The sequence below is a fragment of the Quercus lobata genome, chromosome 3, assembly GCF_001633185.2.
Source record: "Quercus lobata isolate SW786 chromosome 3, ValleyOak3.0 Primary Assembly, whole genome shotgun sequence".
Lineage (NCBI taxonomy): Eukaryota > Viridiplantae > Streptophyta > Magnoliopsida > Fagales > Fagaceae > Quercus > Quercus lobata.
In genome coordinates, this window is record NC_044906.1 from 67,667,856 (window position 1) to 67,722,408 (window position 54,553).

At 36.1% G+C, this 54,553-nt stretch overlaps 3 protein-coding genes and 1 pseudogene across 6 annotated transcripts; 1 reads left to right on the plus strand and 3 right to left on the minus strand.

Moving 5' to 3' along the window:
• Positions 1–1,789: 1,789 nt before the first annotated feature.
• LOC115978669 (serine/threonine-protein phosphatase PP2A catalytic subunit) lies at positions 1,790–6,225 on the minus strand. The gene is made up of 6 exons (XM_031100507.1): positions 5,511–6,225; positions 3,621–3,735; positions 3,228–3,336; positions 3,075–3,152; positions 2,433–2,624; positions 1,790–2,309 (listed from the first exon to the last, which is right to left on the minus strand). The coding sequence occupies exons 1-6, from the start codon at positions 5,761–5,763 to the stop codon at positions 2,136–2,138; spliced, it is 921 nt and encodes a 306-aa protein (XP_030956367.1). The 5' UTR covers positions 5,764–6,225; the 3' UTR covers positions 1,790–2,135.
• A 10,040-nt stretch (positions 6,226–16,265) lies between these two features.
• Positions 16,266–18,849, minus strand: LOC115981903 (CLAVATA3/ESR (CLE)-related protein 25-like). The gene is made up of 2 exons (XM_031104333.1): positions 18,253–18,849; positions 16,266–16,885 (listed from the first exon to the last, which is right to left on the minus strand). Exons 1-2 carry the CDS (start codon positions 18,516–18,518, stop codon positions 16,843–16,845), a joined length of 309 nt encoding a protein of 102 aa, XP_030960193.1. The 5' UTR covers positions 18,519–18,849; the 3' UTR covers positions 16,266–16,842.
• Positions 18,850–34,708: 15,859 nt separating this feature from the next.
• LOC115981321 lies at positions 34,709–39,252 on the minus strand (annotated as a pseudogene).
• Positions 39,253–46,563: 7,311 nt separating this feature from the next.
• LOC115978672 (5-formyltetrahydrofolate cyclo-ligase, mitochondrial-like) lies at positions 46,564–50,557 on the plus strand. 4 transcript variants are annotated; one of them, XM_031100511.1, is made up of 8 exons: positions 46,564–46,933; positions 47,143–47,283; positions 47,941–48,090; positions 49,129–49,170; positions 49,274–49,319; positions 49,808–49,878; positions 49,987–50,284; positions 50,373–50,557. In XM_031100511.1, exons 1-7 carry the CDS (start codon positions 46,648–46,650, stop codon positions 50,118–50,120), a joined length of 870 nt encoding a protein of 289 aa, XP_030956371.1. In that variant the 5' UTR covers positions 46,564–46,647; the 3' UTR covers positions 50,121–50,284; positions 50,373–50,557. The 4 variants fall into 4 exon arrangements, with proteins under 4 accessions (XP_030956371.1, XP_030956372.1, XP_030956373.1 ...); XM_031100512.1 differs by having other exon boundaries at positions 49,987–50,254; XM_031100513.1 differs by lacking the exon at positions 50,373–50,557 and having other exon boundaries at positions 49,830–49,878; positions 49,987–50,129.
• The last annotated feature ends 3,996 nt before the right edge of the window (positions 50,558–54,553 follow it).

Below are 54,553 nucleotides of genomic sequence, written 5' to 3' on the forward strand. Positions count from 1 at the left end.
TGTCCGAAGAGACGTGCGGCCCGTAGATCCCTGCCCAAGCCAACTGGGCAAAGAAAACACGTCCGAGGGGTAATTCCTCCTCGGACATCCCAAAGTCCAGATCAATGATGCACTCCCGTTACTGTAGCCCTCACTCCAAACACATAAAAAGAAAGAAGGCTCAAAATATCCTAGCAAAGGCTGTCACCACCACATTAAATGCACCACAACTACTCTCCTGGCCGCATTAATGAGGAGAAGACCCCTGAACAGTGTTACCTTGGTCACTGCAACTCACAAAGAACTGGTAAGGGTGTCTGATGGGATAGATGCTCAAGTGGATGTTTGGATGATCAACAAGTGTAGGGCACAGATGATAGGGGAGAGCCTATATTATATGTAAGAGTCCCCACCCAAAAAAAAAAAAAAAAAAAAAAAAGGAGAATGGTGAGAACGAGACGCTCCTCGGACTAACCGAGGAGCCAAACCTCTCAAACCCCATCCGTGTAAGGCTTAGCCATACAGGCCAAACCCACCTTCGTATGGGCTTCCATGAAAATCATGACTAAATCGCCGTCCAACGACCAAGGTCCAGCCTTTCCAAATCCACTCTCTACAAATGACATTGTCTGGGCCCTTTACATACGAGTCCAACGTCGTCCTTGGGTCGTGAAAAATCGTGTCCCTACAATAACACTTCTCAAAAATTGTTTAAACAAACATATTAGCCTAAAATCTCAAATCAAATGTTTAATTGTGATTTTTTAAATTGTGTTTCAATTAGCATATTTTAAAATTGCTATTTTTTATATAAAAAATACACACTTTTCAAATAGTTAGTCTGTTAGTATTTGCTTTAGTCTTTAACCGAATTTGTTAGATTATGTGATATATTCACATCATGAAAAAAAATATTTCTCGGGCAGCCACTGGATCAGATAGTGAGGGACTGAATCTACGGGGTTGTGTAAGATAAAAAGTTGTTTGCATTAGATTTCGGTTTTTTTTTTTTTTTTTTTTTTTTTTTTTTTTTTTTTTAATTCAATAAGTCAATCACAACTAAAAATCTACAAAATATGATTCAATAAGTAATCATGCATGGGGAGGGTGAAAATGAGACCGTAGCAACTATTGAGGTGGGACCAATAGAGACGAAAAAGAGTAGGGGGATCACCGAAGTGAAAGAATGGGATTTTGCTGTCGGGGGTAGTTGACAGAGAAAAAAGGCCAAAATGGTTAACTTGCTAAAATTGGTCATATGTACTAGGACACATGTCGACTTTATATTGGGCCACCTAACCCAGTTTGGAAGAATTACTAGTTTGCAACTTTGCAATTAGCATATAAAATGTCCAACCAATAATGACTACAGCCCAGAAGACTCCAATACCAGATGTTTGGTGATTGCTGTGCACGTTTATGTCGTACCACATATTATTTTTATTTTTATGTTTAACAAAAAGGAAATACTTATTTAAATCTTATCCAGCCAATTCCTCTTACAAGTCCAGCTCAAACATCATGTTGCGTCTATAAAACCATAAAATAACAATGACCTACAATTCACCTATAACTCATAAGTTATAACCTCTCATATTGCGCCCCAAAAGAGCACTGGCCTACCGTCAAATGACTCAAATCCAAGCATCCAACGACACTTGCACTCTTCCGTGTTAAAAATTGGATAAAATCCAGAGAATTGACTAGAAAACGATTGGGTCAAAAAACTTTTTAAAGCAAATACCTAAGAACCTTTCGACCTATAAAACATTCTTCTATTTTTTTGCAAAATTGTAAACGTTTTATGCAGTTTAATTGTCACCTCAGGAACTCTGAAATAAAATACAACTGTGTCGAGAAATCTGCTCTCTACCTTAAAATTGCAAAATTACAGAACAAGATATACCATGTTATTGCCGCTTCCTCCTCCCGAAAATATACAAGAAAAACAGGCCTTTTGGTGGCCTTTTGTAAGTTCTCCTATGAGTTTCTCGAGGAAATCAACAAAGCAGCAGCAGGACAAACTCCAAACAAAAGAATCATGTTGATGATAACCCTCAACTTAAAAAACAACAAAACTCCTCTTTTTAAAGACACATCTACAATAACACAGCAGAAAAATAGGGAATTACAAGCAGCAGACAGATATATGAAAATTACAAAAAATAATCGGGAGTCTTGCGTGTGGTGTCAGGCTCAATTTGCCGAGGGGCTGGATCAAACTGCAGAAAATTCTGGTCCATATTCTCCCCAATCTCCAGTATGGCAGCCATATTCCCACAACGGTAACAATAGTTTGGAGCACTAAATACAGTCACCACATTCTTATCCTAGAAAACAAGTAGATATGAAAGTTAACAAATATGCAGTAGAAAAAAGTTAATGAGTACAAACCCCCTTCTTTTTTTCCCCAATTTTCAAAGAAAAATTATAATTCATGGGTTCACACACACCTGACACCAATTGTACCCTTCCATGACAAGCTGGTGGGCTCTTGAAATCAGTGAGAGCCCATTGGTATGGTTAAACTGAGCAGCTATATCCTGTCCAAATGTATAACCAGCACCACGAGGTGATATCCCCCACCCACATCGGTCATCAGGATCAGACCATAAGAGGTCACACATTGGTCCTTCATGTGGAACCTGATCATGCACATACAGAGGCGTCATGAAGTACAGAGTAACCAAAAACCTTGTACATTAACATTTAGAAAACAATGGATATATATTCCAATGACTGTCATGCATGTATATGATTATCATAAGAAAATAGGAAGAAGACGGAAATTGGATGCCAATTTGACAGACTGACAGATATTGCTTTTAACAAAAGGAGGAAAACTGGACAATATCGACAAAAATATTTCTGTAGTGTAAGCACTCGTAGAAAATAAAACAGGAATGCATACCATCAATATAACATTCCATACATATAAAGTATACATTTAAAAGTTAAATAAATCAGTATTCAGAGAGTATCAATACTGTATTCTAAAATATTTGCTAAATTTTTTTACTCCAATGCATATAATGAACACTTGAAAATGTTAGCCAAGCGTAAGAGAAAATGTTAACATGCAATGATACACATACCTCCTGTATACGGTCCAAGGCTCGAACATTATCCAACGTATCCAAGGATGGTGAAAGACCTCCATGCAAACAGAAGATCTACAATGATAATGAGCGTCAGAAGATGTCATGAATATAATCAAATGAACAATCAGCAACATATCTAACTCAAACCTGACTCTCAATAAGGGCTGTAAGGGGTAGATAATCAAATAAATCAGTGAAGAACTTCCAGACATTGGCATTTCCATATTTTCTCAAGCATTCGTCATAAAAACCATACCTGAGAAGGTGAAAACAAAAGCAATGAATAAAGAAATAAGGGGAAAATTCTACAAAATTGATTAGTGTGTGTGTATGTGAGAGAGATGGAGCCTAACTATATCTCTAACCTAAATTGAGTTTTTATTGGACAGGGCCAACAATATCCAACAACTCTCTCTTGTACTCAGTTAGCAAGATTTATCAACACAGTGACTTGTGCTTTGACCAGTATACAACTTCATTTGATCTAAATGTCATTACAAAAAAAAAAAAAAAAAAAAACCCAAGAAGAGCATTTCTTACACTTGAGTTATTTGCCGGCTCTCATGATTCCCTCTAAGAATTGTGATCCTATCTCTATAACGAACTTTCAGAGCCACCAAAAGTGTGACAGTCTCAACTGAGTAGTATCCACGATCTGCATACATGTAACCAAGAGAATAATAAATACTAGTACATTCATAAATATAACACTTCTAACAGGTATAGCAAATTTGCAACTCATATCACATGGACTTCACTAACAAAGACAAGAATAGCCTTTTTGGAGCTTGTTAAGTAATGAAAAAAAAAAAGTATAGAATTAAGATAGCAACATTAAAAGAGAGGGGAAAGGTAGGGGGCAATATATTTCCACAGAAAAACACATGACATGGTAACACAATCCAGCATATTATCTCAATAATGATATTGTCCTCATCAACTTCAACTGAAAACAAATCATTTATTCTTTGAAATTTAGTCATTAGTTGGACATCAATAAAAACCAAGATTGAATACCTCCAAAACAGAAACCCCTCATCCTACTTCTTGAATACATTACTTGTTATAAAAACAAAGACTGGCTTTGCAACAGTACAGAAAATTATGCTGCTATTAACACATGAATCTTCACTTGATCCTCTACAAGCATTATTCCAATTCATCTATCAGTATCACCCAATGGTTTTATAAACAACATTTTACCCTTTCTTTTTTGGGGGGAAGGGAGGTTTTGTATAAGTAAAAGGAAAAGATTCATCCTTCATGAATTATTGAACCAACAACAACAACAACAACTAAGCCTTAGTTGCAAATTTGTTGGGGTCGCCTATGAATCCTAAACAAATTAATCAAAGTTATCCACATATATTTTTTTCCACCATTCTATTTTATCCGGAGCCATATTCTCTACACTTCTATGGTTCTACCAATATCATTTTTGGTCTTCCTCGACCTTTTTTTGTTTTCTCATCTTGAATCGACTCATTTTTCTAATGAGTGCATAATTGCTCTACTCTTAATATAATCAAACCATCTCAAGTGACTCTACCTCATCTTCTCAACAATATGAGACACCCTTATCTTTAATGGAATTTCCTCAGTTTGAATCCAATCTTTTCATGTATTTTCACTCACCCATCTTAACATTCTCATTTCAACTACAATTATTTTATATTTTGGAATATTTTGTTTCTTAATTAACAGCCCAACATTTAGCACCAACCAAAATAAAGAAGCAAAAACATGGGAAGTATGTACAAACCAAAATAAATTAAAGTGACTCCCTCATTCTCTAGATAAAACAAAATGGATGTCTTAGAATTCTCGGACCTAATCCATATTGCTCATTTGTTGCACATGCAAATCATCCCCAATATGAGCTAAGCAGAGCATAGCTTAGCCTCTTGCACGTATATTAACCCACAAAATGCACTTCCAGTACAAAGTCTTTACAGTATCATCATTGGAATTTTTACAGATCTCGAAGATAAAACATGAACCGAGCTATAAAATTTCCATAAGCCAATCATTAGAAAAAAAAAAAAAAAAAAACGGTGCCCAATTACAGCCTTGAATACTTAAAAAACTACACTAGCATCTTGCATGAAAAAATCTTCCAATAATCACGATTAAACAAACTGTAACAATTGAGATCCATTACTCACCCATTCAACAAATTGAGATTGATCATCAAATGCTGTTATGTACAAAAATTAACATATAAATTTAAATCTAATTACTTAAATATATATATATACAAAACGTTTATATTCAACCATAAACAGGTCTAAGACATTTCTTCCTCAAAATTTCAATAGCTAAAAAGCACAATTTTTTAAAAAAAAATGAAAAAACCAAATAAATTAAACGCATCTAAAGCAAAATTCAAAGGAAAATTGGAAGAAAAGCTAAAAACTGTGTCATACTGACCTACATAATCGCCCATAAAGAGATAATTGGTATCGGGAGCATTTCCTCCTATCCGAAAGAGCTCGATGAGATCGTAGAACTGGCCATGGATATCACCGCAAACTGTCACCGGACACTTCACCGGCTGTACGTTCCATTCCTCGACGAGAATCGCCCTCGCCTGATCGCAAAGCGTTTTCACCTCCGCCTCCTGCAACGGCTTGCACTCCATCAGATGCTCGATCTGACGGTCTAGATCCGCGTGCGACGGCATCGTTTCGTGTCTTTTTCAGTCACTCACTCACTCTCTCTCTCCCTCCGGTCAGATCTGCACCGCCGAGATCGCCGACTTCACCGATCGAAATCAAAATCAATACCGCGAAGGTCACACCGATCTCCGAGATTCAAAGATTTTCTTCAATCGAAACGAAGATTCGTCATCGAAACCATCGATCTGTGAAGTGATAGGGTTAGGGTTAGGGTTTCGGACGAAACGAATCGTTTTGGAGATCGGTTGAGTCTCGACCTTTCGAGCATTCCTCGCTCTACTCTTTCTCTCTCTCTCTCTTTCTCTCCCAGAGTTTCTCTCTCTATCTTTTGGTGAAAGAGGAAAAAAAAATGAGAAAAAAAAAATTAAAGAAATTAAATCAAAATCGTATTTATGTGAATGAGAAAAAGAAGAGGGAAATGTAGGCAGCCACAAAAGAAAGAAATGAAATGAAAATGAAACTTTTTTGAAATGCGAAATGAAATGTGGGGATTGCGATGTTTCTTTGAAATGAAATACACACAGTGTGTGTTTTATTAGAATAATTATTTAATTAATTAATAATTAAATGATTTTTTTAAATTTTCGTCAAAATAATTGTAAGGAACGAAAGATTTTCTCTCTCCGGTGGCTCCGCCGAGTCAAAATCATAAAAAAGGAAGAGACGCGTGTCACTCCAGCTCCAGCTCTTCTTTTTGGACGTTTCAAACCTACTCACCTCGCGCAAGTTAGCAGTCCTTAGGCGTGCTGGCCTTTTTTATTTTTCTTTTTTAAAGAATTTTGAATTTTATTTATATTATTAACACACATGTCAAAATTTATTATTCAATTAATAAACTTATTTTTTTATGCATAATTTTATACTAAAAAAATTTGAAATTTAAACGTTTAATTAATAACATAGTTATTAATTTTTGAATTTCTTGAAATTTTAATGAAATATATGATAAGAATATAAAATTTAATTATTAGATTTTCAAAAGTTATATATAATAAAAAGATATAAATGAGTTTTAAGGGCTTTTTTTATTATTTAATTTGGGGATTTATTTAGCTCAGATGTTGGTATTAAGGGGTTCGATTAGATGTTGGTATTAGGGGGTTCGATTAGTCAAGAGGTGGAAAGTGTTGAATTTATTCGTTCAAAGAGAGGTACATAAATAAAAACCAAAGTGATGGACTTGAGAACTTCAGTCAAAACTTTTATATTTATTAAAATATAATAAAGTTATATAAAAGGCTAAGCTAATGGCATGTTTTTGGGCTTGATATATATTAAATTAGTATATTCAATTTGATATTCTTGAAATTTTGGTAAGTTCGGAAGATATAATAAAAACATAAAATTCAATAGTTATTTTTTCAAAATTTATATCCAATAAAAAGATATAGAGAAGTTTGAATGGTTTTTTTTTTTTTTTTTAAATATTTAAGTTGGGGATTTATTTAGCTTAAAATGTTTGTATTAGGGGGTTTGATTAGATGTTGGTATTAGGGGTTCGATTAGTCAAGAGGGAGACAAGGTTGAATTTATTTGTTCAAAGAGAGGTACAAAAATAAAAACCAAAGAGATGGACTTGAGAACTTTAGACAAAACTTTTATATTTATTTAAATGTAATAAAGTTATATAAAAGGCTAAGTTTTTATTTTTTTATAATGTTTTTTTAGAGAGTTTCAACCTATGGCGTCCGCTCCTAATGATACTCTTTATCATCAAACCAAGACACTAATTGATTTTTTGTGTAGGCTGTAATTGAACTCTCTCTCTCTCTCTCTCTCTCTCTCTCTCTCTCTCTCTCTCTCTCTCTCTCTCTCTCTCTCTCTCTCTCTCTCTCTCTCTCTCTCTCAAAAACTCTAGTCATTGTAGTATCATCTTATTAGTTATTAAACTCTTGTTTTTGAAGAGTTAAACTCTTTATCTTGTTTTTATTTTGCTTTCCAACATCAGTTTACAAAGTATCGAATTATTAATTTATAATTCTAATTGTGGGGCCCAAATAATTTATGGGCCAGGCCCATCTACCCGGGGAGAATCCAAAGGCCCAAGCCGAGGAGGGTTATGGCCCAAACTCGGCAAGATAGCCTATGGATATCGCCGAGGGCATTTCAGTTCTCGGCAGACCCAAAGTCCCCCCAGAAAGAGGGGTAAAAACGGTATAGGACTGAAACTTGGAAGAAAGATCTAAAATATCCAGGGAAAGCTGCCCTTACTGCCATTTAATACTCTTAACCTGACATAGCCGCATTCTTTGGCTTTTACAACCACCCCCAACGACTTTGGGTATGGGCTGATGGGACAAATATCAGCCTTAGAAATGTTGACCCTATACGTGGACGAAAGACAGTGAACACAGGCGAGTATAAAAGGAAAAATCAGTAATCTAGAGAGGAGGCTGGGAAAAATGGCCAAAAACCAGAGCCTCCCAGCCCACCTCCAGGAAAAAGACTCCAGGGGTGAAGGAAACATAATTATATACGAGCACCCCGAAAAACCCACCGCCTGGTGACTAAGGCCTAGCCTTTCAAACCCACGCTCTACAAATGATATTGTTTGGGACATTTCACGTGCGAACCCAATACTATTACGGTTCGTCACGAATCGTGTCCTTACAATCGGCGCCGTCTGTGGGAAGGCTTGTGTGTTGGTATAGGAGGTGGGTCGATAGAGTTTCTTTATTATTTCTAACCGTTGGTTATAGAGTTCTAGTATAAAGTTCTGCTAGGGACTACGTTTCTTGACTAGGGGCTTGGCTGAGGAGCTAACTCCTTTAAAACCAAAGTCCCTCGTAAAGAGCAAACTAGGCACTTGGTAGCGTTAATCGTATGGATAAACTCTAGGGGCTTGGCTGAGGAGCTAACTCTCCTAAAGCCAAGATCCCACACAAAGAGAAAACTAGGTTTTGGACAGAACCAAGGCATTGCATGGTCCACGGACTCAAGCCTATGGGGAAACCAACTACCTGGATGAGGAAAACTAGGTTTTGGATAGAACCAAGGCGTTGCATAGTCCTCGGACTCAAGCCTATGGGGAAACCAACTACCTGGATGAGGAAAACTAGGTTTTGGATAGAACCAAGGCATTGCATAGTCCTCGGACTCAAGCCTATGGGAAAACCAACTACCTGGATGAGGAAAACTAAGTTTTGGACAGAACCAAGACATTGCATAGTCCTCGGACTCAAGCCTATGGGAAAACCAACTACCTGGATGAGGAAAACTAGGTTTTGGACAGAATCAAGGCATTGCATAGTCCTCGGACTCAAGCCTATGGGGAAACCAACTATTTAAAAAAAAAAAAAAAAAAAAAAAAAAACCTATGGCACATAAACCTCAAAATCCATCCGAAGAGAACCCCTCGTTAACAGATGGGTTAATCCCTTAATTGCACGGATTCCCCGGTCTACCCTCGGATCCTCAGTACCAAAGGGGTTGATGCGATACGGTGCAATATATTACCCAAAAGCACAATCAAAGTCCCTCGCTACTCGGCTACCCTCTCGGACGAATTATTTAGAGTTTATCGTTCTCGAACATTGGTCTAGCATGCATCGCGCAGCACTCAGCGGTTATCCCGGGGCAAGCTTACATTTAATATTCATGCACCAAGTAGTTGTTGCAGAGAAGAAAAGTATGTATAAAGAAATAAATACATCTTTTATTAAGACAGAGGAACAGTACAGTGTACAATGAAAAGCTGAAACAAGCTTACATTAAAGCTAACTACGTAAGTAAAGAAAAATACAAGAGAATGAAGATAAAGCCGAGGAGGTAGCACAGAGGAGAGTTTGGCTACTGCTTCGAGACCTTATTCCTCCTCAATGCTTTTGCACACCCATAACTCAGGCAGCAAAAGAACCCAACTTGAGCCTCACACCGCTGAAGGAAAGGTGTAGGGAGCCGGAAGTTGAGAAGCCTTCACCAAAAATTTGCCTGCAACAAGGCAGAGGCCCTGATGGCGGAGAATCTTTCTTCTGACACACCAAAATTCTGGCATGAACAGAACCTACTTCGGATTTTGACTAAAAGGGGGAAAAACGCCCTTTCCCCTCTGTCGAAACGGAATGTTCCCTTGAATTTACGCCTCCTTTGCCCATACCTCACTACTTTGAGTCTCAGGAGGACACGGCGCCTCCATGGCGGATAGAGTTCCTTTTTCCCAACCCTCGTCTTAAACATGATATACTAAGGGAGGAAACTGAAGGATTTGCGCGCAGGTAAGGCAACTTTCTCTCCTATTTATTTAAAAAGATAAGGTGGTGGCATTTAATTCACGCAGCGTCCCAAGGAACGCTACAGACAAAATGTCTCTGGCTCGATTTCCCACGCCATCTGCAACCATGAGATTAAAGGAGTCTCGTGAAGGCGCACCTCGAACACTAGGACGCCAAAAAGTACCGCGTGACCAAACACTACGGAAATACCTCTTAATTTGTGAGCCTAGTAAACTCGCGGCCCAGGCCCGTTCTGCATGGGGGCCCAGGGACAGAACCAAGGCCTTGTATGGTCCTCGGACTCAAGCCTATGGGGAAACCAAGTAAAAAAAAATCTTACAAGTTTTATACAGAATCAAGGCCTTGCATGGTCCTCGGACTCAAGCCTATGGGGAAACCAAGTACAAAAAAGAAAAATTACAAGTTCTGGACAGAACCAAGGCCTTGCATGGTCCTCGGACTCAAGCCTATGGGGAAACCAAGTAAAAAAAAAATCTTACAAGTTTTATACAGAACCAAGGCCTTGCATGGTCCTCGGACTCAAGCCTATGGGGAAACCAAGTAAAAAAAAAAAAATTATTACAAGTTTTATAACTGCTCGGATGGGAAAAGTCCCCGGCTCAGATACTGTAAAATGTTAAGGCCAATAAAAGTGTTAGGATGATGGTGGGGCACTCCACTATTCGGTAGCCTAAGGGGGCTGTTCATTTTTGCGGGTGATATGTCTTCGAACGATTACTTCCTACACCGCATAGAGCATCCAGTTCTAATCTCGGCATTGTTTCGGGCAATTATCGTTATTCACAGGTACGCATTGCTAGTTCAAGCAATTCTGTTAAAGTTGTGGTGGCTTCTTTTTATTAGCAAGTGTTTTGGCCTTAGTTGTCATCGATTCAAATGCTATATTATTGTGCTGAGCAGTGTTTGCAAATTTGTAAAAACATAGAGACAGAACATGCGAAGTAAAATAACAACAATTTTTATTAATATGAAAAATTATTACAACGTACAAAGAGGGACTCAAACAAGCCTATACAAAAGGTGAGCTGCCGAAGCAACACTAACATTCGCGGTACAAATAAGTAAACAGCCAGGTGTCTTTTAAACTCGTCTTCAAAGTCTCTCCAATCTCTGTCTCAGTATTAATCATATCGAAAGAAGAACCTTCTTTGGAAAAAGATGAAGGAGAAGGAAGAAGAATTTGAAGGAGAAGGAAGAAGAAGATGGAAGAGATGAATGAAGAAAATGGAGGACATGAGTAAAGAAGGAGGAGAAGAAGAGAGAAGAGATGAAAAGAAAGAAAAATGAGCAAAAGAGGGAGAAAGAAAAGCACCAGGATAGAACTGGTGCTGGGAAGACTAAGAAAGGGAGGCAAAAGGAGGCGCCAGTGAACGAAGAGAGGAAGAAGCAGGGGCACTTAGTCCCTGCCTCAATCCTGACTCCTAACACACTGGAGCCATATTAGGTATGCTCATGAGAGCGCGGTTGGTACTGATGATGGGTGTTCTTGACTCAGTCACGCCGAAAGTTTGACGTGACGAGTCCCTGCTTCGGATTTTGACTGAAAGGAAGGTAAGACGAATCTTAAGCCTCCGCCATCTTTGCCCTGACCGAGCCATTTCGAGCTTTATTAGAACATGACGCTTTGAGGAGGGGTATGGTTTCTTCATCATTTGTTATGGTGAATGTACTGTGATTTAGTGTATAACTACTAGGTTAAGTAAACGCTAAGGGAGGCAAAGGGTTTCAAATCTCAGAAAAATAAAAGGGTCTCTGCACCAAAGTGATAGCCTCCTACTTGTCTTCTTATAGGAAGGGCAAAACGGAAGGCATTAAATTCGTTCAGGTTTCCAAAAGAATCTGAAAACGAAGATGTGTCCGTTCAATGTCGAATGTAAATGAGTCTCGTAAAGGGAAGTCATTAAAAGCGTGTTTTGAATAATCAAACGACGAGAACGCGTTAGGAGTAAAATCAAAAAACGCCTCGTAGATCAGTATATTTCTTGGACAGATGGAAAACCGTCAGCATTAATGAAAGGCCGAATTAAAGGAGCCATCATAAAAGCTCGGCATTACCAAAACCCCCCTTTCCAACCAAGAGGTTGGACAGCCGGGTTTTGAGGGGCTATTGTGGGGCTCAAATGATTTATGGATCAGGCCCATCTACCCGGGGAGAATCCAAAGGTCCAAGCCGAGGAGGGCTATGGCCCAAGCTCGGCAAGATAGCCTATGGATACCGCCAAGGGCATTTCAGTCCTCGGCAGACCCAAAGTCCCCCTAGAAAGAGGGGTAAAAACGGTATAGGACTGAAACTTGGAAGAAAGATCTAAAATATCCAGGGAAAGCTACCCTTACTGCCATTTAATACTCTTAACCTGACATAGCCGCATTCTTTGGCTTTTACAACCACCCCCAACGACTTTGGGTATGGGCTGATGGGACAAATATCAGCCTTGGAAATGTTGACCCTATACGTGGACGAAGGACAGTGAACACAGGCGAGTATAAAAGGAAAAATCAGTAACCTAGAGAGGAGGCTGGGAAAAATGGCCAAAAACCAGAGCCTCCCAGCCCACCTCCAGGAGAAAGACTCCAGGGGTGAAGGAAACATAACTATATACGAGCACCCCGAAAAACCCACCGCCTGGTGACTAAGGCCTAGCCTTTCAAACCCACGCTCTACAAATGATATTGTTTGGGCCATTTCACGTGCGAACCCAACACTGTTACGGTTCGTCACGAATCGTGTCCTTACACTAATATATTTTTTTCAAGCTCAACTTTCTTTATTTGAGAAAAAAGGTAAGTTATGCATTTCTTTATTCCAATCTTTTAAATCTTCAGACCATTCAGGGCATAGGCCTCCAAAAAGGTAACAGAGGCATGCAAATGTTTCCTCGGGCCAAACAGAGATTGACCCTCAAGTGCAAAGGCAAAAGGGAGCTTGAGCGAATCCATTTGCAACTCCTTTAGAAATATTGCTTGAATGGTATTTCTTTCCTGTATTTCGAATACTTCGTACATATTTCAATGGGAACTTGATGAGTCGATCTGCCTTCAGGTCTTGCTTTTACTGCTATGTCAGGAGTTACTCCTCTCCAAAGAGCGACTCTTCTCAAAATCTTAAAAAATGATGCTAAGTTGGATCCTATAGAGTTCAATTCCCGTTCTCAACCCATGACCAATATGAGCTTGAAGGATGAGAACCAACTATGTAGCATCTACATCGAGAATTCAAGTATTATATACGTCATTTGTTCGATCCTTTGTAGGAACTACCCGTAATTTTGAACTTGCAAAATGATTCAAGCCCAACTTAAGCTTGTAGGAAAAAGGAAGTTGCCAAATAAGGTTTGCCTTCATTACAAAGGTAGGTAGCAAGTTTTTTTTTTTTTTTTTAAATGAATAATGATAATTTATAAAGGAGAAATGAGGGAGAAGCATCCTCTCCATCTCTGATTTCTTTTCCTGTACAAAAGGCAACTCTACGAGCCAAATTGTGAGGTAAAAAAAAAAAAAAAAAATCTAAGTTCTTGAAACAAAACAAGACCTAGAAGTGTTGTTCATTTTTTTAGGTAAGAAAAATCATTTCTAATACAACCTTTAGCAAAAACTAGAAAAATAATTGAACTTAATTACCATTTGATATCTATTAAGGTGATTAGAGACAATTTTCCATGATGTGTCCTACCAATATAGAATTCTATTCTTAAGTAAAATAAATAAATAAAAAACGAGCTTGTTATGGCATATAGGCATAGCATCTTAGCACAGTGGGGGCATTCAGCCATACCTCACTCCTTTTTAATAAAATTATTTAAAAAAATATATATCTTAAAACTAGGTGCATTCGGCTATGCTTCATTCTTTTTGTAAATAATAAAATCACTTTTTTTTTTTTTTTTTTAAATATAATAAAAGAAAAACCAAGGCATTTGACTGTGCTTCATTTTCATATCAAGGGCATTTGGCTATGCCGCATCCATGTTTGATAAAATACATTATTTTTTTAAAATGACAAAATTTAGGTGCAGTATTTAAGCGCTATTTCTTAGGTTTTCCTCTTAAAATTTAGCCATATGACTTTTTTCTCATGAGATGAATTATATTTTTAGTTAAGTACAATCACATAGTTAAATCTTAAAAATGAGACTCTAAAGAACATCACCTAAGTATTAAATCTACGTTCTGCCATTTTTTAAAACGTCACCAAACAAGGGGCATTCGGCTAATGCCTCATTTTTTTCAAATCAATCAATCAATCAATAATAATAATAATAATAATAATAATAACCTAGTTTCCAACTAGGGGCATTGAAAATTTTGAAATGAGAAGTTTTTTTTTCCCCAGCTATCAAGTAAGTTTCTACATGCCAAGATCTACTAGGTAAAGTTCGGATGGAAAATAATTTTGATTGATTACTAATTAAAATTAATTAAATACATTTTTGTGATTGGTTGAGTCTTTGTCTTAAAAAAATAATTTGTTGGATGGGATTAAAATAAGTTGATAAGATTTAAAGATTGTGAGGTTAGTGTTCAAAAAAAAGATTGTGGGTTTAAGGTTTTGATATGGGCCACAAAACCAAATCACTATATATAAGAAAAGGAAACACCAATAGAAATAAGTAGATTGGACTTGTTTTAGGTGGCAGAATTAGGCCCTCAAACCAAGTCCAACATGTTACAGAATTGGCTGGGACAAGCCTTATTAAATGGCGGAAACTACAGCTTAAGGTTGCCTATTTGTGGAGCTGGGCTCCTATTTATTGGACCCCTTTCAACACTACTAAATTCTTTGAGGACCCCAACTCCAATTGCAATTGATGACCCATATGTTTCCAGATTCGTTGTCTTGCCATCAGAAAATTGTTAGGTATTTCTGGACTTTAGGGAATTGATACTCCACGTTCCACATTCCACAAAAATAAAAATAAAAGTTATTTATTTCATATAAACATATGACATAAACTTAAGTCAAAAGCTTTGTAGATGAATTGGCACCTCTCCATGTACAAAGTGTTTGAGGTCTAGGGGGGAAAGAGTTCAAACTGCAGGATTAGCAGTATGTTGTAATTATTTCTCCAAAAAAAAAAATGACACAAAAATTAATTCTTAAATTATTATTATATATTTATTGATGTGGACAGTAGATAGTCATGTATTTCTTTTTTTTTTTTCTTTTTTTTGAGAAAAAGATAGTCATGTATTTCTAGACATGACTCTAAGAATGAAAATATTTTTCTCTAAACTAGTTAGGAAAAAAATCATTCAAACTCTTCCTATATCTTTTAAGGTTATGTTAATGGATGCACTTAGGACAATTGTTAATAAACCAGTATAAGAAAGTTTTGACACTAGTTTTATGGAAAATATAAAAAACTGTTAACAATATTTATTAATTTATCATTCTCCTAATAAAATATTTCTAAAAATAGCTCCTAAACCTGGTTAACATTTTCCATCTTTTTATTGGATGTGAATTTTGAAAATCAAACCGTTAGATTGCATGTTCTTATTATATTCTTCATGCTTGCAAAATTTTAAGAAGATCAAAGATCACTAGTTTTGTTATTAATGACATGTTTAAACTTCAAATTTCAAAATTTTGTGGTAAAAAATTATACATAAAAAATAAGTTCATTGATCGAATAGTAAATAATATTTGATTTGAGCGAAATTTTATATGTATGTTAAGTACATAAAGAACATGTAATCCTACTGTTGGATTTTTAAAATTCACATCCAATAAAAAATATAAAAGAAGTTTAGGGGATTTCTCTCCAGACTAATTTGGAGAGAAACATTGGCCCTCTGAAAATACCTAATAATTAATTCTCTCACATGGATCAAAATGCACCGGTTTAAATCCCTTTTACTTTTTCCCCCTTTTTTCATAAGCATCCCAATTTGAATCTCATTTTACTTTGGTCCCAGTCTCTCTGCTACTCAATCTAATAAAAACAAAACAAGAAAGGTGAAAGCAAATAAAAAGCTTGAGTATGCCTCCTTTAAGTTTCACTTTGAAGGGAATGACCGTATGTGTTTGTGCCTCCTTTACCTTTTGTTCATTTATTTATATATTTATTTTTCCTTCCTTTCGTTATTTGATTGCCACGCCACGAGACTAGAGAAGAATCTCATGAAGTTTATCAAGTTTGAATGGACCAAAGACCAAAACAGTCCAGCACCCCCACCAAAGAATCCAGAGAAAAAGACCAACACACAACTCAGTTTCGAGAGCAACTTTAATTTTTACAGGTACAAGAACCTTTAATTGGTGGGATTCACTTTAGTTTTGGAACTCATGCCACATCTTTAAAGTAATTAATGGAATAAAATATATGTTTAAAACTCTGAACAAATCCAAAGCCAAAGATGACTTTGATAGATAGTGACCGGTACATGTACCCTTCCCATGCATGCATATCACTGCTAAGTATGCCAGGACATCTTTGGGTTCTTCAAATCTAGCTCGTAGATATGCATGCTATGCTTACTATTAACTTAATTATATTTTTGGTCTTTTACATGCAAAGATTGATACTCATATGCTAAAATTGCTCACTCTCTATTTCTCACTCTAAAAAAAATAATCAAAGAGAATGCAAAAAAACTGAAGTGGAATTTCTACAAAGGCTGATTAATCTTCGTCTGGGATTCTTTTGAGTGTATTTTGTGTGCGACAAGCTTCCTTTTCTTTACTCCCCCATAACAAATAGGGTAATTGTAAAATAAGATTTGCATGCATGATTGGATTCTTGAGTATTTTTCAGGGTTATCTATAGGCCCATATCTAAGAAATACAAACATGCTTGCATCATCTCCTGCAAATTAATTGAGTTTCATGAAGCTTGTTGAACTTGATGATGTCTAGGATTTTTGACCAGGAGGTCTTCCAGAGTTCCCAGCTCTCCTGAAGAAAATAAAAAGGGAAAATAAGAACATGCCATAATTCTTAAAGTTGAATAATTTCTTTTCCCTATGGTAATTGAGGGAATGGGGATTTGATCGCAAGTTTTTCTTTACTAGAAGAATCGTGTAATGCCATTGAGCTACTAAACTCTTGGCAGCTTAATCAAACCCGTTAGTTGGTATCTTATATATGGAGAAAAGTTTAGTGAATTAAAAAGTCAAGTGGAGGCTTATGGACAAAGTTTAACAATATGGAAGATATGTTCCTTGCTTAAGAAACAATCCTTCAAGCATCAACTTATTTTAATTCAGATACTGCAAAAGTGTTTAAAATAAGCTATATAAGCAACAATGCCTTCAGTTACGTTTGATGAGTAATAAGAAATCCTGTTGAGAAAGCAAAAGTTCTAGCTTACTGATATTTGTAACAAATACCATTGCTAATCATGACAAACTCTGAGTTGAACTTGCGAATTATGATAAAGGAAACAAGAAAGTGATAAGAAAGGCACCCTAAAAAGCTTGAAGGCTTCTTACGTCGAGAATAAAATGAAATGTTAATTAGCTTTAATTTGAATAATCATGACTAGGGGATGGAATAAAGTGAGTAGACAAACTTTATTTCCTTTTTTCCTTTTTTGGACTGGGGCTTAGTAAACTGTAATATATAATAAAGTATCTGGACACCTTCAATCAACACCTCAATGTAACAGTTAAAGCATGAAAATCCTAATTGTTTATACTTAACCAACAAATCTTCTCATAGTTGGAAGCCAGATAAAATAAAAAAGTAAGAAAGAAAGGAAAGGCCATTAATTGAGGGAATTTTTGCAGGCAGTTCAATAATTAAAGATGGAACAAAAACATTACTATGGTTCTATTAGTTGAAAGGGATCACTCGATAGAGCTATGTATTTTTGTAAGATTTGGAAATCCATAGCATATTGACTGATTGTGATTAAAAAAATTATAAAAAAAAAAAAGTTTTCAATTACATATGTTTAGCAAATAAATAAAAATTTTGTGCCCCACCTTAATTAAAATTCTTCAACCAATAGCGTAGCATAGCGACATTACTTGGCCTTCTTTAATTTATTATAAGAAGAACTAAGATTCAAATCTCCCTTCTTAGCTAGTACTTAGTGTAATAACCAAATTATAAAAATTTCTAATTGCTTTAGCTAGAGATAAGAAAACTTTGGTAAAAATATTCACACATGCATACACCATAGATACATGCAAATTAAACAAACTAAAACTTTCTGACCTCAAAAAAGATAGCACATAATGAAAAATAGAAATTAGATGTAAACCGTGTATATGTACAGAAATATATAGTATACGTATGTGTTGGTAATAGTAATATACCTGTTATGTATAGGATCTGGTCCATTGGGAACTCTTCTTTTGCTCATGTAGTTGAGATCCAACTCCGGATGGTCGACAAGCTTCTCCTTGCCTTTGAAATTTGCACCAGACTGAGTCGATAATGTTGTCTCCATTTTTGCTCTTCCACTTTCCTGGTTACCAACCAACAAAAGAAAAATAAACCCCACTAATGCTAGTGCTCCAAGCATGATCTTGAAAAGCAAAGAAGTACGACTACTAGTACTACTGCCACCCATATTTTTCATTCTATATTTTATTTTTCTAGGAGAAGATGCCCTCTGTATATCAAAGACACAGATCAAGTAAACAAGTACAGAACAAGACTATCATTGCATGATGAATGTGGTTATAATAATTGGGTCTATAAAAGAACTGGAGGAAGGAAGAGAATAGGAGAGAGGGAAGTTTATCAGATTAGCTAAGGCAAGAATTTTTTTTAAGGGTCTGGGGTTTGTCAGTTTTTTTTACTTCATGGAGTTAAGGGTGATTGTATTCTTTATAGGTTGGATTGGATTCTGTTGCATACACTTTCTCGAACCTAGAGAGAGAGAGAGAGAGAGAGAGAGAGAGAGAGAGAGAGAGAGGGCTTAGCTGGTTTCGAACGTGACAAGGAGGGAACCCCCTTTGCCTTTATGCTGAGAAGGTCTCAATACGACTCTTCTTTTGCTTTGATTTGTGTATTTTCATGCACCTACGATACCAAAAGACCCTCTCGGCTCTCGTTCTATCATCCTTTACGTACAACAGGGAGAAAGGGAGAAAATATCGGCTGCCCACAGTGTCATGAAATCTCCGTGCCACTGGGGATTAAAAAGGAATCGAACATGTGCAGCAAGCTGAGTAAAATACTCGTATTGGAACATAAGGAATGAAGTGTCTTAATATACCTAGTTGATAATTATGGAACAACTTATTAACAATAAGCTGTGCATTGCGTTTATATACCATTTTGTTAGGTATATATAGACTCAAATTCCATAATCTATTAGGGGTTTTCAAAAAAAAAAAAAAAAAAAAATTCCATAATCTATTAGAGTTATTAAAGTGTGAAAGGAAAGAATCTTTCTTGTTAAAAAATTAATTTAGTAGTATTATTCTCCAAAACATAGATAATAAAATTTTGTATATTACCACCATTGTAAAAGTTTTGGCGACTTTATCCCAAGTGGAGGCTTTTTCCTAAGTGGGATTTTGGTCTAAGATGTTCCTACCGTATATGGAAATTATTTGGTAGTTATTCCTTGAAACTGAAATAGACCTGCATGAACGATATATAAGTATAATATGATTTTATTCGGAGGTTTTAAATTAAATTCATAATGCGATTATGTTTGGAGGCTGAAAGATCTTAGTAACATTTGGGATTGAAAGATACTCATATATGTGAGTTACATGTGATTTGGGTGTAAAGAGTTTTGAGTTGGTTTGTCTTTATATATTTCTTGAGTATCATTTGCAAGTAGGGATGACAATGAGACAGGAATTTTGCGAGGCATTCTTTGCCCCTGTCTCACTTAAACACTTTGTACTCCATCCTTGTCTTAGATTTTTACTCTCTTGTCGGCAGTCCTTGGATTATATATTTATGAGACATGACTATAAAAGTGATTGAGCCAAAGTTGAGTGGATTCATGTTGACCCAAAGTGTCTGGACATGAATGTGAGTAAATAATTTTGCTATTGCGGTTAAGCATGGTTTTGAGTTGGTTAAAGCACATGATGACATGAGGGATCAAAAGAACCCAAATCTGACATGATTAGATAGATTTAAGGCATAGCAAGCCATTTTTTTGTTGTTGTTTCATTTAGGGGTTATACTATATGTTGATTTTGATTAAACTTAATTATATGTCTTGGTCATGCAGTTTTGGCTTGTTAGTTGTATGGACAATTTCCCATTGTACTTGCAGAATAAACTGATGGAGCAGATGCGATGAATACATTCTGGATAGGTGCTCAACTGCTCATCATGGTTGAGTGGGTGGATGTTGGCATCAAGCCATGCTTTAAGGTCAAATGAGTGCCCATGGAGGCAACCTACCATTGAAACCCTAGTCCTAGAGCTTACTTTAGGGGGTATTGAACATAGGGAGAAACTTGTTGCACACACAACCAATTATAATTGAAAACATAACTTTAAATCACAATTTCAAACTTGAAAACATGACTTAAAGTCACGTTTTCAATTATAATGGACAGTGCATGCAACAGACAGTACTCTTAATTGAAAAAAGATACTAGAGCAGAGTGGTCAGCCCCAATAACTAGCTATAGTGAAAACCCTAGCCCATTATAATCTAACTAGAGCAAAGTGGTAGATTATACATTACAAACTATCTATTAATTTAAACTTCAAGAATTGAACATTGGATTTCAATAATGAATTTTTCTGATAAACTATTACTTCTAAGTTTAATTTTAATATATATATATATATATATATATATAGAGAGAGAGAGAGAGAGAGAGAGAGAGAGAGAGAGAGAGAGAGAGAGAGAGAGAGTCCACCCATCTTCCATGTGTTTGGAAGGTTGAAAATTTTTACACTCTTAAAATGTATAAACATAATGCATAACAATATTTGAAAAGAAAATAAAAATTTTAAGATAATTTTTATTCATTAAAATTTTGGGCCATAATTAAAAATTTTTATTCATTAAACAATACATTCTATTTTCCAGTAGAAAAAGCTTTATTATTATTATTTTTGCTATACTATAAGATAAATGGATATAATATATTATATTGTATAGGGGTCTAAGGCCATTACTTAAATTGCCTATAGGTTGAGCCCTCCTTGGTGAGAACTTAGGGTCCGTTTGGATACAGTTGAAAACTGAAAACTGAAACTGAAAACTGAAAAACACTGTAGCAAAATAATTTTTAAATGTGTGAATAGTATCATGGGACCCATTTTTAATGAAAAAGTTGCTGAAAAGTGAAATTTGTGGGTCCGTAAACAGTACACGACGTGCTGTGATTGGCTGAAACAAATTGGAAAAGTCAAAATTTGCGGTTATTGTTCATTGAACAGTAACCGCAGCACTCAAAAAGCTAAAAATGCGTGAAAAAAAAAAAAAAAGCAAACAAAACGCAAACGCAGACTTATCAACCGAATCCAAACGCTCTCTTAGTGTTTTGCTAAAACATGGGATAAATTCTCAAAACCCTAATGCTTGAATATGCGTTTCTTGATCTCAATAAAATTATAGAAGCTTGAAATTAAGATTGAGACTGCGTGACAAAGGGCCATCATCACCCATGCAACTATTAGATTACTCTACAAAACAATTAAAACCCACGTTTCAAGGAAATGAAAAGAAAGCATGGGATTCTGTCATTACAAATTTACCAAAACATTAAAGTTGAGGGAAAAAGAACCAAGGACAGGAAAAAAGGAGGATCACACTTACGGGCACACGTTTTTCAGTGAGTTTTGTGGCCATGCTTTGTAGTATTTTCTTGGGATGTGATGGCAGTCCTAATTATTAAGATGCGTCCATAGTCTTATTGGTTAAGATTCATGCCTTATATTTTTAGATTAATTACTGTTTGGGACGTGTTTTGAATTCCAAAATTTTATGTAAAAAGTTAACAGATACTTTAAGTAAATTTTTTGTGGCCATGCTTTGTATACTCTAAGCACATTTATTGGTTAAAAATCATGCCTTATGTTTTTAGGTTAATTATTGTTTGGGAAGAGTATGGAAAAAGTTAATGTATACTCTAAATATATTTTTTAGTGAACTATTTTAGAAAAATTTTATGAGAAAAGAAAGAAAGCAAATAATATTTTGATGGTTTTTTCAATTTCTCATAAAAGTGGTATCAAAATTTTCCTGAAATGGTATATTAACAAATTACCTTAAGGGCAGCTCGAACCCTTCCCTCCCTAAACCCCAAGCACTTTGTGAATGAAGATGTGTCAATTTAGCTTCAAGACTCTTGTCTTCTTCGAGTTAGTTTGTAATGTATAATCTAACATTTAATTTATGTAAAAATCAATAGATTAATAGGAAGTTATTTTCCTAAATTACAAGAATACTTAATGTGTACTTTAAAGTTTAAACTATAAAATTTTTGCAACAAACATCTTAATTTTGGATTAATCTGTTAGTTTCGGTCCTAATTTGAATGGTGTGATAGACATATATTACAAAATAATCTTGAGAATTGATTGTAAACATTCTCATAGCTTAAAGTGGATAGGTGCAATTATTCCCCTCCCCCGCCTCCCTGTTTTTACAAATGCAATGTATAGTTAATAATAATATTTAAACAATTTAGAGTGCTAAACTTACCTTCGCTTTGATTTATTAATTACTTATCATTACCAATGGCTACAGTAGTGACATAATAATGCAACATGCATGGCATATGTCAAAGATCAGGCTCACTCTTGAAACTGAAACAGCCAAAAGAATAAAAAAAGGAAATTAAATGCAAAGCATAATTTGTTATTTCCAAAATAATAGCATCCTTGTGAAGTTTTTATTTATTTTTATTTATTTTTTATTTTTTATATTTATAAATTTTTTGTAAATTTTTTTTAAACACATCTAAATTTACAAATTGTACTTTATAGTAACATGTAGCAAAAAAGTGTAAGTAAATGGAAATGCTCCTAGTGCTCATCTTCTTTATTGAGTGACTGTTTGTGGCACCAAATAAGCAACCCCCTTCGTTGCTCTCAAGAAAAAAAGAAGAAGATACAATTATTAAAAAAAATAATGTAAGCAAAGAAAAAGGCGTTGGTGATATCTTGCACAGTTGCAATATTGATCATGTACAATTATTTATTTATTTATTTTTTTACAAAGCTAAAATTATTGCAACCTGGGGTCAAGAACTTTCTAAGGACTTATGCATCTGACAGGCGTGGCAGCTTTCGTCGGCTATGGAACAATGAATAAATAGAAGTACACAACAAAATTTTCCAATTTCTTAACATAAAATAGTTGATCGTGAGTAGTACTGAATACTTTTTATTCATAACTTTTTTTTTCTACCATTTAGAATCAACCATTTTGATAAGTTGTAAAATTGGGTGTGTTTGTAGTACTATTGAAGAAAATTTGATATTAAATGAATTTCTGAACTTCACATTGTTCTACTTGTGCCCTTTCTATGATCAAATGAGAAGCCACCACTTAGGAGGCACAGAAAGATTCTACTAACATGGTTGAGATATGAAAATTTCCGAACATAAGATATATATATACAACCTTTTTATTCTCAACTAAATACTAGTTGAACATACTAATTCGTGTACTTTATATATAATTGAACATACTGATTCGTACGTGTAATTTTACAATTCCGACCAGCCATGGTCCACAAAATTTATGCCTTAATCACCTGAGCCACTCTTAGTTGCGACTTGCGGCTTCAAATTTAATATGTCTTTGCACTATTGGAATTTGAGGATATGATGATCATTACATAGAAGTATATGAATATGAACTAGAATAGACTGCACATAGAAGCTGGTTCCCTCCCATAAGGCTTTAATTAGGGGAATATGGAGTGCAATACTCCACAAGGCCAAGCATATGGTACAATATTTTGTGTTATCCAATCTCTAAGGATCTCACAGTAGAAACAAAAAAGTTAGTTTGTGTTTTGGAGAATCTAATGCTTTTTTTTTTTTTTTTACTATAATAGCTTGTGGTTCAAGGTAGATAAATATTGATGCACAAAAGAACTAAATTTACTAGCTCTATGATGATCTAAAATTCCTTAGGTACCTAACTGCACATGTTGGGTTTGTATTATTTTATAGTGAAGATGTTGACAAGCAGAAACAAAGTAATTTGTGAATCAGAGGGTGCCCTGCCTTCCTCTAATGTTGTCATTGTACTTAACTATATATTTGGAATCCTATGTCGAAGCAAATAGCTGGGTCCAACCTTTTGTTTTTGTTTTGACAATTAGTTTAATGATGTTAACTAATTTCACAATTGTTAGAGTGATACGTTATAATTGGTGTTAGAAGTGGGTTCATATAAAATAATTTTACTCTAATCACAATTTGTCATATCAATACTTGTGAAAAAGATTGTAATTGTTTTTGTGTCTCTAACACTATTGTTAGATACTTTAGACCCCAGTTGTGTTGATTAACCATTTATTAAGCCAAGTTTATTAATTACTTATGGGAAAACTATTCCAAAGGAATCAACTGCATGGACTTTGCCGCCAATCCCAACACAAACAATCACTATATAGGATTGATGTTTTTACAATATAGAATAACTTTATACTAAACTACTACCACTTGTAAAACTTATTGTAGTTATCCAATATTACAACTCCAAAACCATGAACTCTTCTATATATGAATTGTTGCACGCGAATTTCCCGTTCACAACTTCAAATACTCACTCAAAGCTTTTCTTCTAACAACTTGATAATTCTAGGGGCAACAACTCACCGAATCTTTAGTTTCTTCAGCCTTGATTACTGGTTGATGCTTTGAGAGAGTTTTGAATACTTTATCTCTAGATGTACAAAGCGCAGCTCTCAAAAAGTCTTTAATCACATCCTCTAGGTTTTATTTTTTTAATTTTTAGCTTAGCTTTGGTGGCATGGAAACCTAGAAGTTTGGACAGTTGATGGGCTTAAAACTATAACCTGGTATAGTCATATCGATCAATCAAAATTATTAAATCTCGATTGATTGACTAAGTGTTGAAAAGGTGTTGAAAACACATAAACAACAATCTTCCTGGGTATTAGTCTTGACTTCGAGATTTATTTAAAACACACTTACAAGACTTACATTTGATCATGGTTTGTCAACCTATAACTATAGCTAGAATCAACAATTAATTATTGTTGGTTTGACGAAGACACTATGACTGTAGTCTGTAGGATTCTCGTTAGCACAAATATACAAGGTTGAATAGTGTTTCACTAATTAATACGAAAGGAAAAGGAGCAAAGACCATAAAGCATGGAATCACAACATATAGTATATATATTGCAGTCGTGAAAAGCATGTTTATTGTTTGCGCAATAATGCATAACTTGTATATATATCTTCCATGAAATCTTTGTTATTCTAATACAAAGTTCATTGCCATGACCAACACACTTTAGAATTTAAACGATTTATTACAGTCAAATGCAGCAGCTGGTAGTTGCTTGTTTTAACAACATGATTACTCGTTGAAGCTTTCATAAAAAGCTTATTTGGAATGGAATCCAGATCTGAAATGGCTTCAGCTGTACAAACATCCAGTTGGCAGCCATCTTAAGCTGCGCAATTAGAAAGGTCTTGTCTATGTAATTGGATTTTCCGTATCTTTCAGGATTTGCTTTGAAAAGCTTCCTCTGTAGCCGGAATTAATGCCTGTGCATAGGACAGACAGTAAATCGCCACTGCTTTTAAGCTTGGATATAATGTTGGAATGAAAAGAATGGCCGGCCTAACCAGTTCCCCAACTTTTATGTTGGAATCTTGGAATCTCTCTTTTTTTGTAAATAATTATTTGGTTCTAAGTATGTAAACAAATCAAACCATGTATATGGCTTGGTTATAAGGGTGTAACAAATCAAACTATTTATATGATTTGGTTCAAGAATTTCTTTAAAAAAAAAATTTATGTTCGTTTAGTTAACATACAAGTCAAGTTTAAGCTCTTCTTTGAGAACTGATTAATTAATATTTGAGACTTTGACTAATAAGGAATCCAAGCTCGAGATATACTCACTCATGCATTCATGAACAAGTTTATGAACATGAAATTTGACATATATATAGACACATGTTATATTATAATGTAATTATTTAGTTATAGGGATAAGAGAAAAAGAAAAAAAATCATTTATGTTTGTTCTGTTTGCCTATATACAAGCCAAGTTTAAGCCCTTCTTAGAGACTTGATTAATAAGTCTTTGAGACTTTAACTAGTAAAGAAGTCAACCTCAAACATTCTAGTATATACTTTTGTGAAAAATCTTATGAATATGAAATTTGACATGTATACACACATGTCTTTATTATATTATAAATATCATGAAGTTCATATTGGTTTATATGAGTTTGTAAAGTATATCATTTTAACCTACTTAGTTGGTTTATTAAAGATACAAGGTTGATGGAATTTATTTTTATAAATTCATAAATAAAAAATCACTGTGCCTAAAAGACTCAGCCAATAAGACCTTAAATATAATTTTAAAACTAAAAAGTTCAATTTATGAAAGGATTAGGCTTTTAACCATCATATTCATTTTATGTGAATAGAGAAATATTAATTAGGTACTTTTGTGAACAAACTCTAGCTAGTTGAAAAAATAAATGAACTAAACTTAACTATGAAGCATGGTTTGATGATGGGTTTGAACTCAATTCATATTTGAAAAAAAAAAAAAAAAAAAAAGAAGATGTAAACTAATCTTGAATTTCAAAATTTTTATTCAGATTGGTTTAATTATAGCCCCATTAAATAATATCAAGCCGGTTTTGCCATCTTTCATAGTTGAGTTCATTAAGGGCCCTTCCATAGAGTAGGAACTAAAAACCAATACTAAATAGTAGGTATAAAGTAAATTGCCTAATGTTTCCAAATTAGTCCGAATTTCTTACCTTCTTGTCATAAACCTTATATATTAAAGAGTGGTCATATATGTGTGTGCATGCGCATGTGAAGATCATTTCCCACCAAAAGATCAATCCAATAATACCATTTATTGATAAATAGCACAATATTATAACAAGTAGATGTAAATCAAATGAATAATTACTATAACAAGTATCAACTTTTCCTAAGATATGTTTGAGTCAAAGAGGTTACATCAGTTTATTTTAAACTTAAATTTAAAAAGTCCAAATGTGACTACCATAATTTTATACACACAATGAATCTTACAGTCCAATAAATCACCTCAAAAACATAATTTAGACAGTTATTCATTATGTTTGTCTGTCGATCATATTCATTTTAACTTCAGTTTAAAAACCTTTTGTAGTAGCTTTTAGTATTTGCCTCTACCATGTGATTAGTTTCACCTAAACCTGCCTAACTTTGAGGTAGAAACTTTAATTGTAGTAAAAATTAACAAGCCTTTATCCCATTAAGGCATCAAAACTAGTATTTAGCTAGGCAAACCTACTTCAACTCATGCATGTTACACATAGGCAAAGAGCGTGGAGCTTGGGGTGGCCCCTACTTGTGGCACATCATACAGGGGTCTCATCTTCTTTAAGGATTCGTACACAGACAACTTTATGATATGTTCCCACAAATTGCAAGATATGATTATGTATTCAAGCTCGAATAACCCGACATAGACTAGAGACAAAAGGCCTTCCAAGTAATTAACGATTCTATGCCACGGAAACCAATAGATTTTTTGGTGCGAATTTCATGCACTTTACTGCTTAATCATGCACCTCGGCCTTACTCAACAAAGCATAATCAAAGCCAGTGGCTCAGTTCTAGAGACATTTTTTTTAATCTTCGGGTATATCGGTATACGGTGCCGGCATATATAGTTAAGATATCAACAGCTTATTAAAGAACTCAGTCTTATCTCTATCTTTTTCTAAATTATATACTTTCAACGTTGTGCTTGTTTTTGAATATATATATATGACATTTATATGTGTATTTGTTAAATAAACAAATAATTAAGTACAACTTTGAGGTGTCTGAGTGTCTTCCGTCCTTCTCACAAAAAAAAACTTTGAGGCGTCTTCACTAAAATGCATGTAGATATCGCAGTGCATGCATCGTAGTCAACCAAATTAACCTACTGAAGCAAAAATTATATCCTACACTCTTATTTTCTGAGAGGCTAAATATTTTTTCTTACACTTATTTACATCCGTTATTTCATATACATAGTTACAATTGATACCAAAATATACATATTTTAAAAAAAAATTAAAAAAATACCCACATTTAATGATAAAAATAAATATATAAAAAATGAATGATAAATAGTGAATGTGAGAGAATAAAAATCCATTAGATTCAGCCAGTAATTTCTTAGGTGCTATTTTCTAATGTCTATGGCTGAAGAGTCGCTCATGACTAAACCCTCCCACTGCTGGCTTCGGTATATGCCTACTGCATGAAGCTAATTGATTGGCACGTCTAGTTTGGGATGTTGAAAAACTTCTAATTTAGTGATTTATGACGCCCCTCGTGATGAGCCTTTGAATGTTTTTTATGAAATTCAGTTTGCTACAGTGAAAAGTGATGAATGCAGCTCATAGTTTTCAGCTGATCAGCAATGATGCAATAGCTGATCAGCGCCATAATAGGTAGTTTTCTTTTTTATTTATTTTTAATTTTTAATTTCTGAATGGGCCTATAGTCACGTTTCTCAAACGCTGACATAGGTCCTTTCCAAAAAAACATGGCTAAAAGTACTTAGAAGCGCGACTATTGAATTAATTTATAGCTGTGTTTTAAAACAGCTATAGGTCAATAATTTAAGTTGCGATTCTCAAAAACACGACTATAGGTTAGCTGTAATAACATTTTTTGAAAACGCAGCTAAAAGGTGGCTATAGAGCGCATTTTTTAGTAGTGATGCATGTTGCAAGCACGTCTCCGGTCATAGTCTTTAAGGTCTCATTATAGACATATTGTAACTTATTAAGGTATGATCAATGATGAGGCTCAAGAAATTTACAAAAGCTCAGGAGAGGCGGACATAATAGACATGATGTGACAAATAGCAGATCCAAAAAAGATCTAAATCAAATGCACAATTCACTGAAAAAAGGGAGCATAGGCGTACGTGAACGATAGGCATGAATTCATTTTCCTTTTCCCTTTAGTACTAGAAGACGAATCTGCATAACCACGCGTATTTGGTTGGACTCCATATTCTTTTTCATTGCTCAAAATGAAAAATCAAGACCACACCAGCATAATTTAAAAAAGGACAGGGATTTTCTACACATTGCTGCAAACAAAGACAGGTGTCAAAAAAGAGAGAGACAAACATGCAAAAGTCATGTGCAATACACACGACCCAGTTTAAAATAAAACTGTCAACCTAAAGTTAACAGTTATTTTCCCTCTTTCGTCTAAAGCTGACAATATCCACATACGGCCATGCCTCTCTCTCTCTCTCTCTCTCTCTCATCCTCCTCCTCTTTTGTTTTTCTCAGGAATCCCAGATGAAAATTGTTATTGTTTATTCTTGGCAATAATTTCTTTCGGGTGCTTTGGTTTGTTATATGTTTTCACACTGTTTAGTGGTCCTGTACTTTTGAATGCCTTCACAGTGGCTTATGAGGGAAAATAAAAATTCAAGTATGAAGGATACTTACTGGCAATAAAATTTTTCTTTTCAAAGATGAACTAAATAAAATAAGAAAAAAAAAAAAATCAAACAAGCATGAACATATTTGTAGGGGCCAGAAAAATAAGTGGTCCAGGCCCACCTAAAGAAGTGGGCCGTGCCTTTCAACCCTGGCCCAAATCAATAGAATTTGTAAGAGGAGGAAACGAACAACAACAGAGGGCTTAGCCTGAGGACAACAACTAGGAAAGTAAGGTTTATATTAAGGAACAAATGGCTATCTAGTTCTCCATAAGTTCTCCCGAGGAGACTAAGTCTGTATGAAAAGTAATACTATTCACTCTCTTCTCTTAATGTTCTTCCTTCTAATTTCTTTTCTTTTTTCTCGATCCCCTTTCCAATGCTCTCCCATTTTCTTATATACATCTACCTCCATTACATCTCCACCATCCATTTCTATCTAACCTCCCTCATTTTTTGACACTTGTTACCTTTCACATCTGAAGAAGATGATGGAAGGAGTCTGCTTAGCTGTGGCTTACACTATTCAGGTTACTTCCTCATCAATGCGGCTGATAAAACTGTTGTCTACCATTTAATGCAGATACAATAGGCTACACTAGGCCAAAAGCTTCCTTACTGCCCACTAACTTCCACTTTCTTCATATCCTAGCTCCCACTTAGAATACTATAGATTACCATAATTAATTTCTTCTCCTCCTCAGGTGGCTTCCTTCCTTGGGCCCGTGGCTGGTAGCATTTCCACGTCAATGCTGCGACCTTTCAGCTTCATTCTCAGTCCTCGGGCCAATGCTACGGCCCTTCAACTTCATCCTCGGTCTTCAGGCACCCACAATAGCCCCCTAAAACTTTTGCTATTTATTTATGAGACAAAAGTGAAGTTTTAGTCTCTCAAGTAAAATACGCACGTGCCACATGCGTTCCCACGTATCAACGTCCTTTCATCTGTCTTTCGCATGCTTCTGGCACTTCGAAATCCACGATCTCACATTTATGGCGTTAGGCGGTTGCTTGTCTCCCCACGTTCTATGGTTTGATCAAGATCGTATGGTCCTCATTTCCCCTCATTGATGGGTGGGAATTTTGCCGCTCACTTTTTCACTCCTATAAAAGGAGAACTTAGAGCTGGCTGAGGCTCATTTTGAACATTCTGGCGATCTAAGTTGAAGAACTAAACTCTCGAGGAGCACTCTTTGCGTTCATCCGTAGGTGTGTTGATTTCCCTATGGGAAGGGTAACTTTCTATAGGTTAAACCCAACCCAATGTTCACCCAACATCTTTAGGATCCTCGGGTATGTAGATACAATAAACCATAGAATGGAGACTAACCTTACCTGGCACAATGTAAATTAGGTGTACAATTGCCAGAAAGGGGAGAAAACCAAATATTACATGAAGTGTAGAGTTCCCGCAGTTAGGTTGATCTCCTACTTGCCTGACTCAAGCAAAGGCATGGACGAGGATTTTCTTCTTGTCTCGGGAGGCTGGCATGATGGAATACATTGCCCTACCCAAGAAGGGGAACCAAGTAGGGTTCCCGAGGACCGGAGTGACATTTAGGATTTTTAGTTAACTTTATTCATGCAAGAGTTCTTCATTTATTCACTTCACTAACAGCTCTTCTTATTTATTTTTGCAGATGAATACCACACTGCACCAGCTAAGCACTTGGTGAACTTCAAGGACCTAAACAGGATCCTTAGATCAGAAATATTTTTGCACAAGGACGGATAGCTTAGGGCAGCCCACGTCATCCTTGGGTACACGCCGTCCACCAAACGGTTCCAAAGTCCAAAGAACGTTATTAGAGCCAAAGACCCTCACTTGGCTCTAATTGATGTGGCAGTCCCTAGATTCTTGCTAATCGAACCTCCTCTGGAAAGGACTCAGGATGCTCAGTTACCCGCTCTCTTAGCTGCCAAAATTATCTATTCCCAAGAGCCAACTCTCCCCTCGGACGAGGAAGAAAAAGAATCCACATCCGAGTCCGTTCAAGAAGTAACAGACAAGGATTTTGAAGTCTTTTATCGCTTGGACGCTCCCATCACATCCCAAGCTCAAACTTTTACGGCAATGAGTTTCAAAGAAAAAACCCCACACCTACTGGCTCTTCTCACAACCCATGCTGGAAGTTCTTCCCCAGCTATGGCAGTGCTGACTCAGCCACCAACCCCAGCTGCCACGCACACATCTCCTGCTGATGTTGGAGACAAGAAAAGAAAAAGAGCCCAGGGAGGCAAAAGTGCCAAGGGCACCGAAGAAGGGGAGATTACATAGTCTTCCCATCAGCCCCCAGCCAAAGAAGCCCGGACCGGGAAAGGACAATCAAAGAAGTCCTCTTCCATTGGGACTTCCAAAGAAGTTAAAGGGGAACAACCAAGGAAGGCCTCCATCTGGAGGCCCATCTTCACTCTAAGTTCAGGCAATCCAAACCTAGATGATGCTAATCTAAGGGATCCCACCAAGGGCAGCTCTAGCCTAGTGGCCGAATGTTTGGAAAAAGCCCTGTGTCTACCAGAGGACATGGAGGAGCTAAGATCCTTCAGGAAACGTGAAGTCTTCCTTGCCCTCAAACAAGATCTGGCCAAGGTACGTGAACGCCCCCATTTGATTGCATGACAATACTTTATGTGCAAGGTATAACACTTATGTATTTGTTCTTTGTGTAGTCTATCCAGGTTGCCTTTATGACCGAGGAATGAGTGGACCATTCCCTGGAGATGGCCAGGGATGCCAAGGCTAAGCAAGAGCCTGCCCAGAAGGCCCACTCGGATGCTGACAAGAAGCTAAAGGAGACCATTACTCAACTGGCTGAAGTGGAAAAGGCTCGCAGAAATACTGAGTCTGCCCTTAAGGCTATAAAAAGCAAGTGGCTGACGCATTGGAGGCCTAAAAGAAGGCTGAAAATAAAATGGCCTTGACAGCGGTGGAGCTGAAGCAAGCTAATAAGTAGTTGGAGACTAAGGAGAAGGAGAAAGCTGAGGCCAAGCAAGTAGCATCCGATACCGGCATGACCGAAGCAGCAGAGATCCTAACTACCTAGCTCAGGGATGTTGCCCGTGCCTTTTGCTTGGATTTATGGGGCCAAGCCCTGAATGCTGCGGGGGTGGACACCGAATCAGAGGTTTGGCCTCCTGATAAAGTGTACTACCCTCCTGCTCTATGCCTAGCTCCCACTCTCCCTCAGCCTCTAGTAGATCCAAGTTCAACTCCCCTTTCTTCCTCGGCTTAGCCTAGTGACACTCCCTCTTCCACCTTGGCCAAAGGCAAAGATAAGAAAAAAAAACTTCCACCTCTAGTGGACGTGCCGGATGTAGAGGCCGAAGAGGAAGCAGTTGAGGTGGGACAGTTGAAGAGGTAGAAAAAAGACAAAGAGTCGAAAAAGAAAGGGACCAAGGAAAATGAGTCAGCAACCTAACTTAGTTTTTAGACTAGGAAATACCTAGGAAAATTTTGTAATGGGTTGTATAGCCAGTGCCCCCTTTTTCCTTATTTTTGTACCACAACTCTCATACTTTTAATGGAAAAGTTTGAAGTTAAAACTTTTTTGTTTATTTAAATACTTGTACATTTCTTTACTGTTTACTTTGCACAAGTTCTTTTATATGACACGTTAGCTTCCTTTATAATGATCACACCGTGGCAGTTTGCAACTTCATCACCACATAAAGGGTGGGCTAACTTATGAAATTCAAACAAATTATCAATCAATACTTACTAGAAATTGTACTTGGACTCAAGCAAACTTGCTGGCATTACTTCACAAACCCGAGGAAATGCCCATGGCCCTTATTGTTCAGTCCCTTCAAGCAAACTTGCTCATGTTAATTTACTCTAGGCTTGTGACCCGAGGAGCCAGAACCCTAGGCTTGTGACATGAGGAGCCAGACAAGACCTAGGTTCTGTTTAACACTTAGAATATTTTCTGCAATGTTAATTTACCCTAAGCTTATGACCCGAGGAGCCAGACAAGATCTAGGTTTTGTTTAACACTTAGAATATTTTCTGCAATGTTAATTTACCCTAGACTTGTGACCCAAGGAGCCAAACAAGACCCAGGTTCTATTTAACACTTAGAATATTTAACAGACCAATTGTCTCTACAAACGGATTCACAACAAGATATGACCAAGCAAGATATGAATGGCAAAAAATTTATTAATAATAATAATGTCGTAGATTGTTTACATTCCAAGGGTGAGGAATTACATTTTCATCCAAATCTTCCAGATGGTAGGCCCTAATGCCAGTAATGGAAGTGATTCTATATGCCCCCCTCCCCCCAGTTAGGATCCAGCTTACCCCAAGCAGGGTTCTTAGCCATTCCCACCACTTTCCTCAAGACCAGGTCTCCTGGGGCCAATGGTCTGGCTCCTACCCCTTTTTCATACCTTTGCTTAAGTTTCTATTGGTAGTAAGCCATCTTTACCATTGCTACCTCTCGTCTTTCCTCGGCCAGTTCCAGGCTGTGTAGGAGTAAATGGTGGTTCTCTTCAACATTAAATTATTCCATTCTCAAAGTTGGGAATCCAGATTTAGGGGGATTACTGCTTCTGACCCATAGGCCATTGAAAAAGGGGTCTCCCTCGTTGATCTTCGAGGTGTAGTACGATAGGTCCATAACACGTGGGGCAGTTCATCCACCCATTTTCCCTTAGTATCGTTCAGGCTTTTTTTCAACCCAGCCACTATAACTTTATTGGTGGCCTTGGCCTGCCCATTCCCCTGAGGATAAGTAGGTGTAGAATACCCATTCCTAATCCCTAACTCTCCGCAATATCTCCGGAAGGCTTTACTGTCAAATTGAAGGCCGTTATGTGAGATCATTGTGTAAGGAACTCCAAACCTGGTGACAATGTTCCTTCAGATGAATCTCTTAGCATCCATGCCCCTGATATTGGCGAGGGGCTTAGCTTCCACCCATTTGGTAATGTAGTTTGTGCCAATGAGGAGCCATCTTCGATTCCCAATAGCTCAGGGCAAGGGTCCCACTATATCCAAGCCCTACTGAGCGAATGGCAAGGGGTTAGACAAAGGATTCAGAATTCCACCCGGCTGGTGGATATTTAGGGCATACATTTGACATTGGTCACACTTTTTTACATAATCCTAAGAGGTTTTTTGTATGCTAGGCCAATAGTACCTCTAGGTGAGGGCCTTATGTGCTAGAGACCTTTCTCCTGTATGACTCCCACAAATGCCTTCATGCAGTTCTTCCAATAAGGGCTCCATGGCTTCTGGGTGTACGCATAATAAATATGGCCCTGAGTAAAAGTGCTTGTACAGCTTCTGCTCCTCAGACAGCCAATAGCGAGGGGCAGCTCTGCGTATCTTCTCCGCCTCACACTTGTCTTCAGGCAAGGATCCCTGCTTCAAAAAGGTTACTATGGGGTCCATCCAACTCGGCCCCACATGGAAGCTGCACACCCCTATCAAAGATGCCCCTATAAGACTTGAGGTGTCCATCTCAAGGATGTCAATACCGTACCGGAGGCCGTACCGGTTTGGCCACCGGTACGATATATTTCGGATACCGGTCAATACCGGTGTACCGTTTCGGGTTTACCGCTATTTTTTATATTTATAAATATATATATATATATATATATGTATGTATGTATGTGTTTGTGTATATATATATATATATTATAATAAATATAAAAGTTTACCATAAAACATTTCCTCAATTTAGAACTAGTTATTCATGGTTTTAGACTTTAGTATCAATTAAAAGGGAAAAAAAATAAAATATAAAGCTTAAAAGTTACCATTGCATACTAAGAAAGCAAATAATATTAATAAGTTAATACAAATAAGTTACCATTTTGTCTTAACAAAAATTCAAAAATTACAAAACTTAAAAAAAAAAAAAAAAAAAAAAAAAAAAAAAAAAAAAACTTTTTTCTGTACCGGCCGGTATTGCCCGAAATTGGCCGGTACGGCCGGTACAAGGCCGGTACGGCCGGTATTTTTTCCGGTACGAAACAGGGGGGTCGAGTGTACCGGATTGCTGGCCGGTACGGTATATTCCGGCCGGTACGGCCGGTACGGTACGGTATTGACATCCATGGTCCATCTCCTCAATAACAACCCGAGGAAGGCTTGACTCTAGTGAAGTGGCCAACATTGCTAGAGAATCTACATGAGAGTTCTGTTCCCTCGGGATTTGCTTTAAAATAAAACCCTTAAATTGAGCTCGGGCATTATGTACTTTAGCAAGGTACCCCTGCATCCTTTCATCCTGAGTTTCAAAGTCACCATCGACTTGGCCCATGATCAGTTTAGAATCCAAGTACAATTCTACCGTGTCTCCTCCCAGCAGCTTGACCATAGCTATCCTTGCTAGCAAGGCCTTGTACTCGGCCTCATTGTTGGTGGCTGAGAATCCCAGTCGTAATGATTTTTCAATTATCAGCTTCTTGGGGGTGACCAACACAATCCCTACTCCTGCCCCCTTTCGGTTGGAAGCTCCATCCATATAAACTTTCCACGAGGGGGCAACTATGGCCGATGAGACCAATACACCCATAACTGCATTTTCCTCCTTAGGGACACCCTCGGCGAACTCTACTACAAAGTCTGCTAAAACCTGTCCTTTTATGGTAGTCTGAGGCATGTACTTGACATCATAAGCTCCTAACTTGGTTCCCCATTTAGCAATCTTGCTAGTTTAATCAGATTTCCATAGTAGGACTTGCAAAGGGAGCTGGGTAAGCACCACAACGGTATGGGCTTGGAAGTAATGAGGAAGCTTTCTAGTGGCATGCACAATGGCCAGCACTGCCTTTTTCAAGGGAAGATAGCGCATCTCAACCTCCTGTAGGGATTTGCTAACATAGTAGACGGGCCTCTGAATTTCGTCCTTGTTCCTGACTAGGACAAAGCTAACAACGTATTTGGTGACTGCTAGGTATGCATATAACACTTCCTCATTATTAGGTCAGAAAAGTATCGGTGGATTAGACAAGTACTGTTTGAGGTCCTCAAAAGCCATTACACACTCCTCAGTCCATTGAAAATCCTTCCACTTATGAAGTAACCAGAAGAAAGGACGACACTTGTCCTCAGACTGGGAGATGAACCTGTTTAAGGCTACTGTCATCCCAGTCAACCTCTACACCTCCTTAGGATTCTGAGGAGGGTGCAAACTGTTAATAGCCCTGATCTGTTTTGGATTGACTTCGATTCCGCGGTGAGTAATCATGTACCTTAGGAATTTTCCTAAGCTAACCCCAAAAGAACATTTGGCTGCGTTGAGGCATAGTTTATGCTCTCTCAATATTGAGAAAGTTTCTCCCAAATCGGCCAGATGCTCTTCTACCTTCTTACTCTTAACTACCATATCATCAATGTATGCCTCTATGTTCCTCCCAATTTGTGTTTCAAACATCCACGTCACCATTCTTTGATAAGTGGATCCTACGTTTTTTAGGCCAAAGGACATCACACGATAATGATAGTTCCCATTTGGGGTACAAAATGACGTTTTCTCCTGGTCAGACAATGATAGAGGTATCTGATGGTAACCCTGAAAAGCATCCAGGAAATTCATTTAATGATGTCCTACCGTAGCATCCACCAGTTGGTCAATTCTAGGAATGGGGAAGGGGTCCTTTGGACAGACTTTGTTCAAGTCCGTAAAATCCACACACACTCGCCACTTCCCGTTTTTCTTTTTAGCCACTACTATGTTGGCCAACCACTCGGGGCAGAAAATTTCCTTAATAGCTCCAGCCTGCTTCAACTTGTTCACCTCTGTCCAGACTGCCTCGGCATGGTCTTTGGATGATCACCAAGGAGGCTGCTTACGTGGCATAGCCTCGGGATTTATGTTTAATCGGTGACATGCTAACTCAGGATCAATTCCTAGAACGTCATAAGCATTCCATGAAAAAACATCAATGTTTGTCTTTAGGAACTTCACCAATTCTGCCTTTTCCATGGGCAACAACTGTGAGCCTACTTGGAAATATTGCTCTAGGTCCAGCCCTATTACCACATTTTCCAACTCCTCAGATGATTCTCCCAATGTCTCAGTTTGCTGCCCCCCTGTAGGCCCTTTTGGCTGCTATGGGATTTAATCCATAGTCACCACGGCAAGACCTAAAGATTGCTGCATGATTGCTGATATCAGGCACTGCCTGGCCATGGCTTGATCACCTACCAACTCTCCCCTGAGTAGGGTACTTGACCTTCAGATGCAATGTTGAGGGCACTGCCCCCATGGCGTGAAACCAGGGTCTAGCCAAGATAGCCGTGTATAGGGAGAATGCTTCTACTACAATAAAATTAATCTGGACCTCCACATCACCGACCTGTACGAGCAGTCTTATCATTCCTCGGGGGACCACCATTTTGCCATCAAAACCCATTAGTGGAGAATCATACCTATCCAGGTCCTCAGGCCTCAAGTTTAGCCCCCAGTACAGATCTAGGTACATGATTTCTGCTCTACTTCCTTGGTCAACCAGTACTCTCTTCACATCATAGCCCCCAGTCCTAATAGTATCAACTAGGGTGTCATCATATGGTTGGAGGGTTCCCTGCTTATCCTCCTCTGAAAAACTCAGGGTAGGGGTGACCATCACCCTTGCTCTTTTGGGAGTCTGATTTTTGGCTTCCAGGTCAGAGCCCCCCACCACGGACATGATTTTGGAACTTACCCTGACATTACTCCTGAGCCTAGCCAAGATCACATTAATAGTGCCCAACGCTGGTCGAGGAGTGTCGTCTTCATGCATCCCACTTTCAGAGTGTCCGACCTGTTCCCCAGGCTAATGTAGGAAATAATTGAGTTTCCCTACCTTCGCCAACTAACTGAGGTGATCACGCAAGGTCCTGCAGTCCTCCGTGGTGTGTCCCCTGTCCCGATGGCAATCACAGTAGAGGCTTTGGTTCCTCCTGGATGGATCTCCACCCATCCTATTGGGCCACTTGAAAAATTGGTCATTTTTTATCTTCTCTAGTATCTGGTACACCGGCTCCTTAAATAGTGAATTGACCAATTGAACCCTCATGGATGTCGCATAACTAGGGAAATCTCTTCGAGGCCGATCATTATGATACCCTCCTCCTCGAGGATCCCTCTTCTTGGGGAACATTTTAGCTTTAGCTTTTCCCTGTATTTGGTCCTCCTCTAACCTCTTGTACTTGTCTATACGATCCATAAATTGGCGCATGTTCAAAGTAGACCTCTTTGCTAATGACTTCCTCAACTCATGCTCTGTCGGAAGGCCAACTTTGAAGGTCCTTATTACCACATCCTCAAAATCTCCATCTACCTTATTGTATGTTTCCCAATACCGGTTCGAGTAAATCTTGAGGGTCTCCCCCTCCCTCATGACCATAGATAGCAAAGAATCCACTGGTCTGGGGACTCTATTGCAAGTTATGAATCTAGCACCAAATGCTTTTGTCAGCTCTTCAAATGATCCAATTGACCCCTCCTCCAAAGCATCAAACCAACGCATGGCGACTGGCCCAAAGCTAGAGGGGAACACCTTGCACATAAGGGCCTCATTGCTGGCATGGACAACCATCTTCTAATTAAAGTGATTGACATGCTCCACCGGATCAATCCTTCTATTATATACGGTGAACATTGGCTAGGAAAACCGATAAGAGAGTCTAGCCTTATTAATCCTCCTTACAAAAGAGGACTTAGAAATCTGTTGTAGGGCTTTACTCATAGCATCATTTTCCATGGTGTGATGAGAAGGTCCCTTTCCACGTTTGTTGTGGCCTTTCTCCAACTTGTCCTGCTGTGAAGAAGCTGTGTAAGACTCGCTAGGTGGAGTTCTAGACCTATGCCAGTATGAGTGGTCATGGCTTCCCCTCGAGCCCTCACTTGATAGGGAAGATGGGCTCTTCCTATCACGCTTCCTGCACCTCAACTTCCTGCATAGACGATCAACTTCTCGTTGTAACTTCAATGTCTCCTGATCATGTGAAACATGACTCCTGGACTTGGAATGACTTCGCTCAGTACTTTTAGTGTGATAAGATTCCACCACAACACTTGGGGTATGTTGCCTTTCTCTCCTACGTTCTAAGTTAACAAATTGGTTTTCCCTCTAGGAGTAAACTGACTCCTCCCTATCTTGGCCTACGTTAGCCATAAGTACTCAAGACAGATCCTCCACAACCTCTTGTTCCCACAGATGGCGTCAATTGTAGGGGCCAGAAAAATAAGTGGTCAAGGCCCACCTAAAGTAGTGGGTCGTGCCTTTCAACCCTAACTCAAATCAATAGAATTTGTTAGAGGAGGGAACAAACAACAATATAGGGCTTAGCTCAAGGACAACAACTAGGAAAAATAAGGTTTATATTAAGGAACAAATGACTATCCAACTCTCCAGAAGTTCTCTCAAGGAGACTAAGTCTGTATGAAAAGTAATAATGTTCACTCTCTTCTTTCAATGTTCTTCCTTCTAATTTCTTTTCTCTTTTCTCGATCCCCTTTCTAATGCTCTCCCCTTTTCTTATATACATCTACCTCCATTACATCTCCACCATCCATTTCTACCTAACCTCCCTCCTTTTTTAACATTTGTTACATTTCACATCTGAAGGAGATGGTGGAAGGAGTCTACTTAACTGTGGCTTATACTGTTCAGGTCACTTTCTCATCAATACGGTTGATAAAGTTGTTGTCTACCATTTAATGTGGATGCAATAGGCTACACCAGGCCAGAAGCTTCCTTACTGCCCACTGACTTCCACTTTCTTCAGATTCTAGCTCCCACTTAGAATACCACAGAGTACCATAATTCATTTATTCTCCTCCTCAGGGGCTTCCTTTCTTGGGGCTGTGGCTAATAGCATTTCCACGTCAATGCTGCGACCTTTCAATTTCATCCTTGGTCCTCGGGCCAATGCTGTGACCCTTCAACTTCATCCTTGGTCCTCGGGCACCCACAATATTAATACCTTTTTCCCCATACAAACCAAATTGCTTTTTTGTTTTGACTAAACAAATTAGGTCTCAAGACTTATAATATTCTTCTTTGAATTAAGATCTTTTAGAGTTTTTAATGTAATTTTAATGTGTTCTTAAAATCTATGTAATTTTAACGTGTTTTGAAAATCTAAATCACCAATTGTAAAGTGAGGAAATTAAATTTTACCATATTATCAATAATTAAAATAAATATTAGCAATCATTATTTTAGTATCAATTTAAAATTTTGATAATATATTAAAATCCAATAAAATCATTTCACAATAAGTATTTAGGATTTAAAAAAAAAATTCATAACAGGGTTACTTAAAAACTCTAAAAATATCTTAGTAATTTTTCCCACCATTTTAACACTACAAAAAATATTAAAAAAAAGAGTAATTTGTAAGGGTTATATTTTTATGTAATTGGCATTTCCTATGATAAAATGCACTACACCTGTATTTAGGTAGATTTAAGTGGGTTCCAGTAGACCATAAGACTTATACATCAAGTGGTATGATTGAAAATAGGAAGATTACTCAAGTTTCAAGTGTAGAAAAGATAAAACAAAAAGTCTTGATACTTAGCTCGACATCTCTCGATCTATCGAGATTTAATGAATTGCAATACTTACCTTGATATCTCTTGATCTATTGAGATATGCAAATTTCAACTATTCAGATCTATTTTTGGCCCATGTTGACCAAAGCCTTCTAGAGTTTCATGCATAAGGTTTTCAGAGCTATAAAAGACGTATTTTATGGCTGTTATCATATATAGAGACATATATTGTGATACATACTCCTGTGAAACTCTTGTGACTCTTGTGTGCCTTAGGGTTATGTACAAAGCTACTTTTAGATCTACAAGCCTGGATTGAAGAACTTTGCACTCAGCAACAACTCTCAAGTTGCTGGTGTTAATCATGTACTGGAATCCTTGCAAAGGGAAGAATTCTTATACAAGATCAAATCCAATTGGGGATTGAAGCAAAGATGCAACTGTAGGTTGGTATTTTGGGATAGGCTAGGTAGTGGTAATATTTCTTATAATTGTAACCGGTTGTTTTTAATTAATAGATTCTTGGGAGTGGTGACTTGAAATTTACTTGGTTTGGTTTTTGCATTGTAAAGGTTTTCCCCATTTGTTTACAAATTACTGTGTCAAATTTACTTTCTGCTGCATTTTATTATAGATTGGTGAGTTGTTCTTGCCTCAACGTTATTGCATGTAAATTGAATAATTAATCGACTAGGTTAACTAAGGTCGGTTTATAACCCAAAATAATTGACTACTAGAACAAAATAGTGGAATTCCTTTTTGCTTTGTACTTTTGGATTAATAGAACGTTTGTTTTTTTAAGAATTTAAAGAACAGCTAGTGAGATAGATTTCCTAAGAGTTCGTTTGGTTGGGTGGATTATAGGTAGGATGGAAAAGATGGGAGGTAAATCTTTTTGGAGTTTGGTAAGAGAAGAAAATAGGAGAGAAAATAGGTGGGGCTTGGGTGTTTTCTCCTAACCTACCAAAATGCTATCTCCCCAAAATGGGGAGAAAATTGAAGAGAAAATGTGTGGGACAAAAAATACATCATTTTGGACAAATTTATCCCCCCATGCAATAGGTTTTTGTTCTTTTGGTTTATGATTATTTTTTCATCCGTTTTTTACTCTCATTTGTTTTGAGTTCTTGTGCCATGTTTTTTAATATAATGAAGTGAACATCCATACATAAATTTTTAATAAAAGAAATAATGTGTTACCTTTATTTATTTATTATCTAATAGGGGCATGAGTAAATTTATATAATCTACATTTTCTATCATCTCATTTTTCTTTTCAACCAAATAAAAAAAGTTTTTCATTCCTCTACTTTTCCACCCATAACCAAATACCACGAGAGAAAATTAAAATTTTTTATATTCTCTCACTTTTTTTACCCCTTTCTTATTTTTTTTATTCTCCTACTTTTCCACCATCCAACCAAACGGAACCTAAAATTTAGAATTCTAATAACATTTGGTCGGTACTAGGATTCTCCTTGGTTAAGAAGGTCATTGCCGAGTAGAGGCCATGCATGAAGGAATTGAACATGGGATATGATATTTCCGAATGATGCTAGCACTAAACAAAACTCACAACTTCACCATAATTTTGCTACATGGTGAGTTGTGAGTAGTGAAGTAAAATGGTGGATCCATATAGTGGGTCTACAACTTTATCACTCACAACTTGTCACGTAAGCAAATTATAATAAAAGTTGCGGAATTTGTTGTGGTATTAGCATTATTCTTTTCCGTACCACAATCTCTTGTGAATAGAGTTGATCTGTTTAGTTATTTTTTGATGTTTTAGTTGGATAATAGTGTACCAATTACAGACTATGGAGTATTTCATTGGAAGAATTGCATACCTTTCTAAGGCTAGGCCTCTATTTATACTAGTCTTGTACTCTTGAAGTGCTTTTGTTCCATGATCCTTGAAAATTGTTTTTCTCTTGATTTGTCTCATGCCCAATCAAATTCCCTCAAACCCATCAATTGGTTAGAGAAGTGGTTGGAAGTAGTATTGATGTAAGTCAAATTTTAGGCTTGTTTAGGCATAGTTCAATTTCTATGGCGGACTTGACTATCTCGTTGAATGGCTCAGATGCTCTAAACTCAAGCGTTCAAACTAATTTCCATCCTATGTTGGTTCTTAACCATTGATCTCAATTCTGGTCCCTCCACTCCACTTATAGAACAATTTTAATTACATAAATTTTGAGGATCATAAATATTTAAAACTTAAAATCTAGGATGATACATATGGATATTACCCGATAAATTTGATAGTTTTTCCTCAAATTAATGATGTTCTAACTTCTAAACCAACAATCTCACATGCATGCCCCCTTGAGGGCGTGGCATGTTGGCAGGAGTCCTGAATTTGGTCACACTTGCGAGTTCAAAAGTTGTTGAGCTTGAGTCGTGCACTTCGCAAAAATACTGTGCCACGGCGCGGAGAGCCCTAATGTGCCCAGGGGCAGGAGTGGCTTTACCTTAAGGCCAGAGGGTTCAAATGAACCCCCTGACCTAGCCATAAATATATATATATAATTTTTAATAAATTTTTTTTAGCCCCTAAAATAAAATTTTGAACCCCCTAGCCCTAAATTTTGTTTAAACCCAACTGATATAAGTTTGAATATGATCATTTTAATGCTACTTTTACAATATTTTCATAATAATTTAATAATAAAGGTTAAGTGATAAGTTGTAACTGGTTTTTATCAGGACCTATAACTAACATCACTTTTTTTCTACCTTTAACAACTTGCCACATAGGTTTTGTTGTGAAAGTGTTGTGTCAATAGCACTACTCTTAAAATATTTAATTTTATAAGAAAGAAAAAATATGTTTCAAATTTTTGCTCATAGCTTAAAAAAAAAAAAAAAATTCCAAGACTTTGGCTTACTTTTCCATTGACAGCAGATTTTTCCCTGCACTTTTCATCTTCATCAACAAAAAAGTACACTATTGTTATAACCAATAGATCTGTATCAATATTTGTGATTCTTTCCTCAATCTCTTTATTTTTCTTTTTCCCTTCTATGTTTTCTTAGTTTTTTTCTTTATTTGATCAAGTAATTTGATAAATCCTCTATAGATTTCCAAATCCAAAAAGTTTTTTAGTGCTTGCTCCAATTTCAAGAGACTGACCACGTGTGTGATTAAGAAGTCATACACTTCAAAAGTTAAAACTTATATTAGCTACTATTTTTTTTTCTTAGATTCACATTTACTATTAGTCTGACTTTGGCCACGTGTATTATTAGTTATTCAAATATATTTGTTTATGCATTTAATGGTTGTTTTCTTACTAATATTTATACTAAATTATATTTAGAATACTATTTTAGATTATTGTATAATGTTATAATATGAAAGTTGCACATGTAAAAAAAATTTTAATATTTTTATTTGCCCCTATGATAAATTTCTAGTTTCACCACTGCTGACCCCCCTAGAAAAAAATCTTAGAGCTGCCACTGCTTAGGAGTGCCCCACCCCGTTAATAACGGGTTTAAGTGGGTTGAGTCAATGATCACATGCATAAGGCCATTATTTTTTCATTAAAAAAAAAAAAAAAATTCTCACATGCATGTAAAATTTGTGAGAATAAAGATGAAGCAAACTATAATTTTTTTAAAATTTTTTTTTTTTTAAAAACGTGAACTTTTCAAAGCATTAAGGCTCTGTTTGGGAGGAGGGAATGGAATGGAATGGAATGGAATAAAAGGAATATTTTTAGAATATTCTTCCCTCCTCTTGTTTGGGAGTTTTAACGGAGGGAATGGAATGTCCATTCCCTTGTTTGGGAGTTTAAGTGGGAGGGAATGGAATGGTTAGGAGGGAATGCTCATTCCTCCATTTTCCCTCAAAACCTCAAATTTTTGTTCCCTTCAAAATTGGGAGGAATGGGAGGAAATGAATTTAGGTTTAATGAAATTTTTGTTAAAATCCCTAAAATACCCCTTTAATATCAACCTTTTTTTTCTCATTCAGCCGTAAGAAAAATAAAGCTATAATTCTTGCACAATATTGTCCGTCCTCTACAAAGTGAAGCTACTGTCGCTGGTCTTTTTTTTTTTTTTTTGTCTGCTGCAATTTTCAAATATTGCTTAAACCAAGTATGTCTATCTTTTTCTTTTTCTTTTCGGTTGTTTGCTAGTCTTTTTTTTTTTTTTTTTTTTTTTTTTTTTTTAAATTTTTATGAACTGTTTGCTAGTGATTCATGAGAGTGATATATAGTGTTTTTGTACAGACCAAGATAGTTCCCTTTTCTATCCATCAATCTATGTTATAATTTATCAACGTCAATTCCCTTTCTGTCTAAACAAAATATATACATAATATATTTTATGCATTTGTTTACAACTTATTAAGATGTTAAAGTTAGTGTACAAGGACAGGTGTGTGGTTAAGAAAAAAACAAGAGTAAAAAAAATTTAAAATGAGAAGAAAATAAAATGAAAAGTATTTTAATTAAAATAATAGTAGTTTAGAACTTTAATAAGTTAGAGTAGATTATTTTTAATATAAATTTTTTTATGCCTGAGGCCTACATATTTTTGATGGAAAATCCAACTTATAAAGAGATGTTCTTTGGTTACCCAGATCATGAGCGCAAATGTGTCTTATTGACACTGATGTCTAGGCCTAAAAATTAAAAAAGTGTGGGATTTTTTGGCCAACCTTAGTTTTGGAATGGATTATGTTATTTTGTTTTGTTTTGGCATGACTCATTACCGGAGTTTTTTTTTTTTTTTTTTTTTAAAGATATTTATTTGCATTGTTAGACGATATTTATTTTGTTGAGAATAAATATGTGATGCGTGAATTGCATTACAACATAGAAATATACATAACTTGTTTTTTAGCTACAATAATTTTTTTTTTCCTTAATGAAATTGGGAGATGGAGATGTATTAAATTATCAAATCCATTGTAAAGCATACCAGTCAAAAAAGATCCAATCTAAAACTAGCAGCCCCTAAAAAAAATTTGCAAATTGAAATAAAGAAATTGTACTATTGTTAATTTTTCATGCCATTATATTCATCTATTAAATTATTGATTAACGTGATACAATCTATTCACTTTGACAAAACAATATTGTAATTCAATAATCTAACACAGACCCAATTGTGGCTAACTAGTTTCACATTGTCCACTAAATACTAAGCATTTCAAAGCAATTATAAGTTCTCATTGATTATTTTTTATGTTCTTTAAAATGAGGGGTATAATAGTAATGTTATTATAAAATGATTCCATTCCATTCCTTTCAATGTCACTCCCAAACGGTGTTACTTACTTTTCATTCCATTCCATTCCTTTATTTTATAACATCCAAACAAGATTTTTAAATCACATTCCATTCCATTCCATTCTTTTCCCTACTATATCCATTACATTCTATTCTATTCCATTCCATTCCTTTAATGATCATTCCATTCCATTCCATTCCATTCCATTCCTTTATAAACTCCCAAACGGACCCTAAGAAATTCATTAATTATGTCCATATCTTATCAAAGGAAAATCCATTAGTGGCTGGCAAAACAAATCCCAACCGAAACTCGCAAACAGCGCAAAGCAATGTTTTGTCACTATACAGCAAGGGCAGGTAGGCAAATGATAAGCAGTGCAAAGCAGGTGGTGATGCTCACCCAGGCGCGCACGTTAGCATCTCCACCCACACCTCTCTCATCGCACCCCACTAACGTACGCCTCGTACCCGAACCCAACCGCTCCTTCGTAACCATGACCACCAATAACGACGACCCTCACGAGGTCGACGCAATATTTCAGCGAAAGCACTCGCTCCGATCCAAATTACGCAAGGACCTCAAGAATATGGACCCAATCCGGAGATCCGAAGAAGGTCCGAAAAACTTCTAATTTATCCAATTGACTTTAAACTGTTTGTATTTTTGCCTCAATGAAAATTTTATTTTATTATTGTGAACTTATGACTCCATGCCACGTGACAGTAAAGAAATGCCCGTGTGTTAACGTGTCTTGATAGGGCTATCGTTGTGGAATTTGTAAACTAAAACAACGTTGCATTTACGTTTGGTTTTTCATTTTCAGATAATGCCATTCAGAGTATTGTATTAGAAGCTCCATGGTTTAAGGCTAGTAAGAGTTTATGTGCTTATATTAGCTGTGCTGCTTTAAGAGAGGTTGACACATCAAGAATTGTGTCACAAGTTTTATCCAAACCAACCCAAGGTGCGTTTTCGGTTTTCCATTGAATTTTTTCTGTCATTGACATTTTGGCATGTGAGATTAATGCTGAGTCGATTTAAGTTGAGGAAATGAGAAAAGTTCAAGGAAGACCAAAAATAACATTAGTAGAAGTAGTTAAAAAGGACATATCAATTAAAAAATAACAAAAACTATAACTTTAGATATAATAGAATGGAGGAAAAGAATACATTTGGTGGACCTTATTGAGAATTCATGACCAACCCTAAAAAAATTTTGAGACTAAGGTTTTATTGTTGTATATTGAAAGGGCTACTTTTATAAAAGCAGGAATAGTACTGAAATACAAGTATAGTACAAGATTAAAATAGTGAAGTACAATAGTACAACGGACTTGAGCGTATTGGGATTAGTATTCTAAAGCATTATCTAATGAATAATCGTTTAGAAATTCTCACTAGATATCATGATTTGGCCAATATGATTGAAACACAATTTTCAATAGTTATTAAGATGATCTTGCATTGGATTTCATATTACAGTAGGCAAGTAGTGTTCAAGCTCTTAGTTCATATTCTATGTTACACACTTACATATGGACATTGCATGTATGTGTTGTTATTTGTTACACTTTTAGAGATTGTTACAGTGGATTTTTAACTTAAAAAGGGTAATTTGCAGAACAGAAAAAGCTTTATGTTCCTCGTGTGGAGGACAGGAATAGCAACATGAGAATGCTAAAGATTTCGAGTGTTGATGATCTGATTATAAATTCGATGAACATTTTGGAACCATCTCTAGTAGATTGTGATGGGAAACAACGTGAAGATGGTACATTGTTTCTATCTTTGCTAATCTATTTTCTTGTACCCAATGTGAAAATTCACTTTACCTTTAAAAAATGAAAATTAGCATTACTATTTGTTCTTGTTGCTCATCATTTCCTAATCTTCATTACTCTACATGGGTCACTTGTGTGAATCTATTTGCATTACTGATGCTTAATGCTAGTATGTCCTTTGAGCTTTCTTTGTTTCCTGTTGTACACCAATATGACAGGGCAACTTGGACTCAGTAATAATTTTTCGTTTAAAACTCATCAGTTGACATGTGGTGCAAATAGATTTCTGGTATGACACCATCAGAGGGATCATGGTTCTGCTTAAATTTCCTCATGTAGAGGGATCAGTATCCTGATACGGATGCAGCAATTACAACGTAAAAATGTTGGATTTACACATTCGAAGTCATGCAGAGTTCGCCACATATTAGATATAGTGGGCCAATTCTGTATTGGCATGAAGCTCAATAGTCAAGAAGCCTTCCGTTGCATTGAGAACTGTATTTACAGTATGTATTAGTAATTTTTCAAGACTAAATAGGTGGGTTTTCAGCTTTCCATGTTGATCATCAATCAGACATGTAATTTTGCTTTGAGAAATTAGATTACTTAATCAATCAGTGAATGACCAAAATTTTCTTTTTAAATATCAATTCTCTGGTACTCTGCTGCCAGATTAGTTTACATTTAAGGAGGCTGATGATGCCATCTTTTATATTTTCTCTCTCTCTCTCTCTCTCTTGCCTATGAGACCTAGCTAAAATGACAGGCCCTTCTTCCATAAGAATGGGTGGAGCATGAGGTTGTGGGTTCAAAATCCACAAGGTGCATATCTAAATTACCACATTAAACAGAAATTCTCTCTCTCTCTCTCTCTCTCTCTCTCAGACTTCTTTCAATTTTACAATGTGGGGCCATTCTTCTTCACCATGATATAATTAAACTGTAGCTTCTTCCTGAAGTTGATAATTCATTTTTGGTGCGGTTGGTAAAAGCTGTTAATTATCTGAGTGAAATATTTGTTGCAGTTATGGAGGCAAGCAATCCAGTTGATTTGTTCATCTTACCTGGTCATTCTTTTTCACCCTTTCTCTTGGTTGCCTACCAGTACTAGATGCATAGGGAGGCCTCTAATATATTTCCGTTGTCTCATTTCACTTCTTATTCTGCCAGGGCTTGCATTTGACAGATCTGGAAGACGTTTGGGCCGTAGTGGGGGGTAGGTTGATGTGTCTCTTTTTATGTTTAACTATTTTTTTATTAGTTAGCAGTAATAATATTGGGGGCCATGGCCACTAAAACCCTCTATATCAGCTTTGTTGATTTTTCTTTGTTAGTTTTATGTTTTAACATTGATTAAGAATATATTTCACTTAAATTGCCATTAATAAACTTGCAAAGAACTAGGTCAACAAAAGTTACAGCCATCTCAACGACACTGCTTGCCAGTACTTACCGTCACTTTTGGTGCTTTATTTGTTCATGATCTTTGAGCAATGGACTCATATATGATTAGTTTGACCAAAAATAGATAATCAGAATGGAAATATGGATGATATAATTGATGAGAAAGTGTTGAACCCCCAAACACATTTAGGGTCTAGAAATAGAGACATGACCATACAGGCACTCTGTTGCATATATATAAATATCTGGTCTAGTTTTGTATCTTACATTCTTACTTCAACGCATTGTCAAATCTGAAAGCTACTATGATTTGTTCCTGAAGAAGTACCAAGAGCTTGCAAAGCAGCGGAAATGGAAGCAGCCCCTCCTCGGTAAATACCCACTGCTGTTGATTGTTTGAATAATTCCTTAGTAACTATGTAGCTACATCGTTATGTTTGTCTTTTTATTGAGACATGCTTGATTGTTATTGGTTGCAGTTGCACTATCATATTCTCTGCAGATTGTGGATGAAGGAGCTATAGCTGTCACTTCCAATGATATTTCAGTGGATGCTCTTGTGTCCCCAGCTGGTTTCATTCCTATGAGCCCAGCTGCTTTGGACAGGGGTTAATGTAAAGAATCCCTCTTTTCTGCTCTACGTGATGAAAGTTTGCCTACAATTAAATTGAAGCATTTAAGTGATTTCTATGAATCTAAATCCACTGCATCTTCAAATTAGCATGAGAGCTGCCTGGCAATTCATAGGTCTCCTTCCCTTTTTTTAGCTGAAAACAGGTCTTCTTTCATTTGCCTTTAATTTGCACTAGCGATGGAATAAGATTAGACTGAAACGATTAATAGTCTTCAATGTTGGTGTTTGCAGGATTGAAAGTAATATGGATCAGGGCATTTCTCTTGCTTTTGCTTAAAGTTGTATAACCATCTTAAATTAGATTGAATCCTTTTGCAGCTTGAGAGTATATGTTTGACTGCTTTGATATAACAACAATCAAATTCTAGTCTCAAAATTTTGGAGTCGACTATGACTTCTCAATAGACTAATCATGATTGGTCACATGTATTCTTTTCTATTATTCTATTCTATCCAAAGTCAAAACATTAATTGCTTTTTATTTTCTTTTTCCATAAAAATTTTCTTTAAATGGAGTATTAACTATTGCCCTAAGGGCATCTGTTAGCATTTCCCATTAAAAAAGTCCAAATGTAACTACTATAATTTTATACCCACAATGAATCTTACCGTCCAATAAATCACCTCAAAAACATAATTTAGACAGTTATTCATTATGTTTGTCTGTCGATCATATTCATATATATATATAGAGAGAGAGAGAGGATTGAATTTAAGTTACATCTAGTGTAACTTTAAAAATATTACACCACCCAATATTTTTTAATTGGATGCGAATATTGACAAATCCACTGTTAGATTATATTATCTTTATATATTCTTCATGCTTGCAAAATTTTAAGGTGATCAAATATTAATAGTTATGTCATCAATCAATTGTTAAAATTTAAGTTTTTGTAGTTTAAAATAATGCATAAAAGATGAGTTTATGGATTAAATAGTAAATAAAATCCGATTGATATGAAAATTGGCATACATGAGAAGAACATATAGATTATGTAATTTAACAGTTGAATTTTCAAAATATTAATTCAATAACAAGTTATTGGGTAGTGTAATATTATTTAAAATTACACCAGGTATAACTTGAATCAAACCCATATATATATATATATATATATGACATTTATATGTGTATTTGTTAAATAAACAAATAATTAAGTACAACATTGAGGTATCTAAGTGTCTTCCTTCTCAAAAAAAAAAAAAAAAATTGTGGTGTCTCACTAAAATGCATGTAGATATAGCAGTGCATGCATTGTAGTTAACCAAACTTATTGAAGCGAAAGTTATATCCTACAGCAGTTGCATGGAACAGTACTCTTCTAAAAATGATGAGACTCTTATTTTCTGAGAGGCTAAATTTTTTTTTTTTTACGCTTATTTATATCCGTTATATACATAGTTACAATTGATACCAAAATGTAAATATTTTAAAAAACGAGAAAAAAAAATGTCCACATTTAATGATAAAAATAAATATAAAAAAATGAATGTTAAATAGTGGATGTGAGAGAATAAAAATCCATTAGATTCAGCCGATAATTTCTTTGGTGCTATTTTCTAATGTCTATGGCTGAAGAGTCGCTCATGACTAAACCCTCCCACTGCCGGCTTCGGCAAGCCTACTGCATGAAGCTAATTGATCGGCACGTCTTGTTTGGGATGTCGAAAAACTTCTAATTTTTGTGATTTATGACGCCCCTCCTGATGAGCCTTTGAATGTTTTATATGAAATTCAGTTTGTTACAGTGGATAGTGAGGAATGCAGCTCATAGTATTCAGCTGATCAGCAATGATGCAAGTTGCAAGCATATCTCTGGTCATAGTCTTTAAGGTCTCATTATAGACATATTGTAACTTATTAAGGTATGATCAATGATGAGGCTCAAGAAATTTACAAAAGCTCAGGAGAGGCGGACATATATAATAATATGGACATGATGTGACAAATAGCAGATCCAAAAAAGACCTAAATCAAATGCATAATTCACTGAAAAAAGGAAGCATAGACGTATGTGAACGATAGGCATGAATTCATTTTCCTTTTCCCTTTAGTACTAGAAGACGAATCAGCACATCCACGCGTATTTTGGTTGGACTCCATATTCTTTTTCATCGCTCAAAATGAAAAATCAAGACCACACTAGCATAATTTAAAAAAAGGACAGATTTTCTGCACATTGCTGCAAAAAAGGACAGGTGTCAAAAAAAGAGAGACATACATGCAAAGGTCATGTGCAATGCTCATGACTCATTTTAAGATAAAACTTTCAACCTAAAGTTAACAGATTCTTTTTCTCTTTCATCTAAAGCTGACGGCACCCACACACAGCCATGCCTCTCTCCTCTCTTTCTTTCTCTCTCCTCCTCCTCCTCCTCCTCCTCTTTTATTTTTCTCAGGAACCCTAGATGAAAATTGTTATTGTCTATTCTTGAAGCAATTGAATAAGCAGAAGAGAGTAGAACTAGCATCCCAAACGTCAATCCTACTGGCAATAATTTTAATCCATTGGAAAGAAATGTTCTTATTTTGGGTGCTTTTGTTTGTTATATGTTCTCACACTATCTAGTGGTCCTGTACTTCTGAATGCCTTCACATTGGCTTATGAGGGAAAAGAAAAATTCAAAGATAAACCAATTAAAATAAGAAAAAAAAAAAAAAAAAAACTTAATCAAACAAGCATGAACAAATTAATATCTTTTTTCCCGTACAAACCAAATTGCTTTTATGTTTTGACTAAACAAATTAGGTCTCAAGACTTATAATATTCCTCTTTGAATTAGGATCTTTTAGAGTTTTTAATGTGTTCTTAAAATCTATGTAATTTTAACGTGTTTTGAAAATCTAAATCACCAATTGCAAAGTGAGGAAATTAAATTTTACCATATTATCAATAATTTAAATAAATATTGACAATCATTATTTTAGTTTCAATTTAAAATTTTGATAATATAGTAAAATCCAATAAACTCATTTCACAATAAGTAATTAGGATTTAAAAAAATTCATAACAAGGTTACTCAAAAACTCTAAAATTATTTTAGTCATTTTTCCCACCATTTTAACACTACAACGAATATTAAATAAAAAAAATTAATTTGTAAGGGTCATATTTTTATGTAATTGGCATTTCCTATGATAAAATGCATTGCACCTATATTTGGGTAGTTTTAAATGGGTTCAAGTAGACCATAAGACGTATACATCAAGTGGTATGATTGAAAACATGAAGATTACTCAAGTTTCAAGTGTAGAAAAGATAAAACAGAAAGTCTCGATACTTAGATTGACATCTCTCGATCTATCGAGATTTAATGAATTGCAATACTTACCTCGATACCTCTTGATCTATTGAGATATGCAGATTTCAACTATTCAAATCTATTTTTGGCCAATGATGCCCAAAGCCTTCTAGAGTTTTGTGCATAAGGTTTTCAAAGCTATAAAAGACATATTTTACGACTATCATCATACATAGAGAGATATATTGTGATACATACTCCTATGAAACTACTACGATTCTTGTGTGCCTCAGGGTTATGTACCGAGCTACTTTTAGATCTACAAGTATCGATTGAAGAACTTTGCACCCAACAACAACTCTCAAGTTGCTAGTGTTAGTCTAGTACCGAAATCCTTGCAAAAGGAAGAAGTCTTATACAAGATCAAGTCTAATTGGGGATTGGAGTAAAGGTTCAACCGTAAGTTGGTATTTTGGGATAGGCCGAGTAGTGGTAGTATTTCTTATACTTGTAACCGCTTGTTCTTAATTAATAGATTCTTGGGAGTGGTGACTTGAAGTTCATCTGGTGGGGTTTTTGTATTGTAAAGATTTTCTCCATTTGTTAACAAATTACCGTGTTAAATTTACTTTTTGCTGCACTCTATTATAGATTGGTAATTTGTTCTTGCCTCCATGTTATTGCATGTAAATTGAATAATTAATCAACTAGGTTAACTGAGGTCGATTTATAACCCAACACAATTGACTACTAGAAAAAAATAGTGGAATTCCTTTTTTCTTTGTACTTTTGGATTAATAGAACGTTTGTTTTTTATGAAATTATAGAACAACTAGTGAGATAGATGTCCTAAGAGTCCGTTTGATTGGGTGGATTATAGGGAGGATGGAAAAGAGGGGAGATAAATCTTTTTTGGAGTTTGATAAGAGAAGAAAATAGGAGAGAAAACAGGTGGGGCTTGGGTGTTTTCTCCAAACATACCAAAATGCTATCTCCCCAAAATGGGGAGAAAATTGAAGAGAAAACGTGTGGGACAAAAAAAAAATCATTTTGGACAAATTTATCCCGCTATGCAATAGGTTTTTGTTCTTTTGGTTTTGTGATTCTTTCCTTCTTCTTCTTCTTCCTCCATTTTTTTTTTCGTCTTTTTCTTTCTACTAACTTCT

What these genes read in the sequence shown, in the direction of transcription:
- LOC115978669 (XM_031100507.1), bottom strand. Translation starts at nt 5,763, where the DNA reads ATGCCGTCGCACGCGGATCTAGACCGTCAGATCGAGCATCTGATGGAG. An exon ending in CAGCCCTTATTGAGAGTCAG is followed by an intron (nt 3,153 to 3,227) that starts GTTTGAGTTAGA and finishes TTATCATTGTAG; the next exon opens with ATCTTCTGTTTGCATGGAGG. An exon ending in CCTTGGACCGTATACAGGAG is followed by an intron (nt 2,625 to 3,074) that starts GTATGTGTATCA and finishes GTGCATGATCAG; the next exon opens with GTTCCACATGAAGGACCAAT.
- LOC115981903 (XM_031104333.1), bottom strand. Translation starts at nt 18,518, where the DNA reads ATGAAAAATATGGGTGGCAGTAGTACTAGTAGTCGTACTTCTTTGCTT. An exon ending in CCAGATCCTATACATAACAG is followed by an intron (nt 16,886 to 18,252) that starts GTATATTACTAT and finishes TATTTTCTTCAG; the next exon opens with GAGAGCTGGGAACTCTGGAA.
- LOC115978672 (XM_031100511.1), top strand. Translation starts at nt 46,648, where the DNA reads ATGTTTTGTCACTATACAGCAAGGGCAGGTAGGCAAATGATAAGCAGT. An exon ending in TTTATCCAAACCAACCCAAG is followed by an intron (nt 47,284 to 47,940) that starts GTGCGTTTTCGG and finishes GGTAATTTGCAG; the next exon opens with AACAGAAAAAGCTTTATGTT. An exon ending in TGATTTGTTCATCTTACCTG is followed by an intron (nt 49,171 to 49,273) that starts GTCATTCTTTTT and finishes TTATTCTGCCAG; the next exon opens with GGCTTGCATTTGACAGATCT.